The 60,948-nt window shown below is 39.7% G+C and overlaps 1 protein-coding gene across 2 annotated transcripts; it reads left to right on the top strand.

The window, feature by feature from the left end:
• Positions 1-487: 487 nt before the first annotated feature.
• On the top strand, positions 488-28,089 carry hsd17b12b (hydroxysteroid (17-beta) dehydrogenase 12b). 2 transcript variants are annotated; one of them, XM_039795130.1, is made up of 11 exons: positions 488-844; positions 12,056-12,102; positions 13,217-13,292; positions 14,400-14,507; positions 14,821-14,885; positions 15,923-15,967; positions 18,602-18,636; positions 20,961-21,042; positions 21,840-21,905; positions 23,783-23,942; positions 26,653-28,089. In XM_039795130.1, exons 1-11 carry the CDS (start codon positions 667-669, stop codon positions 26,739-26,741), a joined length of 951 nt encoding a protein of 316 aa, XP_039651064.1. In that variant the 5' UTR covers positions 488-666; the 3' UTR covers positions 26,742-28,089. The 2 variants fall into 2 exon arrangements, with proteins under 2 accessions (XP_039651064.1, XP_039651063.1); XM_039795129.1 differs by having other exon boundaries at positions 490-844; positions 23,783-23,932.
• Positions 28,090-60,948: the final 32,859 nt, after the last annotated feature.

Here is a 60,948-nt window from a genome sequence, read left to right as displayed (position 1 = left end):
TTTCAGGTATCAAGAAAACATTATTAAACATAAATAATATCCATAATCATGAACGGCTGGGATTAATATTGGATTTCTGTTGTTGCATTTTCAAACAAGTAATTTCAACCTACTATTTAAAAAAAAAAAACAGCAACTTTAAACCTCTCTGCAAAACCTTAGGCTGACTGATATTATTAAACAATCATAAATAAAACAGAGCTAGGCCAATTACATAAGAAAACACACACACATAAGAAATATTATTATTGCTAATATTATTATTATAAGGAGGTTGAAAAGTGGTAAGAAAATCATACATTTTCATAAGCTCAGGAAATGTCATATCACATACATTTTAAAATAAAACATTTTATTAATAACAAAATAAGGGCTCGATGACAGGGAGGACTGTGGTACAACACTAGGTGGTAGTAAAGCTCAGATGTCTTGCAATTGTCTCTTAAAAACAGAAGAAAGAAGAAGACGAAGGGGCCAATCACAGACAACCAAGCGCTGACGCGGAAGTGTCTAACGCGGAAGCAACAGAGACTCCCTTTTTATTGTTTGACGCATGCATTTGCACTTCGGGCACTTCTTATAACGTGAATACAGATATTAAAACTCCAGGCGTTTACATCATTATATAATAACAGACAGAGGTGTGTGTGTGCGTGGTGTACAGGTATGTGGACCGGCGGAGAAGCAGTGTTACGAGCCGTGCAGACGCCGCTGCTGTGGCTCGGTGCCCTGACCGCGGCCTGGCTGTCCGTGTGCTCCGTGTGCCGGCTGCTCTCCGGGATCAGGGTGTGGGTGCTGGGCAACGGACGGCTCGTGTCCCCCACCAAACTGGGAAAATGGGCAGGTGAGACACTATGGGGGGGGCGGTACGTTACTGTCTCAATAATGGCAAGATGGTTTGTGATATATATATATTTTTAAACCGTATAAACACCATTCGCAAACAAATAGAAGAACAAAATGATCCTTAAATTGAATTTCCAAAAGTAGTTTATTTCTTCTTCGTCATATGCTTTTTGATTAGTAGTCTAGGGTATACGTGCAGTTTAGTGTCCCAAATTATTTTCCAAAAACTGAGTGTCCCAACTGATGAGTCTTATTTGAGACAGGTTGCCCTAACCATAACAATAACAATAACCATAACCATAACAGTGTTTCCTTTAGGATTTCCCCCCCATATTTTCAGTTGTGATTGAACTGTAGTTTTTGAGTTACTATATAGGCCAACTTTGATCTTGACATATAGGCTAAGCATTCTGTAGCAAATAACAATAAACCCACTATTAATTACATTATCTTAATGCAGTGTAACTACTTCAGCATGTAAATAATGCACCTAAAACACAAACGTGAGCAAGGGTGTTGAGAAATCGCTGTTCTATCGAATCAACAGCCATGTGCAATTTAGCTAGCAGGTGAAGAACACAAACAACGAAAATCACTAGTTAACTTCATTTCAATTTGCAAGACCAGACTTAAATGACCTGACAACGTCAGTTCTACGACTTACAGTGCTCAAGGACGTACACACACAATCTCAACAGCGTCTCTTTTTCCCTTTCTCTGCCGAGTGACGCGCGTGCCCGCTCGGTGTATTCTCCGACATTCACTCTAACAATGCAGCCCTATTTCTGATACTGTGGGGGGGGCAGCAATGTTGCTGTGGGGGGGCCGCCATGATCAAATCAACATAGAGGAAACACTGCATAACCTAAACACCTGTTACACAGGTGGTTTAGCAGGTTCATAATTAAGGACATTGTATGGGGAATTTCGGACACTAAACTGCACACGTATACAAGCAGTCCATTCATAACAGATTGCATTAGTTTGTGCAGGTGTACCTAATATAGTGGCCACTGAATGCATATTACAAGCAGACACATTTTCTTTATCAAAGTCAAGTTTGCATCCTTCAACATGACATGAACAACCTTTACACTACTGGGCTGTTGCACTGCGTCACAGCTTGCATAATATATTTACCCATGACGCTTTTTTGTGAAGTCTCCAGTTGTCCGATACTGCTTTAGCACATTGGCTATTCATTACACACTATGGCTTCTTTGTCCCAGCAAGACTGCAGACTGCAGTGTCAGTCTCCGTTGTACTTTTCACAAGAAATAAAGAATGGGCAGGGGATGATCAGCCTTTTTGTCATCTGGTGTAAACTGTAGTAAATCTTGTCATGGGATTATGGCTGTAGGGAGCTTATCAATTCAGACTGAATACTGTCCATCTGTCCAGCCTGCTCACTGAATGAACCTTGAAGTTTGACCAGACTGCTGGGATTGCTATAATGTAATGTTGTAATGTTGGTGTTCAAGGTTCACATCATAATACAAAAAAACCTGTTACACCAAAGGTGGTTGGAGTTTTGTTGAATAATGATGACTACATTCATACGCTTGTTTGGAAAGAAGTAGTAATAGTGTTTTTTGTTTTTTTTTAGATACAGTTATATTACATGGCATCCTTCATGGTCAGTGGAAATGACAAGATGATGAACGCTTGTTAATAGGGTTATCTTTTAACCTGGACACTCAATATTTCATCATTTTAATCAGAGTCTAGATCCACCGCTACAAATCCGAGCAGTCTTTTTCAACGCCTGCAGTCACAGTCGCATCAGGCTGCCAGAGAAACCCAAGTGTTTTGAGGACGCGAACTGAAGTTGCCTTTGATCTTGTCGTGTGCAGCTAAAAGTGGAAACGCATCAGGCGGCCCGGGTTTTTATTTTTAGATTACACATGCAAAATGATTCAGAATATCCACTGAGGCAAAGGAGCCCGTTAGCCTCGCCGGCTGCCGCTTTCATTCAGAAACTTTGTCTCAGTGAAGTGGACTTGATTGAGAGGACGGCCTGATTATGTAACCGGACTAGCCATTCATAAATGAGACTCAGGATCCTCAGGATTCAAGTTCACTGGTGCCCACTAGGGCTGTGTATTGGCAAGAATCTGGCGATACGATGCATATCACGATTCAATATATTGCAATATACTTCGATACTGTGCTTAAGGTGATATATTGGGAGTATAATTTTAGAAAAGCTAATATTTAAAAAGAGACGTTATGTGCATAAAAGAAAGAAAGTCAAAGAAGTTAACTTTAGGTAAACAGTTCAGTACACAGAAAATCAAACTGCCAGTTTAGGATTGTGGTTCACAGGTTCTTATGGAGCAAATTTGTATATGCTAAAGTAGGCCATAATAAAAGGAAATACATAGCCCCTATTATTAGGGGTGGGATAAATAATCGATTCTTAGATGCATCGCGATTCTCTCTAGAACGATTCAATGCTCGATTCTGATAAGTTAATAATCAATTCATCCATTTTTTTGTTTTTTTAATGTGTTGATTTTTATTTAAAAGTTACTGTCTCCAGACAAGTACAAATCAGAAAACAGAGTGACTGAAAGAGGATGTGATAATGGAAAACAACTTCGACAAAAAAACACACAAAAATGGCCAAAAAGAAGAAAAAAAATTACATTTTGTGTATATATACACATGATCTAATAAGACATACATGAAATAATTAGGCAAAACACATATAGGCTGTTCATCTACTTTATCACATTACATCTGACCACCTCATGTTTCATGTCCTAAGAAGCCAATGATCCCCCTTTAAACATGACCGAGCCTCTGACATGGAAGATTACTGGGAGAGAAGGGGACTTTCACAAGCATGTTTTGGAATAACTACAAAATAAAAACCTCCAGTAGACAAAACATTTCATTAAAACTTGTGTGTGACAAATACTGTATCTGTCAAAATCTAAGCTTTGTCTAGCTGCTTTGTCTAGGAAGTGATTAGCAAACTCTTTTTTTTTTTAAATCACGCATGGAAATGTAAATAAAATCGAATCGTTGGCCTCGGAATCGAATCGTGAGGTGCCAAGAGATTCCCACCCCTACACATTATGTGCAATCCGAAAAAAAGAAAAGACGTCTGTCGATTTAAAAAAAAAAAAAAAAAAAAAAAAGAAATAAAAAATGCTTGCTCTATTATTCATACACCGGGTGCATCCAACACATAACACATTTTGTGTTGCAAAAACACAATTCCTAAAGGAAACCTTGAGGAACAAATGTAAACTGTCAGTTAAAGAAAATTCATAGTCCCTGACTGTGACATCTAGGCTATTGCATAACACATTAGGTGCAATCTGAAAAATAAAGACATCTGTCTGTCATTAAAAAAATGCTTGCACTATTATTCATACACCGGGTGCATCCAACACATAACACTTTGTGTTTCCAAAACACGATTCCTAAAGGAAACCTTGAGGAATGTAACACTTAACTAAGAAGACTCTCTCCGAAGAGACCCTTGTCCTGGGATTGCAAAGAAAGCGCTTCGCTACTTTGGATAGCTGAGGGAACTCCTGCTCATGGACCTTCCACCAACTGAGAGGATTCTCTGGAAGTGGCAAAAGGGGGGTTTTGTCCCTAAAATGTTTAACCTCGGCTGTTGCAGTGTAACGTGCAGATTTTGGCGTTGCATTGTTTTTGGTAGAGGCAAAAGTAGGTCCAGGGGACCGGGTGGATACAGGGCCGTCCTCGTAGTTTGGCTGATCAACCTCCTCTGACCGGCCAGTTTCCTCCATGGGGACTTTCTGCCTCCCTTTGCTGCTGAAAAACATCAAATCAAATTAGTATTAGCTTTACACTAAATTTAAAATGTACACCAACACTAAATCTTAACCCAAATTCATCCTATTTTTGTACATAGATTCAAGTCCAGTTAAATGGAGATTATATTACTATTTACACTTTAGGCCTAATGTGATCATGTATTTCCTTTTGTGTATGTATTTGATGTATTTATACTTACATGCTGTTGCTTGGTGAGGTCATCCACCACAGCATCAGTTCTTCTAAAGCAGTGGTTCCCAACCTTTTTTCCTTGGCGCCCCCCCCTACTTATGTCTAAGAAAAGCTGAGCCCCCCCCCCCCCCAAAAACTGACGTTGAGGTAACTCTCAAGGTAGAGCCTTACTTTCTTTTTTGATACAGAGCAGTTATCAGTACTTTGACGTTTCTCCGGCATGTTTCATTCATAAAATAGTGATGCCGTGGCGGCAGGAAAAACGAGGTTGTAGCAGCTAGCAGCTGACCTGATGACAGCAAGGGCCACAGGTTAAGAGGTCCTGGAGGTTTGGCCTACTAAGTAGCCTGCCTACAATTTTAAGCGAGAACAAAAATATATAGTTTTTATACAGACTTTTGTATATATTATATATTCTAGTGTATTATCGTAATTTGTTTAACGTGCAAATATATATATTTTTTTTACCTCAACCTTAAACCAGATAGACTTGCGCCCCCCCTGTGATCTTTGCCGCCCCCCTAAGGGGTGCCCGGACCCCAGGTTGGGAACCACTGTTCTAAAGTAGATATCATTGGCCTCTGCTTCGGAGAGAAATGGTAGATCCTTAAACCTAGGATCAAGAGCTGATGCCATTCGCAGTGTATCCTGTTCATCAGCATATCTCTCTCCCAGATCTTTTGCTATAGCAGCCTCGATACTCTTCGCGGTTTGCGTGTCATCCAGGTGTTCTTCTGTGCCCATGACAAGCTTTGCATAAAGTGGTGCAATGATTGGAAAAAGGTAGACATGCTCTCCTCTGACATCACTAAAGTAGCATCCTTCATGGGCTTGAGTGCCTTGGGCACTGCTTCAGCACATGTGATAACAGCATCAGTCAGTGTGAATACCCTTCTCACTCTTGGGGACCTCTGTTGAAAGGAGTGCTGCACAGATGGCCGGCTGCTGCTCTAAAAATCTGTCCACCACATCATACGGACTTGTTCCACCTTGTAACAACGTCTGTGATTAGTCTGTGCTTTAGTAGCTTGAGCAGGTCCTGCTTTTGTTTAAGCTGGTGGCTAGCTATGGTGCCGCGTCTGAAAAATGCGGTGACGTGTCTTGACCCTGCCGAGCAGTCGATCCACTGATGGCACTTTTCAGCGCTTTCTGTGAGGGGAGGTTAAGACTGTGTTCAGCCGCCACATGCGTATTAGCTGCATTATCTGTAACGGCCTCTTTCAGTAGGGCAGCGATGTTCTCTCCCGTGTGGCTGTCGTACATCGCTCTTGTCTGCAGTACACAGGATTCCAGCTTTCCATTCGTCAGTTATGTGATGAACCGTAATAGTCTCATATGACTTGGTCGCCCTAGACGTCAAAGCGTCGCATGTTTATCGGTATTTTTTGCCTTCCAGGCAGCGCTGCCTGGAAGGCCGTTGGGAGGCACTGGTTATGGTTAGGCTTAAGATTAAGTTTAGGAAGGAGCAGTTGGGGGCAAAAAACACCATAGAGCGCGTCTCATGTCAAGCCAACCTTCTCAGCTAAAGCTAGACATTCCAGCACGTTTGTTTTAACCTCCCTGTATAGATTGGACACAGCGATATCAGTGTGTTGCCGGGAGGGTGTATCGCAACGAGGCTCCATCGTTTGCACCATTTTACGGAAACCTTGGTTTTCAACCACACTGAGCGGGCTCATGTCTTTACAAATGTAATAAACTACCGACTGGGTTATTTTGGTTGCACGTGTTGAAGTTGGTGGTAATTTGTGCGTTTTGAATTTGAGCAAGGGTGAGTTGTGAGGGCTCAACTCGTTTAGTTTGCTGTTCGCTTAACGGAGTGTCTGAATGGTGTCTTGCTAAATGTGTCCTCAAATTCGTGGTATTACCCGAGTATTTGATTTTTGCCGGACACCGTTTACAAACTGCATGGTTCCTGTCTATGTCGGTAGTGCCCTCTTTACTCTGGAAACCAAAATTATTCCACACTTCAGCACAGAATGCAGCGGGAGCCGGTTTTATACGGGGTTCAGCCATAGCTACATTGTTAGCTTCTAGCAAAAAGTCAGGCACTGCTAGGCACTGTTAGGCGAGGACACTAGTGGTGCGTCTCAGCATAGCCATCTAGCGGTAGGGGGTTTAAACACAACATAAACGTGAACCACTGTCTTACCATGAATATTTTTGCACGTAAACTAAAGAAAAAAACGATATTGTGTTTTTTTGGAAAACTGATACAGTATTGCAAAATAAAATATCGCGATACTCAAGTGTAAAGATTTTTTTTCTTCCAGCCCTAGTGCCCAAATCTCACTGTCTTGTGTGTATGTGACAGAGTGAGAGAGAGAGAGCCTGTGGCAGGATAACAGAACCATTGTAGTGGTATCCTAATGAAATAGTGTCTTGCTATCTGAGACAGTGCTTCAATTTTTTTGTAGACAATGTAATGAAAGTTACAGCTAACTCGCAATCATGTCAGTCATGTAAAAATGGAAGCGCATCAGGCGGCCGGGTTTTTATTTTTAGATTACACATGCAAAATGATTCAGAATATCCACTGAGGCAAAGGACCCCGTTAGCCTCGCCGGCTGCCGCTTTCATTCAGAAACTTTGTCTCAGTGAAGTGGACTTGATTGAGAGGACGGCCTGATTATGTAACCGGACTAGACATTCATAAATGAGACTCAGGATCCTCAGGATTCAAGTTCACTGGTGCCCACATCTCACTGTCTTGTGTGTATGTGACAGAGTGAGAGAGACAGAGCCTGTGGCAGGATAACAGAACCATTGTTGTGGTGGCCTAATTAAATAGTGTCTTGCTATCTAAGACAGTCCTTCAATTTTTTTAAGTTCATAAGACAATGTAATGAAAGTTACAGCTAACTGTTTATTCCTCACAATCATGTCAGTGCTTGTGTAATGACATATGTCCACATGCTGTCTGATGTAAATTTACAATCCATTTTAAATCTTCTTACATTTGCATTAGAAATACAAACTGTACATACAAATGCAAAACTTGTCAGAGTTTGGTACTAGGTTCCTCCATTTAAATAGTACTGTAAACTATAAACTGGATCACTTAATGAATACAAGTCTGTTGGTGACACAAAATAGCATCCATCTATCTTATCGGGGCTTGGGCATTGTTGCTTATGCAACATATGTACACATTCCCATAGTTTAATTTGTTAGTCGTCGTCGTTGCAGATATGGTAGTACGTTATTTTTATTTTTAAGTGTTTGTTTACTGTCTGAGAAAGAACATATTAGTTTATGTTAATTTTATACAACCATAGAAATTAAATGGATACGAGCCATTACTTCATTTTCATTCATTTATGAAATAGGCCTATTGATTATAGAACGGATATGAATGTGCCCATTGAGCAGTATATCAGCATTCCCAGCTGAAAGTAAAATTCAATGAGCTGATCCATTGCGCTGGGCAGCTGGGCGGAAATAGACACACTGCTCAGAAGGAATGGAAGAAGAAAAGTCTTGGGAGGGAACGCAAAAGTGGTCCCCTGAAAAAATCTTGCCGTGACCCTTCCGGGGCTCCGTAATCTTCAAATGTCCTGTTTTGTCTAAACAACAATCCAAATGCCAAATATTTTCTGTGATATATAAAACAGAGGAGAGGTGCATCTAATTCTCACATTTTTAAAGTTGGTACTGAAGAGTCTTTGGCATTCGATTGAAACAAATAATCCATTATCAAATGATTAGTTTTTCGTCAGTCGACTAATCCATTAATTGACTAAATGTTTCGGCTCCCATTTGCTTGAGCAATCACTGTTAGAACTTTGCTTTAGATCCCTTTCTAAAAAAAAAAAAGGCGTACAGTGTGGATCTGCATTATATCCCTTGTGTTGACTTCGGGTCGAATTGACCCGTTTTCAATTTTTGTTTTATATCAGAAAATATGGGACGTAGAAATAAGCGCTGGAAATGTCTAGAAGAAAAACGTTGGAAAAAGCAAAGAAAAACTGTGAAGAAAAGGCGTCAAAAACTTTGACAAAAAAAGGTTGAGTTGGTTCAAGGTTGATGGGAAGACAACACAAGGGATATGAGGGCTTCTGAGCTTTAGCTTCTTATTTATGTCACTGTTCCAATGACGACATAGGTTTGGCTAACCCATATGGGCTAATCTTGCCAGTACAGTTTTGCTAACAGACCAGCACCTTTTTATAAATGTATGTTCTACAAATGCCCACGCATAGATTGCAGTTATTAATAGAATAAATATGAATAGAATAAACTAATTTCCTCTCCCTCTAGAACGTATTTGACTTATATTGTAGGTGCAGAAGATGTAGAAAGGTAAATTATTCCCAGTCCTTCAGGTATTTTCAACAATAAAATTATGTTGGCTATCAAACCAAAAACCCACATGGTGACACATAGTAGCCATATCACCAGAAGACCTAGCCAGTCTTACCCACATTTGCAGAAAACAGCAGTTCCTAAAATAGACCTTGTTATATTTGACTGAAGGGAACATGCACTCGCCTATAAAGGCGCTTTTTTCTGTTCCGACTGCAAAACATTCATTCTTAAAACAACTAAAAATAACCCAGCCTATGTTTTCCTCATCAATGTGCCTGCAGACTCTCCCCTCCTCTTCTCTGTGCTATTTTTAGTTGCCCCCAGGATCCCCCATGTTTGTGTTAGTCATTTTCTCTCCTCTTTTCTTCTGTTTGGCTGTGCTGCAGCCCTAGAGGACGCTTGGCATCATCTGTACTTAGGAAGATCACACAAAGGGGATATAGGTACAGCAAAGGGTAGTTAGACAGATGAGTAAGAGAAGGAATGAATAGTATTGTCAAAAGAACAAAATATTTGCCTAAAATAAACTTCTCTGCAGGAATAGTTGTAGACATTGCGGCAACAGCACAAATGTGTCATTAAGGCAGCAACATTCAGGCTGAGCTTTATCCTGACAAAATACCATATATATATATATATATATATATATATATAAGAATTAATTAGGGTAATCACTAAGCTGATATGCCAGCTCAGTGCTGATGCTGACCTTATTATGCGGATCAGGTGTTGGACATGATGAGACCAGTTCACATTAAGTTAATTCATTTAATTGGTGTGCCACAGCAATCCCTGGCCTCATCTTACCTCCCATACAAAATATCAAAATGCATGTAGTGAGGAATGCAGTTGTTAATTTCTTTTGGGGGGAGGAAAGAGAGGACAGGTTTTAGATTGGTACTCTGTATTGGACGATACTCTGAGTTATATATATTCAAATTTTGTTTATTAGGATAAACCCCTTGATGTATAATTTCGTTTTCGAGGGGGTCCCAACATGTAACACAATCATTACATAACAACAGGAGTGACATAAAATAAAAATACAATTAGCAATACGACAACGTATACAAAAAGCAAAAAAAACCTGCATACATCACTAGTTTAAGTAATGTAACAAGTGAGACTAAAAACACCAACTAATTATTGGTCTCCACTGCATTAAAAAACACACACACAACCTCATTCAGCAAGAAACTGCATTGGCCAATCAAATATATCAAAGCACACATTCATATACTTTGTAATGTAAACTGTCTTTTTGATAGAGTTTCCTATGGGGGACACATTTTTTCCCCCACAGTGCTAATGTCCGTCACAAGCTTAATCTGGCCTCCATAGATGTATTTCATATTCTTTAATTACCTGTCCCACCAATTAAAACATAATGGATGAAGCTTTAGTATACAACTAAAAACTATAAAAGTCCATATATTTTACTGAGCCTGACCACAAACAACCAAAATAATGCCAAACAACGATGGAACATTTTCTTTTCTTCCAATAGTGTCCTAATATTTAGTAGACTGTCTTAAGTTTTTTTTTTTTTGCATGTTGTATTTAAGAGCCTAAGAGTCTAAAAGCCCTGCTAGCGCTGCTCAGTTCACCCAGCCAGACTGATGTGGGTTGACCTAAACTGCCAATATTATATCTTAAGTGCACTGTACTCTCAAGTTGGTCTAAACCACGGTGCAAAAAAGGAACAAAATAACATACCTTTAAAACAGAATAATAAATAGACAATTACACCTATAAACATAAGAAAACAACGATACGTAAGTTTACACAAGGATAAAATGCTCTTTAAGCCAAGACTTACAGGTTACACAAGGACATATTGTAATGCCCTGACTCTCCATCCCACTCCCATCCACTTTTTGTTATATTTAGCCAGAGGTGTGATGAATAGTTCCTTCTGAAAGATGGGAAATGCTAAAAATAGGCTGCTGCTGCTGTTTGTGGCAGGCAGTTCCAGGGCATCCGTTCGCTCGACTGCCACTGATGACAGAGAGGGCCTATCTTCCCCTCTCCCTCTCCGTCTCTTTGTCCTCCTTATTCACCTCGGCTGCTCTCCGTGTACCTCGTCCTGCAGTACATCTTTCTACACCGACATTCAGCCCTTAACCATTTGGAAGTCAATTCATTTTCTAAAGCTTTTTGTGCTTTGCCGTCATTGGTGTTTTTGCACTGCACTTTTCAGGGATCAGTCAAACAGTCCATACCGCTGACATCTTCATCATCGGATTTCTATGGCGCTAAAGTTCCTAGGGGTGGCGCTCTATGTCTGTTACTTCTGTTTTTGCAGTGTTAAAACTGTTTAATCTCTTTTTATGAGTCCACTCTTGCTGGAAGAATCAAGGCTGTTATAGCAGCAGATCAATGGTTTGGTCCTGGAATAAGATGTCCAACAATTAAATATGGTTGTAATGTTTGGGTGTCCACATACTTTAGGCCATGCACCAGACTTTTTTCAGTGACAAACGCACAGTATTCAGCGTTTAATGACCTCTGTATATTCATCAGTATATTGTTTTGCTGTGGTCCTTTTTCATCCAATTTATATCTATATTATTTTTTCATCCTGTGGTATGGATCCATCCCGATTAGGTTAGTTGTGTTATGAGTTGTGCATAAATGTACTGTAGGAGTATAAAAAGACAAAAAAATAAATAAAAAATACAAACACAGTGTAACCTCCTTTTCTCAGTTTTAATGGATCAGCCAATCGAGCCACAGTTTTAATGTTCATGAAAATAATCCATACCTTGTTCTTGTACCGTGAATTTTCCAGTAAATTTTGAGATGTACATTCCTTGCCTTATTAAAGTTTGTGTTTTCATATTTGACTTAGAACAATATATGCTTTGTTCTGCTTATTCACTCTCGATCCGTCACCTCTTTTCCCTTTTAGTTGTGACAGGAGCCACAGATGGGATTGGGAAAGCTTATGCAGAGGAGGTAAGATTCCCCGGACTCTGGACATTTTCAGACTCTTAATGTAAGGGAGGGACTTGGTTGGAATTTCTTTTTGTCTGTGCCAAACACATACAAGTTTATTAAAAAATTCTTAAAGGTGTGCTTTAAAGAAGAGTTTTGTGCCTGTAATGTTGGTTTTGTAAACTTGAAAGTTTTTTATTGTAATTTCAGTGGGTGTTGTGTTTCTTTTAATAATAGGTCTGTAAACGTGTACACTTGATTTATTCCTGTAATTTCAGTTTTGAGCGTTTGTACATTCAGGTCCTTGCTTGCAGTTTTTTTTTTTTACTTGAGTCTGAATATTTAGGCTACTGTAAACTGCTACATAAGTTTGTGTATTCAGATCCATGCCTTCAAGATTAATTTCATTTAATATCAAAGAAGCCATTTAGAAATGTCAGGTAAGGTAAGTTAGCTGGCTAGCTACATAACCAGGATACCCTCACATAAACCCCCACCCCCTCTCTAATTGGTTACTTTCAATAAAAGTTTTACCAGGTTATGTATTTTCCTGACTTACCGGCGGTTGCCGAGGCCTGGAAGAATCCACCATGATTCAGTTTGCCTGAGTAACCTGTTGGACGCCGGGTGAGCTAGCGGGAACTGACCGGTAGGCGATCGACAGGGTTGTCTAGCTAGCCAACGGTGTTTATACTGATTCCAAAGATTGGTCAGAAGCAGAAGCTCCACCTTCAGTTCCTTGCCAGAGACCACACAGGAAACCTGTCAAAAGTGCTCGTGCAGTCCGATGCTTATGTGTGATTGTTTTTTTTGGCCTACGCTGAAAGGCATGGATCTGAATGCACAAACTTGCGAAGCACAGTTTACAGGCAGAAGCCTAAAGCTTTAGACAAAAAAAAAATAAACTTGTCTAAAACAGAAATTACAGGATCAAATGTATTACAAATTTACAGAACTTGGATTACAGAGAAAAAAAAAAAAAACTATTTTCAAGCACACCTTTATGAATGATTTAATAAACCATAAAAACCCACGTTTGTTTAATGCCACTTCCACTCTACTAAAGTAGTACAAGTACATGTGTGAAGTGCATACATCTATGTCGCCGTTGTTGACATGTGTTTTGTGTTTGCAGCTTGCCCGCAGAGGCTTTGCCATTGTGCTGATCAGCCGCTCTCAGGAGAAGCTGGATGACGTATCCAAGGCGATCGGTGAGTTCTGTGAATACTTCTTGTATTTTATTTGTTTAAACGTGCAGTGTAAATGCAGACAAAAATGTTGCCAGACATGAACTAATGAATGCAAAGTGAAGATTTTTGTCGACGAGTTGCATATACACTACCGGTCAAAAGTTTGGGGTCACTTAGAAATTTCCATTCCATTATAGACATAATACCAGCTGATCTGAGTGGGTGGCTGTTCTTTAATGCAATATCTACATTGCCCATTGCCAGCAAACATTCATCCAATGTTCCAAAGGCACATTCTGTTTACTAATCAGTTATCATTTTTAAAGGCTAACTGAGAAAACATTGGAGAACCCTTTTGCAATTACGTAAGCACATAATGTAATCTGAAAACTGCTGCCCTGGTTAAAAAAAAAACAATGCAACTGATCTCAGCTGGAATTCTGTCTATAATGGAGTGGAATGGAAATTTCAGAGTGACCCCAAACTTTTGACCTGTAGTGTAAGTCACGGTGAAATACAGTATGTAGCTCAATATGACTCTATTCAGTCCATCAGTCAAGCTAATCCCACATCTTACCGTCAAGGGAAATCAACAGTACCTGTGGTCCAAAGGCACATGGCTAATGTAGTTCATGTGTTAAGTATGACAGCTGCTAGACTGGAGCTCATTCTTAATGATCCATGCTGCTATTCAGCCTCCTTTTTTATCCTGAAGCTGAAATCTTGCATCCATATTGCACTGTGTGATCGTCCAATAGGGCTAAATGACTAAGACTAAATGATATTGCTTTGAATTGCGTGTTTTTTACAAGTGATCCTTTTATTGATTGGAGATTCAGCGGGACTCGCATGCATTTGGCTATGAGGCAGTAAAGCCTCCTGCTGGAGCTGAAAGTGAATCTGTCCAATTAAATGAAAGCTTCCTCTTAAGGGAGGGATATCCTCATTGACGAAGAAGGATTATTTCAGGGTTTAATTATTTTTTTCCTCTGGTCTTCCCTTTCCAAGTGACTATTTGTCAATATGGTCATTCATAAATGCTTCACACAAGTTTGCACAGATTTCTGGTATCTTTCATCACTTCTCATACACACACATATGCAAGATTAAAATGTTTTGTGCCCTCAGCAAGCAAATGTGGTGTGGAGACCAAAACGATTGCAGCTGACTTTAGCGCTGTAGATATCTACTCTAAGATTGAAGACGGACTTGCAGGACTGGAGATTGGAGCATTGGGTAAGACTGCAGCAGGTGCTTGTGTCACCTCACTTTTCATAAAATTGAATTAGTTGGTCATATCGGATGGAAAATTCAGTCAAGACCTACAGACATCAGTAATGCTGTAAAATGTCAAATGCAAGTCTTTCGTGTAATCATAAAGGTTAATTTATCCTGGCTCCTTCAGCCCTTTGCTGCCCTCTTAAGATTGGAAAGTAGAATAACACTCTGAAACCCACATTACAGAAATGTAATCTTCTTTTCATCCATCAGTTTAACATGATGTAGTATTTTGGATTTGACAGTGCTATTATTAATCTCTTGTTAACAGTGAACAATGTTGGAATATCCTATTCATACCCGGAATTCTTCCTCAACGTCCCCAATCTTGACACTGTAAGTTGAAGGTTTATTATCCTTCTATTTCCCGTGAGTGTATACATGATTATGTCATACAGGAATATGAAGAATAACAGGTTTGGAAAACATTTAACAAGCATGAAAGCACAATGGGTGGTGATGACGCAGTGGATATGACACATGCCTTTGCCTTGCGGGAGATCTGGGTTCAATTCCCTCTGCGATACATCAACCAATGTGTCCCTGAGGAAGACACTCAACCCAAAGTTGCTCCAGAGGCGTGCAACCTCTGACATATATAGCAGTTGTAAGTCGCTTTGGATAAAAGCAACAGCTAAATGACATGTAATGTAATATAGGTGGTAATAATTGAACATCCCATAACGTGTAGTTTTATGTCATTTAGCATTTTATACACATCTTCAATCAAGTTTGATTCATCTAGCTCCACTAGGAACTGGATCCTTTCCAGTTAGCTGTGTGGACAGTTTTCTGCCTTACATTTCATAGATAAAAGGTCCCTCATGTGCAGATAGAACTGCGCTTTAGACCAAATAAAACTGCACAAATATGGCCAGCTGACTAAGATCTTATCAAATTCAGTACTACTGTAAATAAATTTGTTATTGCTAACCTATTGTAATTCTACTATCTTGCTTACCTAAAGCGAGCCTGTGTTATTTTTGCTGAAAGGTGTCCACTGCGGCCAAAAGTGGGAATGTAAAAGGGAGTGTAATAGTAGCATAAGCAGAGGAGAGTCATACGAGTTACTCAGCAATCTCTACCCAAAATTTGCTAACATTAGCCACCATAAGCTACTGGTCATACCAGACCAAACAAGGTTGTAGCAGCAAAACTTAATTGATTAATGGTGAGTTTTATTGCTTAGGAGCAGACTTTGGCATTTCAGAAAATCATTTATACTGTTAACAAATCACAAGAAAACATCTTTAATACATGCAGTTGATAATTGAATGGACAATATTGTCTACATTTCAGAACAATGATTTGTGTAATTAATGCACAAATACGTTACCCAAGTTGTAGTAATGCTCCTGTAATGCTTGTTTCAGTTCATCGACACCATGGTCAACATTAACATAACATCAGTGTGCCAGGTGAGTGTTTTATTTTCAAACGTTGATGTAATGTATGATGTAATTGAGGCTTTTTGATTCAACTAAATAGGACCTTTTAAATGTCCAATATGTAATATATTTACTGTAATAAATCCAAAAATGACCCCAATGCGTCATCAGACGTTAAGGAGTGTGGGGGGGTTGGAAGAGAGTTATACTCAAGTAAACGTAATACAACTTTTTTTCTGCCACATGGCATCGTTTTGTCATTGATTACATGCCACTTTGCAACACAGATATACAACAGAGACCTTATTTATTGATATTGATTGATTTCAATATCGATCGATCCAACACCAAAGATTATTTTGTACTTTAAAATAATGTTTCCAAAATTGTTTCAGTGGTTCATCGACTCGTTGGAATGAGACATAAGAATAAGGTAACCGTAATGGACAATTCCGCTTCCAACCTGTAGGGGGACCGAAGAGGAAAAAGTGCTCTGGTGCCTACTGTAAAGGTGCTGGTTGACAAGTTGCTAATGCTAATGTTTGGTCTATATAATGTTAGCTAATTCTTGGCGGGTAACATAAGATTACAGCATCGTTCACCACGCTCAGTTATTTTTAGTATGATTGTTTTGACCACGGTTAACAACTCTGGGCTAACCCACAAATTCATCAGTAACGTTAACTGTATAGATAGACGACTAATCTAATGGTAATTTAGCCAGCTAGCACACCCTTGTCTGTTTGCCTCACTCTCCCAGCGCTGCAAGGCTTCAGTCGGGATGAGAGCTGACACCCATCCATCCTTCGCTTTTAGCCATCTTTACAGTTAGCTAAATTTACCCGACAAAAGGGGGATAAGGCACCAAAACGACTACTACTTATAGTAATTTAAAGATGTGGTAGCATTGGATCTGGACGGGAAGGATAACTCTGGGAGTTGGAAGGGGTGTGTGACGATTCTGCCTTTTCACTACACGACACAGGCTCGTGGACATGAGTATCGCGATTTCGGTTTCGTATCGCATATCGTTACAGCCCTACTGCTAACTGTTAACGTTACCGGAGGACCAGGCAAGCAGGCCACGGCTGTTGGCAACGTGTAGCCTGTTCAGCGGCCATAGCCGACAACGGTTATTTTAAGCCAAGAGAGGGAGGCTGTAAATCAGGAAGGGAGGACCATGAGTTTGCAGTGTGTTTAGCGATTACTGCAGTAATTCTAAGCCAATAAAGTGTGTTCAGTCGGGTGGAGAGGACGGCAAGGTAGTGTTATTTTTAGTGGTTCCTAAAGTAATTCTAAGCCTAGGAAATGTATCTGTCCATCGGGTACAGAGCTCCGCGTGAGCACGGGCTTCTATGACTGTCAATATAGCCAGCATCTAACGTTAGCTACTCCACTGTGCTGTGAATTAATGTCTGGCTATGTGAGACAAGCGTCTAGCAACATTGTTGTGGATGCTGCGGTCTCAGCCTGGCAACCAACGTGAACTTGGAGTCTGGGGAGGAGGGGGTGGGGGAGAGACACTCTCCAGTATTTTGAATTTGTACTGCAGTAACTATTTGAAACACTAGCTGTCAGTATTACATATTGCACCTTTTAGCCTTTAGTAGTTATGTCAAAGAGGAAACCAATCAAATATATAAATATATCTTATAATTGCATAAGTATTTCCCCTTCAAGTTGATATTTTCTAGAGGCACCTTTGGCAGTGATTACAGCCTTGTGTCTATGCGGCACATCAGGTTTTTACCCAGTTTTTCCTTGAAAAGGTGCTCAGATTAGTTTAAGTGAATAGTTTGGATATTTTAAGTGGGGCTGTGTGAGGTAATGATCAGTCAGTGTATACCTACAGTAGATGGTGGTCGGCACAACCCCAGTCTGGAGAAGCAGACAGCAGTCCCGACACGGAAGCAAAGCAAGTGACTGCTGTGGAAGGCAGCAAATCACATTTTAAGTGTGTGCAATTCCAAACTAACCCTTGTCGAAAGGGCTGTCTGACAGCAAGGTAAAACAGTAAAAATATTCTAAATATAGCGTATATTTAAAGCGATATTGTAATACACTGACTAGGGATAAGTACCTTATACAATCCCACTTCAAAATATCTGAACTATCCCTTTAAGGGGTGTGAAAATGTTCTCAAATACTCTTATGTAGTCAACTTAGAGATCCCTATTAAATCTGCACAACATGGACTCTTTGGATATTGAAATCCACCGTCAGGTAGTCCCACAGACCAATAAAGACGCACGCACACACGCACGCATAATGACAAAAAGTATAATAAGTCACTTCCCTCCCTCTTCTCCATGTTCGGCAATTCCCAGAGCAACAGCTAAAGTCCACCTACTCTCTTTACAGTTAATTTATGTCATTCAATATTTCTTTGAACTGCTCCCTCTGCTATCATTATCATTTCCTTTTCCTCCTTTTTGTCTTCCTTCCCTGACCACCTCTCAACACACAACACACACAAACACACACACACACACACACACACACACACACACACACACGTTTACAAATGTGGATGCACACCTCCACACACTTGTCCACAACCCACACACATAATAGACTTTATTTTGTCAGTCCAATGCTTTCACCCTGTTTCTCACACGTGTCACCTTCTCTCTCTCTCTCTTTCCCTTACCATTGTTTTTCCAGATGACGCGTCTTGTTTTACCTCGTATGGTGGAGAGGTAAGTTTGTGTGACTCAAGCAGTAAGTGATTTGTTAATACATTACTGATGTCTGTGAATCTTTAGTAACAGCCAAACACCAGCACTAATGCATTAAGCAGCACTTAGGGCTTTTAATGGAAACGGTACTGTATCATCGTGTTTTCCTTTTTATAAAGTTGTGTTTGAATCAATGAAGCTGGAGCTTAGCTTAGCAGACTGGATACGGGCAAACTGCTAGACTGGCTCTAACACCCAATCAACACGTCATATCTCGTGTCTTTCATCAGTACAAAAATTGAAGTGTAATAACAACACTTTGTGATATATATATTTTTTTTGGGGGGGGAAGATTATGTGCCAGACTACTTCTGTGCCGGGAACAATCATTTCCTGGAGTAAGCACATAAGCAGATTTCCTAAAATGATCAACTATTCCTTTAATTACGCTGAACATGGATTTTCACTTATCGTCTACTTTTACCGTAATTTGATCGACATTGATTTTGACAAAAAAAAATACATATTATGACATTGATTTTAAAACCACTTTTGTGAATAAGACAGCAAACGCTTATATGCAATCGTGGTTGCATTTCAATCACATATTGAACTAACCGATCTACACTAAAATATGTGTGCATGAAAATGTCGTGCTATATTTGACTTTTAAATTGTTTGCTTTTGCAATAGCTCTTTACAGTAGGAGAGTTTTAAAGAACAGGATTACTACTTTTGGGAAAATATAATCTCTTTCATAATACATACTATGCAATCTGTGAATTTGGTTATGCGATAGAACATATACACTCACCTAAAGGATTATTAGGAACACCATACTAATACCGCGTTTGACCCCCTGTCGACCTTCAGAACTGCCTTAATTCTTCGTGGCATTGATTCAACAAGGTGCTGGAAGCATTCTTTAGAAACGTTGGCCCATATTGATAGGATAGCATCTTGCACTTGATGGAGATTTGTGGGATGCACATTCAGGGTACGAAGCTCCCGTTCCACCACATCCCAAAGATGGGTTGAGATCTGGTGACTGTGGGGGCCATTTTAGTACAGTGATCTCATTGTCATGTTCAAGAAACCAATTTGAAATGATTCAAGCTTTGTGACATGGTGCATCATCCTGCTGGAAGTAGCCATCAGAGGATGGGTACATGGTGGTCATAAAGGGATGGACACGGTCAGAACAATGCTCAGGTAGGCTGTGGCATTTACACAATGTCCAATTGGTACTAAGGCGCCTAAAGTGTGCCAAGAAAACATCCCCCACACCATTATATGACGGATCCATGTTCTCATTCTGTTTACGCCAAATTCTGAGTCTACCATCTGAATGTCTCAACAGAAATTGAGACTCATCAGACCAGACATTTTTCCAGTCTTCAACTGTCCAATTTTGATGAGCTTGTGCAAATTGTAGCCTCATTTTCCTATTTTTAGTGGAGATGAGTGGTTCCGGGGGGGTCTTCTGCGGGTGTAGCCCATCCGCCCTCAAGGTTGTGCGGGTTGTTATTTGAGTTGTTATTTGAGTCAAAGTTGATCTTCTATCAGCTTGAATCAGTCGGCCCATTCTCCTCTGACCTCTAGCATCAACAAGGCATTTTCGCCCCCCAGGACTGCAGCATCCTGGATGTTTTTACTTTTTCAGACCATTCTTTGTAAACCCTAGAAATGGTTGTGCGTGAAAATCCCAGTAACTGAGCAGATTGGGAAATAACTTAAACCAGCCCGTCTGGCACCAACAACCATTCCACGCTCAAAGTTGCTTAGATCACCTTTCTTTCCCATTCTGACATTCAGTTTGGAGTTCAGGAGATTGTCTAGACCTGGACCACACCCCTAAATGCATTGAAGCAGCTGCCATGTGATTGGTTGATTAGATAATTGCATTAACGAGAAATCTTACAGGTGTTCCTAATAATCTTTAAGGTGAGTGTACATCGACAGTAAAAGTCTGCAGCTGAGGGAAATGAAGTCTGAAGCTGCCTACACATGATCAGAGGTAAAATAGAGAGGCAAAGTGCAGGTGTACGATATCATTGCTTCTGGCTTTGGTTGCGCCCTAAAAGGTTACTGGCAACGAGGTCAAAGTTGAAACAATTTGAATTTGAACGCAGCACTTTCGAACGTTCCCCCACGCCAACGGTAGCACTTCCTCCGAGTTGTCTTCACTGCCCAAACGAAAACCACGGCACAGCCAGTGCAGAGTGATTTTTACCACAGATCATGTCTAGGCGGCTTGATAGCATTCACTTGCTTGGCCATCATGTACACATACTTTGTTTCTTTTTAAAGTGTAAAAGAGCATTTGCTTATATTCCTGTTTCCAGGCAGAGGGGGGCCATCCTCAACATCTCATCTGCCAGTGGGATGTACCCTGTTCCCCTTCTTACTGTCTACTCTGCCTCCAAGGTAATTTGCAATACATGGTTTATGACCTTTTCTACAAGTGTTGGCTGACGTGTTATCAATAGACACATCGCAGCATCATAAACAGTTTACAGATATATATATATATATATATGTATATATATTGCATATACTGTGGCCCATGAAGAGAAATCAATGGTTGTTCTCATGTCATGACTTGTTCTGTCTAATCCACCATCATACCTTGAGGCAAAACGTATCTCCTGATGACGATCGATGTTAGTTCAGCATTTATTTGTGCACAGGGGTAAAGTGAGGCATCGTCCTTTTTTTCATATTTGCCGTTTTAATTGTTGAATATAAATAAGTCGGTGACTAGCTCAGGTCCCGAGGTAGTGTACCAATTAAAAATGTTTATAGGAGCATATGGCGTCATAATGTTTTATAACTGTCTCATGTGTGTTTGGTAGCTTAAAAACAGCCTGCTGTTCACACTTTGAGCTGATTAATTTGCCAGTGTCTAAATACTGGGTCATGTTTATCTACTAAATCCCAGTGCCTGCAATGCAGGTTGAAAAGTGCATCTAAAATCCATCCAGGGTAAACCTTTAGTTTAATGCTCAATTTAACGATCATCCCGGTTCATTACACCTACCATTAACATTGTACTGAACTCGTTGTGCACATATTTCCCCTTGGCTAGTTTTTGGACTCCCGATTTTGTCATGTTCTTATTATTTTGAGAATTGAAATCCCATGTTTGTTTTTATGTTCGGTTCCATCTTTCTTTATCTGGAATTGTAGCTGTAGCATTAATGACCTATCGTTATCTTACAAAGGCATTTGTGGACTTCTTTTCACGAGGACTGCAAGCTGAATACAAGAGCAAAGGCATCATCATCCAGGTAAATGGACCAACCTTAGTGCTTCTGCTATATATCATTAACGATAGTTAGAAATGCAATTTGAAGGAAAATCCTTAAGGCTTAAAACTTTAGTGCGTAACTGTTTTTATATTGATGTGCTGAACGTCTGTTACATTCAAGCCATTGCCAAATGAGTTGATACAAAGCTAATCAAGACTATCAGCTCCACACAACTAGGGTGACCATATTTTGATTTCCAAAAAAGAGGACAGTCGTCCCGGACTCGAGACAAATCCAGACAGGCTTCTCAGAGGTTAATGAACATGCTTTATTATGCCTCAATGGTGCAAAAATAACTTCTGTAATTACAGTACGGTACGTAGGACCTTTTTTTTTTGCTGTTCAACTGCACTAGCTGCACTAGTCTTGTTTTATGGTTGTGGGCAGGCTCCACGCAGAGCTTTCGCCGTAGCCTACGTAAGTGGCCTGATGTTTATACTTGTGCGCTGGTGTGTGCGTCGAGCCGGCGTGTGTGTGGGGAGTGGGTGATAGCGAGAAGGGAGAAGTGAGAGTGACGGCGAGCGAGTACGACTCCAGAGTCATAGTGAGAGAAACTCTCCCCTGTGTTTTCTGACCACGGTGGGAAATCTTTAGCAGGAAACGCATTTTGTGTGCAATGCTGCTCCGCTGTCTGTTCTGGTCCCTGTGTATGTGCGCGTCGCAGAGCCGCGAACAAGGCAGCCTCTCGGGAATTACGAATTACACAACAAAAGTACCGTAGTATTGTGTGCAAAGCGCCAGTCAATTTAAGTACACGCTTAATGGTCTCATGAAAAAAACATTTTCATGAATTTATAAAAACAAGCAAAAAAAACGGACGCCCCGGACAGTAGGTAAAAAAGTGGACATGTCCGGGCAAAAGAGGACGTTTGGTCACCCTACACACAACTTTTCTGTATTTCTCAGTATGGCTACGTTCAGAAGATTGTTGTCCGGTGACTTTCGTGCACAGAAACTCGAGTGAAAATAATTACTTCGTCTGAAGAGTCATCATGTTTTTAATCCGCCATGTCCTCCTTGGCTACTAGCAACTGTGTGGGGTGGGGGCGCGTGCACGATTACGAAAGGCTTGTGTCGTGTGGATGCAACAACAGTGGTGTTGTCATGACTTAAGCTGGTGACGCACTGGATGCGTTGCGCGTCAGCTGCGTGGCGTGTCCGTTTATATTTCGGCTCCCATGTTAACACGTCAGAGCTTACACACTGCCTGCGTGACACGCGCGTCTCAGGTGCGGCTCAAGCGGCGTCGAAAACGCGTGCCTGCTAGAAATGGAACCAACGCCTATTTTTCACGCGACACGCAAGCGTGTTGGAAGCGTTTCCAGGCAAAATAGAATAGGAAAAGATGTTTATATCTCGTTTAGACACGAATACATATTAATAAATGACACTTTGATGTTTGAAAGGTTCTAGGTTTTGATATAAATGCAGATATAAATGTAATTAAAAAAAAAATTATTATTCTTTCTAATATTGCACCTGTCAATACAGAACGAAATATTCTGTAGCCTATTTTGCCGTCAATACTGCAGACGTTGTCTTTGCTGTAATCAAATCCGTATATATTTATGTTTAACATGGTATTTAATTTTATCAATGGGAAACATCCATGTGTCCAGACAAGGCTAGCAGCAGCAGCACTGCGTCAGACACGTTTCTGGTGTGTAAAGACATAGAAAAATCCACGCTCACGCCACGCAGGCAGTGTGTAACCAGCCTTAGAATTCCTCATCGGGGTGACAGAAACTACGCACTATAGCTTTAAGAAAAAGCATTGTTGTCTCAACACTGTCTTGATACTTCACCAAGCTACAAAACTAGACACATTGTGTATTTATGTGTTTTCTTCCCCCCAGAGTGTTCTGCCATTTTTTGTTGCAACCAAGCTGAGTAAAATTCGGCGGGCTACGCTGGACAAGCCCAGTCCAGAGCGCTACGTTTCAGCTGAGCTCAACACCGTGGGGCTACAGACCCAGACCAATGGCTACCTGCCCCATGCCATTATGGTAAGTCTGGGTATGTAATGCTAGGAGCAAAGAACAAAGAGTCAAATGTAAATACTGTACATGTCGTGTGTTTTTCAAGTCTTCTCTTTGGGATTCATTTGACTTTTCACAAAAAGCCGCCCTGCATCTGAAATGATTGCCAAATATTTACCCCAAATTAGTTTGAAAGGAACCAAAATCTATTTTTTGTACATAAAGAGTCAAACAGTTTCTCTGTAGAACTAGGTGAAACACATTTCAGGCTGCTGAAGAGCAAGGATTTGTGTAACCATTAGCACAGTTCCTTTTGTACAATTCGAAACTGTATTGTATCTCTACCTGCTATGGCTTTTAATTCAATGCCTGGCAGGAACTAGCCATTGCCAACAATGTTTTCCCTCCGCACATTTATATAATCAGCACGAGCAATTGAAATAGACCTTGAGTATCTGACAATCTGAATGACAGTAGGAGGTAGGGGAACACTTAAGAGTGATACCATTCTAACACAACTGGTTTCTCTGTCGCAATAATAATAGAGGAATAGTCAAGTTCTGTTATGGCAACAGGATGGAAAACCTCATCAGGCTGCAATTTCACTTCAGACAAAAGAGCTTCCTACCTGCTCCCTTTCACCACATCTCCATTCACTGAATTAATCTCGTGTCAACAGTCGCTAAAGCATCTATTAGAAGGTAAACATCCTCTGAAATAATGGAGCGGGATGCTCCACTAGCTTGCAGTATTGTCTGCATCCTAACACGGTAATTACTCCGTAGAGACACGGGCATCACAAATGAGACGGAACCACAAAGTTTAGTTCCGATTTTTCCATGATCATGTTCATTGATCTACATATAAATGGCAACACCACCTGTTTACAGTACACAGGTAGTCAATAAATCACTCAGCACAAACGAGCCTTTGTTGATCCCGTGCAGTCGACAGTCATCCGTTTGCAGAGAACGTACACTCGGCACAGCTTTTTCCCGTCATCTGCCCGTACATTTCACTAAACCACAAGCTGCAGACAAGTAGCATCTGCTCTGATTATCTGATAATCCCTCTCCCCTTCAACTGCGCAGTACAGCTCTCCCCATCTCCCAGTAATAATCCACAATTCAGCAGTATGTAATTTGGACTGCTGAAAGCCTGCAGTCTGAAGCCTTCTACATGTTCACCAATAACAATAGATGTTCTGTCATCTTTGCTGTGATTCGTTTGTCTATATATTTTTGGTTGCACAATTACGATAAAAGAATAATAATAATAATAATAATAATAATAATAATAATAATAATAAAACAAATGGCTATGGAAGTGAAGAGTCGGCTTTCCAATACGAATACAAGCTCAAATTCAATCATGTGATCGTAAACATTTCCGCTGTGTTAAACATTTCAAACAAAAGTTCAAAGAAAGTCGGTTTGACATTTGATCTTGTTTTGCAGCTAGCATAAACATTATATGAGGTGATGAAGTTGAACACATTTTTTATTTTTTTAAGGGGTGGTAAGAATTTTTTTGTGTTCATAGTGTGCCCATTACAATCACCATACTCAACCGTGTCTATAATTCAAATGCGTTATCCATTATTAGATCCACCTTGGATTTAAAGTGATGGTTTGGAGTAATTTCACCCTAGGGTACTTTTCACCACGACCTCGAGCCAAACAACCCCCCCAGAGGCTTTTTTCACCTGGGTCGAACATTGGGAGATTTAGCGTTATCGGCTGAATAGCTTAGTGCAGGCGCTAATGGATCCAAGAGACATTACACATACACGTACATTACCCCACTAATAATGCCCGAAATGATACCAAACTTCTACACTAGTACAAATAGGTTATGTACTCATAAAACGATGGATTGGAAAGTTTGTAAGTACACCAGGAGTTTATCTAAAGAACACTTGCCTGTTGGCTTCTGCTCTCTGCTGCTACTGCTACTGGAAGTAAAACAAGTGCTTAGGGACATCTACAAATTACAACACCGAAAAGAGATACAACAAAAATATTTATTTATTTAATAATTAAATAAGGTAATGTCTCCAAACTTATCTCAATTATAACTTGTCTCCTGCTAGTTGTACTACAGCACTTTTAAAAAATAAGTTAAATTAATAAATATTTTTTTTGTATCTCTTTTCGGTGTTGTAATTTGTAGACATCCCTAAGCACTCGTCTTACTGCCGGTAGCAGCAGAGCGCAGAAGCCAGCAGGAAAATGTTATTTAAATAAACTCCTGGTGTACTTACAAACTTTTCAAATCCGCATTTTAAATAAGTACATAACCTATTTGTAATAGTGTAAAGTTTGGTATTCATTTTTGGGTAAAAGTAAAGATACACGCATGGTTAGTGTCTCGCCATTAGTCGCGTGCACTTAGCTCGCTGTCAGCATTAGAAGAGGAAATCTGTATTGGTAAGTAGTTAAATAAAAAATCTATGAAAGAACCATTCATGATGCTTCCTAAACGGCTACCTACTTAAAGAGAGAATTAAAGACGGTGGGGGGTTTCTTTTAGAACAAAATCAAACCGTTTCAACTGCCATTGTCTGGGCAGCTACAGCAGAGAATTGTGCCAAATTGGCTCTAAGTGCAGAGGCATTAAAACAGCACAATTGTCTGACTTTTCCTTTGCTTGCCACAGTTGTTGCTCCTGTGGGTTGGAAATGAATAATGAATGCTAATCTGTTATTTGTAAATGCCAGCAGCTGACCATGTAATTTCCCTCCATAGGGCTGGGTGACTACAGCTCTGCTCCCGGCCAAGATCCTCAACAGCCACGTGATGGCCATGGGTTTGTCCCAGCGCGCTCGTTACCTTAAGAAGCAGAAGCAGGGTTAGATGGATCTGCTGTGGCAGCAGACAGACAGAGGGGACCAGCTGTGCTAACGACGCGTCCCACTACCATCATAACGGACCTAGAAGAGAAAATGTGAATTTTGGGCAACCTCTCTCGTTTCCCTCCCAGTCATAGATGATGCGAGGCAGCATCTGGCCACATTTGACGTTAACATGTATTCTATCCAAACAGTTATGTGAAAAAAAACAAAGAAAAAACAAAGTGGTGCTCTTCATCAAGTGAACAGCTTTAATGAATACTAGTGTGGAAAACTAAAAACGATTCCCAAAACTATCCAAAACGTCTGCAAAACATGATTGAAAATGGAGCCTAGATGATGAGGGAAGGATACAGATCATTTGGATGTAGATTTGTACATGTGGGTGTATGTTTGGGCCTCCTGTGAGTATGTGGACCAGCTTTTAGCGATGTTGACTACTGTATTACAGCACTGGATATGGTTCTTACTTACTGTTAACACTAAGCAATTTTTATTAAGATTTGAAAAAAAATGTTTTTTTTGTGACATTAATAGCTTCCTTCCTCATTCTTCCTCACCTTTTCATTTAATATCCGTTTCAGAGCAATCAGAGTTTTTTGTCACTATTTCCGATGTTTATATTTTCTCAATAATGTTTGTGAAGGCGACCGCATGTTTAATTTCAAACCAAACCACATTTCATCTGTAAAAAAAAATGATGGAGGAGGCTCTGTAGATGAATAACCGGCACAGAGGGAAAAATGTTGGCAGAATATGAAAATGGGTGTTTTGTTTACAAACTTAAGTTGATTTCCAAATCCATTCTTTTCGACTGTGGTTATTGTTTGGCACGACTTTATATACTGAAATTCTTCAAATTCTCTCAGAAATACACCTGATCCTGGTATGGTTTGTTTGTTTGTGTCTGTAAGTGTGCCACATTACTAACAATATTTTCCCCTGTATTGTTGGCTTTACTAAAATATTAAACCAAACCAAAAGTTGAGACAAACCATTAACCTAGTGTAAACTGCTGCATTTCTTTGACTTTCTCTTTTGAAAACTACATGTATGTTGAGTTTGCTCATACAGTAGAGGCTAATGTTGTCGTTGGTTTGCTCAGATATCAGCTTTCACTTCCCATTTCACTCTTAATAACTCTATAGGTGCAGAAGCAGGGGACCAACTTGAGTTCTAAGTGCTTTGCTCAAGGGTAAATGCATTAGGTATTAAGCATGTTCCTAACACCTGGGATGCATTTAGTTTGGGGTGAAAGCAGAGCACACCAGAACCCCTGGAGAACTACAATGCATTTGTCCTTCCAGCCATCAATAAATATCGGTTCAAATAACTTCTGTCATCTGTTTTTATTTCAGTCATCTGTTTTTACTTACTTATGCTCGGCTTCACCTTGTCCCTTGCGTTTTGTATCACGTGGCTGTGCGATTTAGAGCATGGAGGGAACTGATTTCAGCCTATTTTACACTGAATTCATGGAAAGGCCTGATAAGAGAACAGTTCTAGTTTTATTTTCTCATTGGGCTTTAATTAGATGAAATATAAATGGGCTTAGAGTCCGGTATCTCATGTAAAAAGTGTATAATGCCCGTAAATCTCCTTACAGTAAGTGGCATCTCTGTCATTAACTTTAGAAGTCCACTAACTCTTCTCTGTAAAATGTTAGACATCAGTCACCTCATACAGTATAACTCCCTTGAGCCGCTTTACTGATCTTCCTGATTTTCACAGTGCATACAAATGTGTTGCTTTTTCACGTTCTGCCTCCTCCCTCCCAAATATGATCGTCCGGTCCCCATGCCAACAGTTTCTGGGAGATCATTCCGGTGCACTGGTATGGAAGCTGCGGAAATGTGTCGTCACAGAGTATGTAGGAGGGGAGAGGAGCTGTGTGTGTGTGGAGGGATGCCCAAAGGAAGAAGCGAGTGGGTTGCAGAGATGTATATAAACAGGAGCTCAGTGGTGCTGAGAGTCCACAGCTCGCTCAGACTCACACATACACACACACACTGATTTCACAACAAAACGAAGAGCAGATTGGAAAAAGAGCGAAACAGGATCTCTCAAATCATCTCATCGAGCAGAACCCTCGGGACTGAATATTAAACAGCTCTCACTGATTGAGTATTGTGTTGCATTTTTTTTTTTTTTTACAATTTTTTTTTTTATTTTTGCATCATCTCTACCAAAAACTTGTGGACTCAACTGATCAGATACACCAGCATTTTTAACAAAAACGCTTGAAAATCCTACATCCTACGCAGCGACTACTCTAGAGCTTTACTCCCTACAGCTCATCCTCCTCACATTTGGGCCACCATTCACCATGGCGACCAGCATGGACAGGCTCCCTGCCCATCTGCTGCCTTTGGTGATGGAGGAGTTCCCCCAGTCTCTGTCCACAGCTTGTGTCTGCAGGGCTGGACAACGTGAACCCCGCCTCCGCTGCGTACAGTGTGGCATCATCGAGGAGGAGGAGGAGGAGAAGGAGGAGGAGTGCTCCACTCTGGAGGAGGTCCAAGCCCTGCGCTCCTTCCTGCGGACCGTGGAGAGCCTGAGGAGGAGCACCAGATGAGCTCCTCCACAGAAGCACGATTGTGACATGTTTGACCTGATTTGGCTTCCATGCAACCAGTGTAGAGCCCAACAGATGTCTTCGCTATTACGAATGCTGACTTTGAATCGGTCGGCAGTGATATTTTGGTAAAACTGTCGCCATTGATGGATACCATATATGGCGATGGATGAGACTGCACCGAGTCAAATAAAAACAACCACTAAAGAACTGTGATGGAGCGCTTCTAAGAGCTGGTCGAAAGGCGCTGGCAACAAAACTGTTTTCCATATTTAATCTTTATTTTGAAAGTAAATATGCTTTGCTTTATAGTGATTTCCTGCTAAGCATTAATTTCACTTGTTTGTTTAACATGATTGCATTTCTTTTTTCCTAACGTTCATAATATTGCCTGCTGCTAAGATTTTGAATGTATTATATAAAGCTGATGTTGGAACCTTTATTTCGTGGTCTGCCTTCTCTGTTATAAAGGTAAAAGAAAGAACGAAATCAGTTTTGTTTAATTTCGACAACTCAAACACACTTTGCACATCAAATGTCCTATTAATGTTGCTTGAAATCTAGCTCTAGAAGCTGTGTTTCTGAGTGGAAATGTTGGCTCACAGAAAGCCATTAGAGTCAGGCTATTCCATGTGGTGGCACTATTGATACACGTCTTTGAGCTAAATAGCACAAACTGTAGTGCACTATACAAATATCCTTCCACTCAGTCCAGCCTAACTGCATATTGGCACCTGTAATCTGTAAATTACCCCTGCTATTTCTGATATAACTGAACCATGAATTTATTTTATCTTTCAGATAAGATTCGGATAAAATAAAAATAAAAAAAACTCCTGTTTCAGAGAAATAAATAAACAAAATTACAGTCATGTGAGGCGTGAATCTCCCAGCTATCATGCAGTCCACTTCTCGGGCCTTGCAATAAACACACAATTTCACCCTTTTAACTGTGTGGACTATTTTCTGGCTCCCTTTTTTATTTTTTACTAAATCGGTCCTCCTGTGACCAATTCATTCCCACCATTTTTTTTTTTTTTGTTGCACAGTCAAGCTCTATGTCATCTTTGCACACTAAAGAATGTGATACTTTTCAGTTGCAAAGGCACAAACAAACAATTATGAAGCAGCTATTACAAGATGAATGAACAGTTGTTTGAATCACGGATATATCGGATTGCACTCTCAATTTCTTGATGATTTTCAGAAAATAGCAAAAGAAAGTAATATTTTTTAATATGCTCTGCAGTTGTCTGCTTGTATTCAATTACAGATACTTTATGCCAACTGCAGCCTGTTTCATTTTTGGTTGTTATGGAAATATGGAGGGAGCCTTTTTTTGTTTGCGTGCAAGAAAACAACTCACTGTTTTCCTCCACTTAATTCAGTGATCACTGCACTGGTGTTGAAGTTAGAGGCTGTTTTTCTCCTGCCAAAACTTTGTGTGCTCCAAGAGACATGAATCCACTGTTTTGTTTAATCATTTAAAAAAAAAAAAAACACCTGATTGAAGTTTGAGTGACTGATGAATAAACATACTTTTTTGACATATATTTGCTCAACAAGATTGCACAGCGTTGTTTCTTAAAACTAATTAAAGAAAAGAGTTTTGGTTAATATTTACTGAGAGTCAAAGCCTGGATATTTCCACCATCATTTTTGACTCAGGCATACAATAAAGTGTAGGGCGGCCTAAAGCCTTTACATACCTTTTTAGTGCATAAAACACTAAGCTATTAAAAAAATAATTGTCGGCATGATTTTATAAGTTACACATACATGTGGCACAGTGAATACTTTTGTTTCACTGCACCGCAGTGACTCTGAGGACCCCCTGGTTGAAGATCCCTGCTCTAGGTGTTAAGTACTGATAGACAGATACAAGTCATTTGAAGCAATCTCCTAAAGGTAACCCTTAGATTTCCACTGTACATCTAAAAAAGAAAAGGAAAAAAAAGATTCAGTTTGCTCGTCATTTTTAGCCGTGGTATTTTTCATCAATTCTTAACATCCACCACTGTACTCACACATTTCTGACCAGGAGCAAGAGTTTGCAGGAGGAGTCTATCCCAGGACAGGTCACCAGGCTATTACAAGGCTAAGGGCTTGTCATGAACCTCGCCTCTTGACTCTTTTTTTACCTGAGTTTCCTGAACGCACCCTGTCTGGTTGCCTGGCGACGAAGCAAGGCGTGAGATCCCTCAACTACCCACACCTGCATCTCATCAGCTATCTGCACACCTGGTCCTGATCATCACCTCTTCACCATTTAAGCCGTGACCTGACATCCGTTCCCTGCCGGATCGTTAGCCAAAACAGTATGTTGTGCCTGCGTATCAGATGCTTAATCTTCTTGAGAGTTAGTTACCTGTTGAGTAATTTTTGCCTGTTGCTAATCTGCCTCCGTTTCCTCTGTCTACAGTCGATCTCCCGGGAAATTCACTCCACCTCTGCCTGGCCGTCTGCTTCCTCAAACAACCTCGGATCTGCTCATTCCCTCCAGCCAACTCGCTTCCACTCGCTGCCCCGTCAACTGGATTCCCCTGCTTTCGCGTTCAAACTATCAAATAAATACTCCCCTTCAATCTACTTCCCTTGTCCTCGTCTGCTCCTGTCACAGAACACTCCTGCACGCTGCCTGCGTGGCGTGAGCGTGGCACGTCAGTTGCGTGTCGGCTGCGTGGCGTTTTCTATGTCTTTGCACAGAAGAAACGTGTCTGACGCGGCGCTGCTGCTGCTGCTAGCCTTGTCTGTACACATGTATGTTAACCATTGATAAAAGTTTCTGTATGGACCGGTGCAATATTTGAAAATCGATAACTTACATTTACACTACTAGTCAAAAGTTTGGTGTCGCTTAGAAATTTCCATTCCACTCCATTATAGACAGACTACCAGCTGAGATCAGTTGCATTGTGTTTTTTTTTTTTTTTTTTTAACCAGGGCAGCAGTTTTCAGGTTACATTATGTGCTTAGATAATTGCAAAGCGGTTCTCCAATGTTTTCTCAGTTAGCCTTTTAAAACCGATTAGTAAACAGAATGTGCCTTTGGAACATTGGATGAATGGTTGCTGATAATGGGCAATGTGGATATTGCATTAAAGATCAGCCACCCACTCAGATCAGCTGGTATTCTGTCTATAATGGAGTGGAATGGAAATTTGTAAGTGACCCTAAACTTTTGACCGGTGGTGTATATCTGCATTTATGTCAAAACCTAGAGGCTTTCAAACCTCAAAATGTAATTTATTAAATGTATTTGTGTCAAAATGCCATACAAACATCTTTTTCTGTTCTATTTTGCTTGGAAACTCTTCCAACACGCTTGCGTGTCGCATGAAAAATAGGCGTCGGCCCTATATCTAGCATGCACGCGTTTTTGAGACGTGCGTGTCACGCAGGCAGCGTGCAATCTCTAACCTGTTAACGTGGGAGCCCAAATAAAAACGGACACGGCCACGCAGCTGACAGGCTCAAGCCACGCAGGCGATGTGCAGGAGCCCTTACACAGACAGACAACCACGCTTACATAGGCAATTTAGAGTTGCTGAACTATATGTATTTGGCCTGTGGGATGAAAAAACCCACGCAAATACAGGGAGGATAAGCACAATGTGCAAGAAAGCTCTGTACGAAAACTGCTAAAATCTCCTTTTTGATGAAGAATATCCCTCCTATGGTGAAGCTCTGTGGAATGATTGTGCTGTTTCAAACAGGTCATTCTGCAAACATGAAAGATGCAACAGTTATGCTACATTTTCTGAGACAGTTGATCATGTTGCATAGCAGGAAGGCATAAACAAAAGTAACATAATGTGTGACCTTTCCTTTGCCTCTGTGTTTTAGTACTGTGTAGACAAACTAGACATTTCATAGTTTAATTCACTTATGTATAGGTTATGTTGTGTGAGCTAAAATAATAAGAACATTAAATACATTTTGTTTTATATTGTCTTTTATGTCACGATCTGAGAAAAGAATAGCTGACTATTTTTAGAAAATGTGCATTTTTGGCATAATCAGATTATTTAGACAAAGCAGGGACACTGAGAAATATATTTTAATGTTTTAGCTTTTATATGGTGTTGGTCTCTATTCTGTGTCAATCATGTTTACCTATTACTGTATATCTTTTTCTTTTCTTTAGAAACCTGCATACTGTAGTATATGGCATGCAACAATGATTTCTCTTTCTTTTGATTGTAAATGTCAAATGGTCTATGTTTATACAGTATATTATATTATTACTGCGTCAATATGCGTAGCAGCCTATACAGTTATGTAGCCTAATTTCATGAAACACTAAGCATTTGACAAACTCAATCAATCAATCAATCAATCAATCAATCAATCAATCAATCAATCAATCTTAAGTCCAGGTACACCTAAGGTTCACTCAAAGTAATTGGCTTTGACCAAAAGGTTCGCTAAGATTGGCGCAATCTGCAGAAGAAGAAAGTGAGGCAGAGAAATGGGAGAAAGCTGGAGAAAAAGCTAATAATTGATAAAACATTTGTGTTAAACTACTTGTAATCATAAACTTTAAAGTTTAGTTTAATTAAGTCCAAGGTCAAGAATGAAAATGAATGCTGCACTGAACATTACTGTCTGCTTAAGGTAGGCTAACTTATCCTATAGATAAGATATAGAGGCAGCCTCACACGTGATGGCTATCCTGCTGTTCGCCATTCATCAAACGCACCCTTTTCATCATGGCGGCGTTGTCTTTTGAAACTGCGTGATGCTGTGTCCATACCTGCACCTGTGGGTGCAGCAGAGTTGATACACCGTAGCATATCTTAAACAAGCTAACCTGCCAAGTGTCCGGTAATGTGGCTTCAGGTTGGCTTTTTGGAGGAATAGTCGTGTTTGTTCTGCTGCCACAATCCAGTTACATTCCTGTGTTCGTCGTGATAGTAGCCTATCAATTAGCCTACGGCATGTTTGTGATATCAGCCGTTGATTCGCCAAACGAACTGTCGGCTTTATAATTCAACACCAAATAAAGCTTAGATCGGGCCCAAAAAAAATCAAGCCTACCTGAGCCCGTGCACGTTGTGTCCGAGCCCCGCCCGACGCATTAACTGTAATTATGAGCCCGATTTTCAATTTTTTAATACGTGGGTCGTTATAACTGACCTTCTCAACTACAATTCCTTTTACCTGTGGGTAACGGATCAAGGCAGCAACATAACCAAAGCCCTGGAACCATATAGGAGACTTTCTTGTCTCGATCACCTAATTAATACTGTCCTTCGCCACGGTCTGCATGCGGACGCGCTGGCCGACAACGCGCCGGATATAGGATCATATCTGCTGCTGAAAGACTCGTGAGATATTTGAAACAATCTGGCCTGGTTGCGCAATTATCGAAGACAGTGCTCCTGATGGGGGAAGACATGATTTAGCACAGTTTACCTCCCAGTCAAGTCAGTGCAGGACATACATATACCCAGAGCTACGGGAGAAGCTGGAGAGGCATGGCTTTCTCCCCACCCAATTATGCTAATAAAGTGATGATTAAAAAAAAACACAAATGCTTGATGAAGGGCCTGGCCCGGCCCGGCCCGGCCCGGCCCGAGGATACTGGCGAGACATATCGGCGCGGGCCAGGTCGGGCCGAGTTCAGGCTTGGGCTCGGGCAGAGAATCTAAACTCTAACACCAAGGCGAGTTTTCATGCCCTGCTGTGGAGTTTCCAACATCAGCAACTCTTCAAAAAGAGCTTGTCTTTGTTTCTGCATCACTTCATCAAGTTAAGTTTGCTTTGTACAAATGTTGAATGCCCTGCTGTTTGTGTGCTTGCTACCGCTGCGTGGCTCCCATACAGTCACCTGCTTCATCTGCTGGTTGACAGTGAATTTGGTTTATTTAGCTTCATGTCTGTATGTGCAGCATTTGCACTGGTTTTAATTGTGGAATTTTTATGTGGTTCAGCTTATTTTTGTCTTGTTTGTTGTTCGGCATGTGCATAACAATCCTCTCATATTGTAATGGAATACAAATAGGCTAATAGGGGTAAAAATGGTTTTGCGCAAAACTGGTCAAAACTGGCCTAAACTGGTTGTTGCTGTTGTTTTTGGATGGCTTGCTCGCTGCAAACTTGGGTCCTGTACAGAGATTAACATTTTACATTGGATTTTGGGGTGTAAATTTAGGATAACTGTTGTCATGGCCAAAACCCATTATCATAATTAGCCTAATATTTGCTTCATTGAAAACTTCATCCTGTTTTGTAAAGTCTATGGTTTTGTCACAAAACATAAATTCACATTCATAATTTTTCCCCATACGTCATATTCAGTATAGAATCGTTCAAACTCAGTAAAATTGGTTTATCTGGCATATTTCCGTAGGCTACTATTCTTCATATCATAATTACATCTAAACTGCTGAGCTCCTGTTCTACGTTTTATACTGCTGCTTCCTTCATTATCAACCATCATCTACTGCTTATCTGCTTAACTGTCTTCTCCAAGCCTTAGGTCTTATGATTTCAATATGTATAAATTCATAATTATCTGCTGCATAGCTGATGTGTCTAAGCCTGCTGCTGCATATCCGGTGGATTGCTGGGTTTAGATTGAGCTATCTATATTGACAATTCACTTGAAAGTATATCCCTCGCGTGGTCTCAGGTGCCCAGCATAGCAATGGCAACACAGTGTTTTATGCCATCAGCCAATTTTGGTAACTGTAATAGTACTGCAAAAACGTCGTGCTGCCACTGCTGCTCTCTTGGAGCCTTTTATAAACCCCACCAGCATCCACCTGTAGGCTCTGTTGAGTCTGAGTTCCCCCTGGGGGCAGTTTATTATCGTCACTCCCCAGTTGCTGCTGTGCTGAGGTTGGTGTTTGCTTGCGGGGAACGACGAGCACCGAGTCTGACACCACATATCAACCCTGAACATCCTTTTTATTATATACTGTAATAAATCCGTAATAAATATGGGAATTGGCTGTCTGAAAATAGATATAGATGGATAAATACACATCTTGACAAATTAATAAGGATGATCCTTTTACATTTCTTTATTAACTCTGAAGGACAATTTACTCACAAAACCCTGATTCATGCAGGCCATTTGGGTTATATCCTTACTGGTGTTGAAATGCACACAACTCCTAGTACAACCCTGACCCATATGTTATTTCCCTTGTTGAAAATCTTTCTTCTCATACTATAATATTTCTCCCATCACTTGTTTTGACACAGTCATGGGGTCAAACAGAAGTGCTGAATTGATTTTCCATTGCCACAGACACTGGGTTGTTGCTTTGTGAGGATGGATAGCCTAAAATAATGACAAACAAATAGACACTGTGGATACTTGGGTGTTATGGTCACCAATCCTCATTATCCCACCATAGTCTGCTCACCCGAGCACATGTACGTACATGATTGGACTTGCCCTTCCATTTCACTTGCCACGCTGCAAATCGTGAGCCACGTTGGCGGGTTCACTTCATTCGGGCACAGCATGCTATTAAGGGGTTATTTGTATAACTTACCACTTCTAATTCCAAGGCTCAGCCCTATTGGCAGGAACATTCAAGACTAAATTGAGTGTGAAGATTGAGAGGAATTAATGTCTGCTGGACTGTGAGCTGAATGCGTGCCTTCAGTGGGCCCTCGGCCACCACAAGGACAAGAGTCTGAGCAGGATTTGTACATTAAAGGTTGACTTAGCAAAGTCAATAATTGAGCTACTCTGTGGGACTTTGTCCGCCCCAAAGCAATCAGACATTCTTTTTTGTTGGATGAGAGGAGAGAGGCAAGTAATCTAATAGGACTTCAAGCCTTGTAAGTGGAACGAAAACAAAAACTGAAAAGGAACTCATTTTAAAGGAACAGAAGTTTTAACAATGTTTCAGACTTCTGAAAAACATTGCTACAAATAGTCCCATGTGATGTTTTTTTGTAATAATTTATTTTGTAGTGTCAGCAATGCAAAATATAGTCATGGCATCCTAACTATAAGAGCAAACATATGTGTATTTCCAGAAACACTGGAATGCACAGTTATCCATAAGGTAATGCACAGTTATCCATAACAGGACGACACTAAATACCTTTTTTATCGTTTTGCAAAATGTTCTCATTAGATGTTAAAATAAAGTCCACGGGGATGTGTTTCACTAAACAAGGTTAGTGAGTTAATTGCGATTTCAAAGGGCAATCCATTCTGGTAGCATTTGTTATGTCTGTCACTTTGTCTTGTTTTTACGGATATGCTTCCATTTAAAAAAACTAAATTTCCTGCAGTTTTGCTTTGGTGGTGCTCCACCTTTCCTGATTTAAAAAGCACTTCCACTGGGAAAAATAATTAAAATAGAAATATATTTAGCTTTGGGGAAAGCAGGCAGAGATGCTAGTTCAAACGGCCACATATTTAAGCAGTGAATGGACTATTTAGACCATCATCTAGTTACTAAATTGATCACAAGATATGTGACCCGATCTGTCTGATTCAGCTCAGTGGGTAACATTGATTGAAAAAAGAAAAAAGAAATCCTCTTAGGTTTTACTTGTGGGAAAAGAACAGACAAAAAAAGTTACTGCCTCTTCAGACTCTATGCTAAATTTAGTTTGATAAGAGAGTCTGCACTGAGTTAAAGTTAGTTAAATGTTAGATATTGCACATATGGACTTGTCTCAGAAGCTCTGTGTTGTTTGCATCAATGACTGTGATCAGAGAGTTAATGTTGTGGATTAATTTAGTGAAGGCTGCACCAATCTCTTCATACGCACCACTCTCCCGCTTTTTGTTATGATGTGAACTCATTAACTTTATCTATAATGATGGCCCGAAGTTTCAATTGGAGCTTGCCACTTTGACTGTGAGCTTACAGAGCAACAATGGTTGGCGGAAATAAAATAAATGAATCAATTAATAAAAACAATGCCTTTCTCTCCCTGCAGCCTATGTCATGCAGTGTACTTAATAACAGTTGAATTTCTGATATTAGTCAGCCTGGTGAAGACAGTATAGAGAGGAGTACTGTGATAGAAAAAAACGTAGTTTAGGCCTATGCTTTTAATATGAATGTTCTTTAATCCCCCATCCTTTGTGTGAGCTGTTGGACCCTGATTATTGTGTAACCGATAGAGTGCCAGTCTGACACTCTAGTGCGTTCCACGACTTTCCAAATGTGTCACAGCATAGAAAAGTGCAATAACAGGATGCCAGATTTCAACATAACAAAACTAAGAGGTTTTTCAGCTAAATATTTTAAATTATTTCCCAGTTTTTAACAAGAATTGTGTTGCAATAATGAGGGAGGTCCATGTCTTTGGAACATTTGGAGGGTGAGAGAGCTAAGATCTGCGGCATTTCAATGAGGTCTCTCATGCAATTGTAGGCCTTCCAGAAGCTTTGTAATCCAACTGGAACTGCAGTGTCTTTTTAGAGCATTTGTACAATCAATCCACAATGACAAAATCATACATCCTGTAACCTGAAAAGAGATATCTCTGCGTCCTGTCATCATTGCAGGACCTGGAACCATGAAAGCTTCACCATTCCAAAGAGTGCTGCCGTAAGACCGTAGGCCCTTCAGAAGCCATGTCATCCAGCCCTGAATGGCACTGTCTTTTCAGAACCTTTGTACAATAAATTGAAAATGATGAATCAAAAATGGTTAACAATTTTTTTTTTGCATGAAATCGTGTCGATTTGTTGTTCATTGCCATTTTGACTCCAAGAATGCAGTGCCGTGAGTGTGTCTACAAATCAGAGGCTGTCTTTCCGACTATAGATCTCCAAATGCGCTAGCAGTAATAGTCTATGGATGTGACCCAGCGCCATTGGTGATAGCTTCACGATATGAGGAAAATATGCAATATTCTATAATGTTGTTGAATATCACGAAAACGATATTCCTTGCGATAAATAAACGGATATTGAAGTGTACTCAGTTCTGCATTTCGGCTGCTTTCAGCATTCTGCTAAAATACAACAAATTGCTTGTTGAATTTAAAACAAATGAAAGCAAATCATTTCCAACCCTCTTTTATTGCATGCATGCGTTGCAGGCAGAGCTGCAGGTCGTTCAGGAAGAATGTGATTTGGCCTACTAATGTCTAACAGCAGACAGGAAAATGCATTGGAGAACTTGAAGATCTTTTTAGATAAAAGCGTATGGACTTTTCTAGGAAAAAATCCAAATAGTTTTTTGTTTACCATGATTGCCAAGACTTCACAAAATAAATATCTTGATATTGCAGCATCTCTGCCTCATCGTATATTCTCTCAAATCTGAAAGTCTTCAACGGTACATCACCAAGGTAACCTGTTACGCTGTTAATCTGTTTCAATTTTCAAGTTGATCTGTTTCCTGCAACATCTCAGTCTTGATACTAACAAAAGCATTTTGTTCAAATGAATCAGTGTTGAAACAAGTGTTGAATTTACAGAAAATGAGTGCAGTAGTGTTTAGAGACCAGATGAGTCACTCTGCTTTCTATAATATAGATATAGATATATTTCCAAACCTGAGAGATCTTTATTGTGTTTCCTGGCTGTTTTCCACATTTTGGACAGCAAACAGCAGGTAACTAACATTAGTTGACTATGGTTAGGCTACTACCAATAATGAATGAAAGTGACTGATGCGTGCTGAGTGTGCTGAGACTCGTTCATTGGATTCTCGAGAGAAATTGAAGCAATAGATTGCAAACGTTATCATTACCTCTGCACAGAGCTGACTTTGTACATAGAAAATCTTTACAGCTTCAATGTGCATTGTTGAGAGAGCGGACTGTTAATTTACGCATTGACACTATCTTCAGTTCACCTCTGTTTAGTGGCATAAGCAGTGTTACTTTCTGTTGTTGGTGTCCTTGGATTAATTCTATGCATGTGTTTTAATACTATGTTCGCCCTGAGAGAGCAACATAACCGTTAATGACTGTTTTCCATTTTAGTCTTCGTAACATGTTGAAATTATGGGCTGAATTTGTTTATTAACCTTGTTATAGTCTATTGTTTTACTTCCCACTAGTTGCTTCCTGGCTCTATTCCCTGATCCACACTAATTTCCGTTTGTTTTGCAACTTTAACAATCTTCATCTTTCCCCTGCAGAGATCAGTAGTTTTATCTTAAGGACATGGCAGTACAGGTTGAAAATGGAGCTTTTAAAAGCCACAAATCTCAGCTTGTGCAAAGTAACCGTTGAGTTATTGATGCTGATCAACCCTGTCATTCCCCCCAGATAAATGATGGTCATTATGTGCTGTGAGATAGTAAAAATGTAGATTATAACAATTTTGCAGTTTGAATTCAGCCTGTATTTTATCCTGTGGATCCCCTTGCATTCTGTATATATATATATATATATATATATATATATATATATTATACAAACCCCCTCTCTATGATTGTAGTGATTACGTAAAGAGAGGCTGCAGAGTAGATGCTCTCCACCTGCCAAACCGATATGAATCATACAACATGCCCAAGCCTATATGCGCTTGGCAAGAAATGGCACAACAGCTGTTTTATTTTCTTCCTCCTATTTGGTTTAAAAAACAAAGATAATCTCCATATATTGAACCTATCACTGTTGGAAAAGCAAATAAATGGTGACAGTCAGATAGGCGTTTTTTTTAGCAGTAGTGCTCACATTTAAGCAGACTCATTTTTTAAGACGAACCATCATCTTTAGATAAAGCTATCTGTAGCATTTTTTAGTTTTCATGGGATGCAAACAGTATGCACATTTTCCTTCATGTTTTTGTTCTTGTTTTCTCAAGTTTTCTTTAACACATTCCCTGTGGAGCAATTGCATATCTATTTTAATCTGAACTACATATTCTGTTGATTCCAACTACTTTGGTAACTTTGTTTGAAATATGTCTATAAAGAGTGATCCCAAACCTGAGCTGCTATTTTTATTAGCTGCATCATTATATAACTATTAAGTGTGTGTGTGTGTGTGTGTGTGTGTGTGTGTGTGCCGCTTTTTGTCTCTACATGACAGCAGTCTATTCATCAAAGATTGTGTGTGTGTTTTTTTAAAGACATTAGACTAATACCTACATTGAACACCTATTGATAGTGTGACTGTATAAATGCAGTAAACAAACTGTAATGCCATTCAAATCATTCTTTCCCTGATGACAGACAAAAGCCACTGCTTTGTTTCCCCCCCCTCTTTTGCTCTTTCTGCCTAAGGACAAATAACCCTTTCTACTTTACACAGCCAGCCATTGTGTCTTGTCACAGTGATCCCGGATGTATATTGGAAAACTTTTGCCTCTGAGCTCTCATGTGCTTCCCCTTAATTATCGAAGCGGAGGCTGAGTGAATTGAGATTTTGAAACGGACTTCCTGGGCTTTTGGCATGATTGGGTTTTTATCATGTCTGGGAATGCCTGGAAGAATAAAAAAAACAGGCACATTCATCTACATGTTAATCAAATGGCAGCATGCTCTGAAATATATAGCCTGCCAGGGAAAGGTAAATGCTCAGTAGCCTCACCCTGACTGCCGACTGAAAAGCTGTGCATTTAAAGCAGTGACCGCAAACAAAAAGAGTTCTCCTTCTTCTGACTTATCTGACTTTCTTTTGTTGCTTTAGAGACTTTATTCCATTCAGACATGACAGGAGACATGGCTTATTTAATAAAGTGGACTTTTGTATTAGATTAGATGACCAATTTGAATGATGCTGCACTGGCACAGTCATGGCTGTGTCGTTTAGCATGAATAACAATGCAGGGATGTTGACAAAAGCCTTTTTTCAAGGTCACTTGTCAAAAAGATTTAAAGCAAAACTCAAAGTGACTGACCTCCCAGAATAAGTATAGAGAAAGAAAGAGAGGCACACATTGCTCTCTGCATCTGCTGTTGAACTGTCAAAATGTGCAGAATAAGTTGATCAGTTGTTTGTCAGTTAACAGGAAATTAATCATCAGCTACGTTTGATTATCTCATTTACGTAACTTTCCAATCAAAAATGTAAAACATCACTTAGTTGTAGCCTCTCAATTGTGAGGATCTGCTGCTTTTCACAATGTAAAGTGATAATATCTGTGGGTTTTGGACTGAAACAAGCAATTTGAAGACATCACCTTGGGCAAGAAAGGTGACCTTGGAAAGTGTGACAACTATAGAGGGATCACACTACTCTCAGTACCAGGGAAGGTGCTAAATAGAATAATACTGGATAGAATGAAAGACGTAGTGGACCAACAACAGCAAGCAGGATTTAGGAAAAAACGGTCATGCGTCGACCAGATTGCCACCCTTCGCATAATCATTGAAGAATCCTTAGAGTGGAAATCTCTGTTGTATATCAACTTTGTGGACTACGAAAAAGCTATCGATAGTGTGCACAGAGAGACTGTCTGGAAAATATTGAGAAATCATGGAGTGCCCTCCAAACTTGTGAACATGATTAAAAGCAGCTACGAGGGAATGACTTGTAGAGTAATACATGAGGGACAACTCACTAACCAGTTTGTAATCAAGACGGGCTTAGACAGCGCTGCCTGTTATCCCCATTCCTGTTTCTCCTAGTCGTCGACTGAGTAATGAAAACTGCAACTGAAGGAAGGAAAAATGGAATCCATTGGACATTATGGACACAACAAGAAGACCCGAAATTCGCAGATGACTTGGCACTACTTTCACACAATCACCATCAGATACAAGAGAAGACGACTCTACTCGCAGAAACATCAGCCCAAGTGGGCCTTAACATACACAAAGGAAAGACAAAAATCATGAAGATGAACACAAATAGTGGGGAGCCAATAACACTTGAAGATACACAACTGGAAGAAGTGGACTCCTTTACCTACTTGGACAGCATTATCAACAAAGAGGAAGGGACAGATACAGACGTCAAAGCCAGAATAGGAAAGGCAAGGGCACCCTTCCTACAACTGAAGAATATATGCCGCTCAAAGGAGGTACAACAACAAACAAAAATAAGAATCTTCAACTCAAACGTAAAATCAGTCCTGTTCTATGGAGCCGAGACCTGGAGAACAACAAATTCCACAACAAGTTCAAACCTTCATAAACGGATGCATGAGAAGAATTCTGAAAATCCATTGGCCAGACAAGATCACAAATGACAACATGATCTCACAGAATTCCATGAAATGAACACGGCCCCTTAACAAAAAATCTGTGGCAGTTTCACGGAATTGCAAAAAATTCTGTGATGGGCCCATGAAAGAATTCCATGAAATGAACATGGATCGCTGAAAATTCTGTGATGGGTCCACAGAAGAATTCCGTGAAATGAACACGGCCCCTTAACTTAAGGAAAAGGTTGTGGGTGGGCTTACGTTTCTATGATGGTTGGGTTTAGGAAAACAATAACGCGACGCGGGACAGCAACGGGACGGTTGGGTTTACGAAAAGAAGAACGGGGCAGTTAAGGTTGGGTTTAGGAAACGTGACACGGAAACATGACACGCGGGACACGATCCCCGGTCTCCTGGGTGAAAGTCCTGTGTTTGGGATGCAGGACAACAACGGGAAGGTTGGGTTTAGGAAAAGAAGAACGGGACGGTTACGGTTGGGTTTAGGAAACGTGACACGGAAACGCGTGACACGGAAACGTGACACGGAAACGTGACATGTCTCCACCACCCCAACCAACCTCCCTATGCGGATTTTCGGGCTTTCATACTACTCGCTACTGTAGTCGCTCATAATGCTACGTCATCTTCTCACTGACTTTACATTGGCATTGTTTTCTGTTTTGGCCACACCGAATTTTCACACATTCTGTGCCACCACCACGTAATGCGGTGTTAACAGTTCGTGATCATTTCACGGAATTCTGTGAGACCAGGCTGCAAATGAAGACCTGTGGACGAGGACAAAGCAAACACCAGCTAGAGACGAAATTGGACAAAGAATATGGAGATGGATTGGACACACCCTTTGTAAACCAATGTCAAATACCACCAGACAGGCTCTGACGTGGAACCCCCAGGAGAAGAGAAAGAGAGGTCGGCCTAGAAACACCTGGCAGAGGGAGTTTCAGACAGACATCAACTGAAGCCACAAACTGTGACCAATATTTAGACCACGTCACGTGATGTGGTAACAAGCGAAGCACGCTGCGTCTCGCGCTCTTGCTAATGTTTGCTTATCTCTAAACTCACCGTTTGTAACCTAACTCTCTCCTAAATCTATGCAAAGTAGTAGATTTACTAACTTGCTGATCGGCTATTGAGCTGCTGTGACCATGCCCGAAAACTAAAGCGGTGCAGACCAACGCAAACACCGAGGCGGTCACCATGGCGTCCCTCACCCACCTGCTTGAGTCTCATCGAACTGCCATCTTTAAACAAACTCTCTCAGCTCTCAAGACCAAGTTGAACCGTGTCTTAACTACCGTAACAGAACACGCTGAGAAACTCGAAATACTTGAGAGTGAAGGTGACACGCGAGAGGTATGCCTGAAGGCTGCCAAGGAAGCTATCACCAAGCTCCAGACAGACCATGCTAAACTAGCAACTAAAGTTCTCAACCTTGAGTCACAGAGCCGGCGCAACATCAGGGTTATCGGTGTACCTGAATCCATGGAGGGGCCTGGTTCCGACGGCTTTCTTCGCCAGGATGCTCGAGGAGGTCTTTGGAGGGGTCCTTGATTCGCCTGTGGAGTGTGAACTCCATTTAAGCCCTGGCACGTAGAGCCCTGGCACTTAAACCTCCAACCAACCAGCGACCAAGACCGGTCATCATTCGTCTCCTCAGGTTCCAGGTAAAGGACAAGATCATCCGACATGCCCGGACCATGAGGGGTAAACTGAAATTCCGGCTGTACCCAGCCAGGCTTTACGTCAAGCTGGAGTCGGGAGGTAGGAAACACTTTCCCATGGTAGCTGAGGCTGAAGCCTTCATTGCTTCCTTGCCACCGCGGAACACCTAAGATCATAGTTTGCCCAAATCCATGCAACGAGGATGGCAGGCCAGTAGGCTTACTGTCGTTTGGAATAGAGTTTCTATTTCATTCTGTTTTCCATTGACAGCAGTGATCTGTTTGTTTCTACTTTTATTGATTACAGAAGACAGTCTCTCTATCATGACTTAATGCTCCCCTTTACAGGAGGATCGAACCTTTTGTCCTGGCGGGAGGGCGGAGAGGTGAGAGACATTCATTTTTCTTTTCATTTTCAAGAAACTACATTTTTGCGAGCTGGAGGCGATGACTGCGGTGTGGTACAAATTGCTTACACAATGGTACCAGAATACTTCTTTGTGTGTGTGTGTGATGTGTGTATGTGCGTGTGCTTGCTTGTTCCGAGTGTGCTTGCGGCTATCTCCGTCAATGTCTTTATGTAATCCCAGAAAATTCCATGATCAACCTGTACTGTTCATATTATGGGTTTTAATGATTTCAACATCGTTGGACATTCTCAACACTGTATTGATATGGGTGGCAATATTGCTTGTAATATTCTTGACCCTGATAACTTGTAAATGATATATATAATTATTCATTGTTACATCTAAACATCAGAAGCCTAAACAAACATCATTCTGATTTAACTTCCTTAGTGTCTAACTTAAGTTGTCATTTTGATGTTATTGGGTGTAGTGAAACCTGGCTTAATGATTTTTCATATGCCGATTTACTTAACTTCGATGGGTACAATCTACACATTAAGAACAGACCAAATAGAGGGGTCTACCTCTATGTTAAGAACAGTCTCCAAGTAAAAACCTGTGATGTTTATTTAGAGGATGACCACTGTGAGTCTTTATTTATTGAGATTAACAATAATGACAAAACATTTATTATTACATTTTTAAAGTCTATTAAATATTAAAGTAGGCTTTACAAATCCTACATAAAAAATCCTTTTAGCTTAAATAAAGAGAAATATATTTCTTATAGAAATAAACTAGCGCAGATCATAAGAAAGAGCAAAAGAAGTCATTACACTGAACTCTTACAAGCTTCACATGGGGACTGCAGGAGGTCATGGAATGTGTTAAATGAAGTCCTCAACAGGAGACATAAACCTACTAATCTTCCTGACTTTGGTGATGCCAAAGCTGATCTTGTACACAGTTTTAATGATCATTTTGCCTCAATAGTTGTGAATCTGGCTAAGACGATAAGTCAACCCCAGGGTGTCACCTTCAAGCATTTTCTTTCTGGTAGCTACATTCATTCATTTTTCATGATACCGACAGATAGTACTGAGCTCCTCAAGATCATTTTGGACTTGAGGAGCTCGTACACCGCTGGTGTAGATTGAATATGTAGTAAGATCGTGAAAGCCATTGCAAACGTCATTGTAGAGCCACTGGCTCACTGCATCAACCTTTCTTTACTTACTGGCACTGTACCTAAAATGACAAAAATTGCTAAGATAATTCCAATTTTTAAATTGGGCGACAGAAATGATATGAGCAATTACCGGCCCATATCAATTCTACCCACTTTCTCTAAAGTAATGGTGAAAGTAGTATACACTAGACCAGTGATTTTCAACCTCTGTTCCGCGGCACACTAGTGTGCCGTGAGAGATCGTCCTGTGTGCTGTGAGAAATTATCCGATTTTACTTAAAGATGCAGTAGGTAAGTCTTATAAAACTAACTTTCTGTCATATTTGCTGAAACTGACCCTATGTTCCAGTAGAACTACATGAATTATGTAAAAAAAAAAAAAAAAGACAGCTCCTCTGGCACCTCCTACAGCCTGTAGTGCCATTGGCAAAATTCCACCGCTCCCGGTTGATTTTCTCCAATCAGGGCCACAGGGGTGGTCTATCTGCCTGTCAATCACTGCTCAGGCACACGCATATATAGCGTTCTCCCCTCCCCCCTACCCGCGCACGAGCTGCAGAAAAGTTTTCCAAAACTCCTCAAATAATGGAGTGGCTTTTCAGAGGTGGCGTGGCTGCAGGATTTTAAAGATCTGAAGAAGGATGCAGACGTAGCCACATTTCCTCTTAACAGGTAACATAATTACCATGAATGATTTATCTTTCACTTGGTTATTAGTAGTCAAAAGTCCACAAAGCTACGTTGGTGAGGATGATATTAACGTTAGCACAGTGGTCGGTCTGATATGATGCTGAAATGGCTAACGGTAGCCTGCTAGTTAGCATCGTTTTACTGTTGGTGAGTAAAGTTAACGTTGTGTTGGTGTTTAGTTATTGAACATGTTGTCTGACATGCCGGCAGTTCTGTCAAACTCCGTTGTGTGGGAGGGGCTTAGGAGATGGTTTGGGCTGCAGCAGAAAGGGAGGAGGGACTGAGAAGTTGTCGATGTTCAAATTTTTTGGCAAAGTCCTGGCTCTTCACAATCTTACCTACTGCAGCTTTAATTGGTCCGACAAATTTTTTTATTGAGTTACTGCAAATAATTTGCCATTGTTGCGCATCTGTGCCTGCAATATGATGACTGGCAGAGAAATTAAATACTATTCTGTACCAGTAGGTGGCAGTATAGTGCAATAATGACCTTTTTGATTAAAGACAATAGAATTACTGCCACAGGGCTCCAGACTGCGACCAAATGGTCACATTTTGCGACCAAAATTTGAGAGTGTGCGACTGAAGTTTACATCCAGTCGCACGTGTGCGACCAGTAAATTTGCCCCCTTTTTTTTACACGTTAAACGTTGAAATTTCGGTACCTGAGAGCGCGTACGCGCAAGCTTATCTGTCCTCTCTGAAAATTGACAGAGAGCAGAGCTCTGACATAAACACACACACTCGCAGAGCTGCAGTCGATGCAAACTACGTCGGCTCTGCAGTTTTGTTGAAGTCACAGTGAGTCACGGAAATGCCGATAAAGTGGTTTCAAGTGTGGTTACAGTTTTTCATAACTTCACGCAGACAGCGTTTGCTGCTGTTGACGTTACACTTCCTCGGAGACGAGCAGGCACAATAGTGGTTTCTATGCCCTGGTGACTGACTGACAGGCAGAGGTTGTAAGGCAAGGCAACTTCATTTCTACAGCACCTTTCAGCAACAAGGCAATTCAAAGTGCTTTACATGAAACATCAAAGAGCAATTAAAAACAGTCATGATGAAAATAAAATAGGCTAAAAAATAATATATATATATTTTTTACTGTCATGACAGCGATGGGGCTGTCAGTTTACCTTATATGTTGCATCTTCAAAAGTGACACTGAATTTGAAACAGCACATTGTAATTTCTGCATCTATTATCAAAGTATTTATTAGTAATACAGTGGAAATTAGTAGAAATGTGAATATTTGGTTAGCATGTTGATTTACGGTGTGTGACCCTACGTTTTCTGGTTGTGCCCCTAAAATTTTCAGTTGGGGGCCACTGTGCTCCTAGTGAAGAAAGTTAGTCTGGAGCCCTGTGCCACCTTTCGCGCTCATCCCGCAGTGACAGGATGTAAACAGTAGGGCCGAGATCATCAATGTAAGCTTGCAAAAGCGATGGATACATTTTTAAAAAGGAAAAATGCAGATTCTGATATTATTAGGCTACAATGTGTCATTTTGTAACATTTTTGGTTGGTGGTGTGCCGCGGAATTTTTTTTATGCAAAAATGTTCCATGGCTCAAAAAAGGTTGAAAAACACTGCACTAGACTCAGTGGCTATCTTCATAAACTATATTCTTGTTCCCTCTCAATACAGTTTTAGAAAAAAAGAGTACAAGCTGTATGGCAATGCTCTACCTAATAGAACAAATTAATGACTGCATTGAAGAGGGAAAATGTGGTGTTGGTATTTTCTTGGACCTATCAAAAGCCTTTGATACCACTGACTTTGATATTTTATTGTAAAAATTGCATCACTATGGTATCAGAGGTCTAGCACTTAAATGGTTCAGAAGTTATTTATACAAGAGGGAACAGTATGTCCATGTCAATGATCATAACTCCATTTATCAGCCCATGATCTTCGGGGTCTCCCAGGGTTCCATTTGAGGGCCACTCTTATTCATTCTATATATAAATGATTTCATAAATTCCTCTAAAATATTTCATAAAATTATTTTTGCTGATTTGTTTACATCACACAGGAACCCACTTATTCTACAAGATATAGTAAACTCAGAGTTAACCAAAGTGGACTCCTGGTTTAAATGTAATAAACTGTCATTAAATGTCAGCAAAACAAATTAAATTTTATTCAAAAAATTTAAAAACACTGATCACTGCCTGATTAAAATGGCAGGAGATAAAGAGTGCATTCCACAAAATACCTTGGGGTCCTCATTGACTACTCACTCAACTTTAAATGTCATATCGCCTATCATGTAAACAAACTGTCCAAGTATGTTGGCTTGTTCTATAAGATCACACATTTCCTGCCTCTGTCTGCCCTTCTCACGTTGTATAAAACTCTCTTTGAACCACACCTTAACTATTGTAATGTGATATGATGTAACATTTTCAACAGCCATCTTAAAAAACTTATATCCTTGCAAAAGAAAGTCATACGGGCTCTGACCTGGTCAGAGATAAATTCCCCCACCCACCCTCTATTCCACTGCTTTGAGTTACTAAGACTGACTGAGCAAATGAATATCATAATGCCTGCCTTATGTTTCAAATTGTCAACAGGCTGAACTCTAGATTGAGTAGTCTTGTTACTTAGTCTTGTACCAGTATGTATGTACTGGTGCGGTTCTTGCGTGCATTTACTCATCATCATCTGGTTTCGGGTGATAACTGTGTATACCATCATCTGTACCACTACTTTCCCAGCTTCTTTGGGGGACCCATTCACACTACCCAATTGATCTTGTACCCCAACTGTATTATTGTAATGTTTGAAGTGGTATTGTGAATAAAATCAACTCAAACTCAAATCAAAAAGATGAGATATACCTGGTCACAGCCAGCGACCAAGTTCTCTGGAGGTCCTTTGTCGACGGCCTATACCCCCCAAGGGGTGTCAGGCATAAGTACCTTGGGCTTTAGAAAATTGTAATTGCATTCTTTCACAATTTTTGACTTTTCTTGAATTTTCAGAAAAATAAAACATTAATCGCAGCCCTATATGCGTTTACCATTGACACAAGGGTTGACTAACTGATTAGTTGATCAGCTTTACAAGTGAGGATTTGTTTCTTTGTTCACTTTATATGATTTTAGTTGAATAATTAGTCGATTGACAGAAAATTGCTCAGCAACCATTTTATTAATAATCAATTGTTAGTTATTTTCAAGCCCACAAAAGCCCAATTATTCTCTGCATGGTTCCAGCTTCTCAAATTTGATGTTTTGCTCAATTTGAATCATTGTGAACCATTGTGTGAACTGAACATCTTTGGATTCCCGACTGTTACAGTCTTAGTGTTTTTGAATTTTTGAAGATTAGGCAATTCAACAATTAACTGAGGAAATAATCAGCAGATTAATCAATACTGAAAATAATTGTTAGTTGCAGCTTTATTGCTTGGATATGCCATAAAAGCCAAAGGAGTGTAGGACTACCTAGTGTAGCAGTGTAAACTGAAAATGGGAGAGAATAAATGCTGGCAAGCTAGTTTTTGCTATGTGGTCTGACTGTGAGGTGGTAGAAGGACACCTATTAAGACTCAAGCCAGTAAGTTAAACTGATTCCACTCTTGATTCTTCCTACACTTGGCTTACACCTCTTTTTTACAAGAACAAAGTCTAGTTTGTCCCTGGTACTCGTCTCGCTCGCCTCTCATCCATTTTAGGAAGGCATTGGCGCTATTCATGAAGGGCACCGTAAGCGTTCATCAGACGACCAATTATTCCTCTATTCTCCCATTCCTGTCCTTCTCATTTGATTTCCATCAGTGAGGTCTTGTTCTCTCGCTCTCTCTGTCCCCCCTTAATTAGCCTCCAAGCAGACACAAAGAGAAAGTTGTGATAATGAAGCAAGGAGAAGAGAGATTCCAATTTGGAGTGCAGCTAACATTCATTCCTAATTCATCCTCCCAAGGCCACACTGGAAGTTTCAGTTTTTAAACCACCTCATCTTGTACAGATTTTAAAAAGTGAATCTGTAGCCATGAGAGACCATATTTATGAAGGTTATTAAATGGGGGACATAATTCTGGAAGCACTTCATATACAGTCCATTTTATCAGTATACTGTATATGCTAATGCTGAAAGAATTAGTCAACATAAATGTAATCAAAAACAGCAAAAATCCCAAATATTCATTGGATCCAGCTTCTTGTATGGGAATATTTGATGCTTTTCACTGTTTCAGTGATTAACTTTGGCAATGGCAATTTCTTTTTTATAAGCAACTTTCATTACACGTCAACAAGGAAGACATTCGTTTGACTTGGCTTATTTGTCAGTGCTCTGTGTTGACATGGTAATTATTACATGTTTACAAGGCCAAGGCAAATCAGCCACTGTGATTGAAGTAGTTTATAAATAAATAATAATGTCATTCATATAAATTCATGCATCACCTAATTTCATCGATACAATAACATACAGGCCTGGCCTACAGAACAAGAACAGTTTATGTTTCATCTATCAAATATTGTGTTGGTCATACTATACAATTAGTTATTGTTTGTCTTTGTTGAATAATACAGCAGATAAAGATCTTAAGTAAATAATCACATTTTCAATTGCAATCGCAATAAAATAAGACTACGACAACATGAATGAATATGAAAAGGTAGGCTAAGGTAACACTGTCAAGTGCTGTAGATGTAACAGTAATGTTACTGTCAGTTGGTTATCTTTCCTGTTGCTATCTGAAGGAATGAGTAAGTTCCAGGGTTAATCCATCTGTATCTTCCTCCTAAAGAAATATCACTGTAATGTTTTAGCCATTTTTTTAACATAAATCTACACAATGAACAGTATTTGAGTGAAGTGAGTGATGAAGTGATCCACCTTCTGAATGTAAGTTGCTTTGGACAAAAGCGTCAGCTAAATTAATGAGAACAGGTAGCTGCTAATGCTAATGATAGTGCTAGGTGAGCAGGAATGACGGTGTTCAATTCAAACAGCCAGAGTTTACAAAGACAGCTGGAGTTACTGGACCAGTCAGTTTGTTACTGCACAGCAGACATTGTGTGTGAACAATTATACGGTGTCTTTTCCTCTAAACTAGACTAAAATGTTTTTTTTTTGTTTTGTTGACTAAAACTAGACTAACAACAATCAAATGACAACTCACTTGAACTAAAACTCAATCCAACTCTGGTGAGAAAATGAACACTGATCTGTTGTAAATCCTTGTAAATGAAATACAAATGTGTTTTGAACTGTTGATCAGACCAAAACGAGCAGTGTGGACACTGCCTGTTGGTAATTTGATAATAAAAAGAATTGTTAGTTGAAGCTGTGCATTCAAGACTCATGCCATTCAGTTTTTTTTTTAAGTTAAGAGTTCAATGTCTGGTGATTGGAAGGTTGGACTGAACTCTACATGTATAAACACTTGAGAAAAATTTTTTTTTTCCCTATAGTTTTTTTTTGTATCCATTTTTTCTAGTTAAGCATTTCTAATACTTATAATATCAGTTGGATTAATCCTTACAAACATGCTGCATGGATCAGCCAGTGCACTTCATTCATTTAAAGTATGCAATGAATTGGTGATTGCAATCCCTGCGGGAGACACACTGATAAGAGGATTGATTGACAGATCAGGGGGTGTTGCTACGCCATAATTTATCTCCAAATGGCTGCTACAGAGTTCACATTGAGGGGAGATAATGTCATTTTGCGCCTAATAAGCTAATGGTTCCTAAATCCATTTTTTAGCGAGCATATGAACTGAACACCATTACCGTAATGGTGATGCAGAGTCTAGGGATGGAGAGAATGGCAACGAATGTTATTTGAGTTTAAATCCAGTCTTGTGGGATGGACGGATTATCATGGAGAAAGTGATGGATGCAGTATTGCCTCTACAGTTAACTCTCTGGCCCTATTCAGTTCTTCCCTCAGATGAATTACATTAGATTTGTACATTTCTGTTTACACCATCAGTTTAAGAAACCGAACCAAATCTCCAAATCTCATTCATATGTTTATTACCAAACTATATTTTAAAATAATAATATTTTTAAGACTTGGATATGTCAATATTGACAATATTGTAGGTTATGAAGACAAAACTGGACAGGACAGAAAACTGTTCTGATGTTTGTAACTGTTTTCAATGCTTGCATGCTTTTGCATTGCTGAGCGCCTCACGCTTTTTTTTTGCAGGAGCGCCGTGAACGCCTTGAGTTGAAAAAACTAAAAACTCAGAGCGAAAAAAAAAAAGCGTGAGGCGCTCAGCAATGCAAAAGCATGCGAGCATTGAAAACAATTACAATGGCAAGTGGGAATTCTGGTGCGCTGTTTAAATACAATTACCTGATTAATCGCGGAAGTAATCAGCAGATTAATAGATAGCCCCTGGCTACCTCCCACCAGGAAAATGGTTTTAGTAGAAGTCTTATTTTGGTCTGCTTTTTTGATTGAACACCCTTTGAGACAGCTGTTGCTCAAAGCCCTCCTGATGCCCACCATCATGATGTCTTTTATAAAGCCCATTCTCACTCATCTGTTGCTGTTTCCTTTACCTGTTTATGCAGTGGCACTTGTGTGAATACTAAGGACGTGTGAGTATTTCTGCAGTGACGTTTCCACTGTGAGGTATGTGAAATCCTAAAGGGATTGTTGAAACAAATGTTAAAACAAATGAAAGACTTCTTAGATAACGCACGGGAATGCAAATTAATTTGATAGAAGATTAAATTATAATAAACACCCAGCCACCCATACTCATTCCCTCAGAAAGACAATCACTATCATACTCATACACATGATTTCCTTTTCTGCATCAGGGGTTTTCAAATCTATTTAACCTCTCTAACTTTTGTTTTTCTGTTTTGTGTTGAGAGGGTGCAGTGTAGTGTTTTTTTTCTGTGCTAAAGGTTTTTCAGTGTTTCTTATCACTTCACTTGTCTAAGTAATCTGGTCAATAAAACTTGGCCAAAGTCATTTTTCCAGTGAGAGAGAGAGTGGTGGTCTCTTGCTTATTTGTCTATAAATTGCAGGAACGTCTTTCTGTCTGTGTGTGTGTGTCTCTGTGTATGTGTGTGAGTGGGTGTTATGCGCATATCTCTCGAACCGTTAGTCCGATGGATTTCAAACTTGACAGGTGTCTTGCTACGACTGCCATGAGTCCATGAGGTTAATGTTTGATTAATCCACATTTTCATTGTGATATTTTGTGATTACATTCTGAATCTGCAATGTTCTCTGTCAGGTAAATCAGTAAGTTAGTAGTAGGGTATACAGGGCAGTTGCATTTGAAGTGGTTTGGGGTTCTTCTGTAAGTCATTTTGGGGTAGGCTACAATTTGGTTTTGATGAATTCTACAAGCAGCAATACCACAGGCTGAGCAATCGGCCGTTCCAAACAGGCACATTTTGAACGGGCACTGCACTAGTGATATTAATAAACGGATGCTGCATATGTCGCAAAGTTTGTGAAGCACATGTTGTCATGTCATATTTGAAATTATTTTAGACAGGATGTTATACATTGATATTTGTGTGAGGCTAATATTTAAGACGCGCAACATGGAGTTAAAAAGTATACACAAAACATCCATAAACATTCTGATAAGCGCTACATTTATGAGTTTCTTATTAGTTATTTTATGCCTAATGAGGTAACTAAGAAACGGCCTACATTGGGAGAAAGCTAAATAATGCATTTAGTCTTTGGTGTCTCTTGCCAGCTATTAAACATGCTGTTGGATTTTAATAGTTTTTGTCATCCAGCTTGGGTCATTATTATGTAGAATAATTTCTTTCTGTATGAGTGTATAATGCCAGAAAATATGAGGGCCTTTTACAGGACCACAATAGCATACTGATAAGCACTGCAAGAGTGATATAATGAACACCCAGATGAATTCGGGCCTGCAAGGTTATTGCTAAAATGATAATTTAAGATTATTTTGATCAATACTGAGACCACGATTATTCATTAGTTTAAGTAACACAATATTTGCACTTTCACATTTAAATAAGCAAGAGTGCTGCTTTCACTCTCTTTTTGTGCTTCATCCCGGCTAATGTGTAAATCTTTTTTTTTTTTTTTAAGATTATTTTTTGGGGCATTTTTTGGCCTTTAAAAAAAAAAAAAAAAAAAAAAAAAAAAAAAAAAAAAAAAAAAAAAAAAAAAGAGAGAGAGAGAGAGAGGGGGAATGACATGCAGCAAAGGGCCGCAGGTCGGAACTGAACCCGTGGCTGCCGCGTCGAGGACCGAGACTCCGCATATGGGTGCGCGTTCTACCAGGTGATCTAGGCAGGCGCCACGTGCAGATCTTTGCATCAAAATAAGTCGGGCTGGACTATTTGGATATTTTTTTATTATGTAGGAATTTGTTATGAATTCAGACAGTCATGGCAGTAGATCATGTTCATTTAACTGTGGGAAGCCCAAATCGTGATCATGATTAATATTCGATCAGTTGTACAGGGCCTAATCGTATGGAGCAAATTGTTCGCAGTGTAGACCCTGACTGTGTAACACTAGCAGAGTGGGGGACAAAACGCACTGAAGTTCAGTAAAGAAAGTACTCAGTGGCGTAACGGGCCAACACGGGCCCCTATGCAGGATTATCAAGGCGGGCCCCCCTACTACAGCACGTAATGATGGCGCAATGTCCACGAGTAGGCTACCATGAATAGGACAGGATAGGATCATAGAGACACAGCATATAAGAGATGAGATGACTGACAAAATCAGGAGTAGCCTACGCGCACCACAACAACAACAAAAAAACACTGCAGAATGCGCACCATGCCACATGAAGAAACACACAAGGGAAGTCCTTCCAGGATTTCGCTGCCTTTTTTTTGAGATTGTTGTGGCCCAAAATGGCTGATTTCATGGGAGCTCCCATGAGCTTTCTGGGTGCTCCCCCAGAAAATTTTGAATTTGGTAGATGTGATTTCCTGTGTTCTGGTGCATTTTGGGGATGGTCAGCTGGAGAAGGGCAATACCTAAATTTGTTCAGATTCATAGCCTTTTGCTTTTTGATTTATTAAGGTAGTAACTTCACACAACTACTTGGGCTTCAGGGCCAAACAATACTGACATACTCTGTGTTAGTAGGAAGTAGGGCTGGGCGATATGGCCTCAAAAAAAAAACCTGATTTTTTCACAAAGAATCTGATTCATGATTTAAATCGATCCCCCCCCCCCCACTTAAAATTAATCTGCAGATGACAAATGACAAGATCTCACACACACACACGGGGCATGTATACCATTATGATTATTCATGCCAATTTTATGTAAATATTGGTTTGAGTGTTTTCCCTATCATTTTTGGGATTGGCGGGTAATGATGAAAGAGTCTGTGAAAGAGTGAAAAAATGATATTATGCTATATATTGAACAAATTATATAATAATGTTATATATTCAAAAACCACTAAACGGATCGTGAGATAAAGCTGTTTTCACACATACAGGTAATTCACTTCTCGTTCCTCGGTAAAAGATCAATTCATTTTAACTTTAGTCGCGCAACCTTGCCCCTATTTTCACCTGTTGCTGAGTAATGTACATTAACATGCCATGGTCTCATGAGTGTAGCATACCTGTAGCAAGCTCCTTCATTAGTAACTAGCGGTAAAACAAACGTCGAAGTTGCTCCGTGCTACAGAGTGGCGATTGCTAGTTGTTGTAAGCCGCTACAGACCTCCGTCACAGCTCGGTCGTATCAGTGGCTTTTAGCTAGTAGATGTGTTGAGCCGCATCGGAGTTCCTCAAGGGAGGCGGTAGTTCAGTAATCCAAAAATAGGTGACTTTGAGCGGGTACAGAGCACAGTGAGCTGCCGGTAATTTTTGCCGGATATTACGGTTAAGTAAGTAATGAAAAGAGTAGTTAAGAAAATAACTAATGTTAGCCGCTGTGCGCCGGTTCGGCTGCCATGTTGTTTGTGTATCACTATGGCAAACGCGGCGGGAGGGCTGGGCCCATTCGAACTACGGGGCCAGATGGGACCGTCGGTGAATGTTAAGAGGGAAAAACAACACTCAACACTTGTTTTTGCTTTGTTTTGTTGTGATATTGTAAAATGTATATACGTTTTATTATTGAAGGATTATTGATTGGCTATTGATAATTGTGGCGTTAATAAATTCAATTATACTTAATTAGCAGTTGCTTGATTTTTGTGTATTTGTTGTGATAACTGCTGGTCGAACGGGTTGCGTTTCGAAATCACCCTTCCTTTAATTCCTTTTAAAGGATTTTTACAGAAATGAGACTGTTCCACAGTTTGATTATTGGGCCCTGACAAGACGGGGTGGTGCCCCGTTTTGATTGTTTGTCGATTTGATACAGTTATTAATAACCATATTCATAACTTTATTAATATTGATAAAACATCTTTTGATAATTTGCCAATGATCAAATCTGTACCCTACGTGAATCCAACACAGCGTTCATGTGATCGTTTGGATCCTTTAAGAGGGGTCTCAAGACTTATCTGTTGATCTTACACTTAAATAATTCATTCATTCTTAGAGTTATGATTTCTATATTTATGGTATTTTTATTATTTTTTGATATTGTATTGCCATTATTGTTATTATTACTATTTTGCTTAATATTGGCGCTAGCAATTTTAAAACAGTTTACTGTTAATTTTAACTATTGTAAGATTCATATTTTGTCGCTTTGGACACAAGTGTCTGCTAAATACTATAACCATAACCTTCCCAAAAGCTACAGTAAAGCTGAGAGTAGTATATGCCCTGGAAAAGCAATACAACAGAGAAGCTAATTAAGCCATTCATAGGAACACTGATGCTTGTATCAACACTGATTTTATAGATCCCACAGACTTTTCAGCTACCCAACAGGCTAACCGCTAGCATTTTCAATGTAAGCTTAAACAGATAGGTTACCTGACAGCCACTAACTTTAATGTTACAGCCAAACTGCTTGTTATCGTTATGACGTGGGACACACACACACACACACACACACACACACAACACACACACACACACACACACACACACATACGGGTTTTTGTGTACTGAAGGGACACTGCTGCCCAAACAGGTTTTTGCTACAATTAGAGGGGCTCCCCTTTCCACTTGCTTCACAAAGATGTGGTTAATATCAAAAAATCTGTTTTAAGCATACAACACAAATTCCACTTCAAATATTGAATACACACAACACAACTGAAAATGTAACAACCTGACAACATGCCTAATTATGAGGACAGAAGTTAATTAGGTGCATAAGCCCCGCCCTGACACAAATCGAAATTATAAGGACTAACCCAATTTGTGAGGGACAGTAGCTATACAACACACAAAACTGTCACTGAAGTGCATTAAAGGGTCAATCATGATTAAATGGAACATGTCCAAACACATACACTTAAGTGAAGGCACTGTGCATTAAAAGGACACACCTAACATATGAGGACAGATTTTAACAGACAATATAACTCTCTATATAAGAGCCTCTCTCTCTTTTTATATTTATATATATATAGATAGGTCAATGTATGCACCCACTTACTTTTTGTCTGCTTTATGTCTTTTGCCCATTTGAGGGCATGAGTGATTAAACTTCAAAGTCATTGCTAATACAAATTGTATTTAATACGGTACACATGCAGCAATGACATTGCTGATACAGTAAAATGACCACTTTAAAGTGTAGTGGTCTCTTTAAATCTAATACTATTGGCGAATATGACTGGTAATCTACATCCAGTATGACCTTGTAAAAGACAAGCTTATACATAGAGACAAATTACATCAGTCAGTGAAAAAGGTGCTATTTTCATCAGAGGAAACTTGCCCCTTTTTAAGAACAACAAAGAACTACAACATAATTGCATCATAACGGCAACATAACACTTTATTGGCGGCTTTTCTTCTTCAGAGTTTTGCCCCGATTTCTTACAAAGTCTCTGATGTTTTGAAGTGACTGCCTATCAAGAGCAGGGTGTTCAGCGTTCTTGCACTGCTGGCATTCAATTCTTGTGGCCAGTTTTCCGTTGGCACTGTGCTTTTTAAAAATGTCTCATCATAGCTGCAACATCTTTTGGGGACCACTGCCTTTTCTGTTGCATTGGTTGATCCTGTCTCTCAGGGCAATTTCCAGGAGACACTACAAAGTGATAAAACATATTCGGTCAAGTCAGTGGAAATCTACATGCCTAGAGTTAACACCTATGCACAGAAATGTTGTTACCTACTAAATCGACAACTTAAAATCTGACTTTTTCTCCTCTTGATTTCCGATCTGTCGGTACTTGTACTGGAAAATACCATGTAGTGATCAAATGCTAATGCTCTCTCTTGCCATATTTAAAATGTGTAAAACTAACTGCATGGATCTCACTGGGATCATTCTTTTATGTTTAAGGTAGCATAGTGCGTTTTTATGAGTGCTTGTTTTCTGGGCTGCTCTTTATGTCAAACTTTGTGAGATATGTAAAATGTATTTCATCCTGAAAATCTATCTAAATTACTTCATAATATGCACACAAAAAAATAACGTGAAAATCTAATACTAATCCATCTCAAGGCAGAATAGGGTCCATTGCACACGGCACATTTTTCCAAGCTTGGAATTACTGAGGAAACCACATCATATTTACAGTTTTTATGACAAAAACAGTGAATTAGAGATTGCGTTATACATTTGTATCTGTCAGATATCACAGTGGCATGGTGATCCTCTGACTTGGTTGAAATCTTGTGTACAAAATTGGAAATAAAGTCATTAAATAACAAGTAAGGCACAACACAATTGTCTATTTAAGATAAAGGGCTCAAGTATACAGTATGTAAACATAAAAATGTCTTCAGCCATTCACAGAAATTAAGTCAGTGCAGCATCGTGACATCCATTATATGACAAATGACTGGACAACAAATGAGTGAAGTTACTGATCTCTTGAAAGCTAACAATACAATTACGTACTAAGGTAAATATATTGATATAAATGAGATGGTAATGTAGTGCAATGATGATAGTGAGTGTAAAAATTCATCTTTATTTATATATTTTATATATAAATATATTATATATATATATATATATATAAATATATTATATATATATATATATATATATATATAAGGACTGTGTATACAAAAACAATCCTTTGTGTGTTTGTACTGGTCAGGTGTATTCACTATAAGGACTGTGTATGGATACTGTTAAGTGTTTTATTGAACAGACAAGTTATAAATTATTTGGTTCCCTTGAAACTTGGTTTTTCACCTTTAGTATATCCTTGTAATATTAGATGCATAACAATTTCAAGTGGATCAAAGAATCTATTTATGGTAAGATTATTGAGAAATGGATTTTCAGGGATAAATGTTATACATAAACAGTCCTTTGTGTGTATGTACTGGTCAAGTGTATACACTTTAAGGAATGTGTATGGATACGGTTAAGTTTTGTATTGGTGTGTATGCAAAGATGAATTTTTATACTATCATCATAACACTACATTACTGTCTCATTTACTTATATGAACACATACAATAATGCAATAAAAAAAACTTTTTAACACAAATTGTTAATCATTTTTTTGTATTATGGCTAAAAACATAAGAAGCTATCAGTTTAGTTTATATTGCAATACCTAACTCCTTTCTCTTGTGATTACACATTATTTCATGGAATTC

This window comes from Perca fluviatilis, chromosome 3 (assembly GCF_010015445.1).
Source record: "Perca fluviatilis chromosome 3, GENO_Pfluv_1.0, whole genome shotgun sequence".
In the NCBI taxonomy this organism is placed as follows: Eukaryota; Metazoa; Chordata; class Actinopteri; order Perciformes; family Percidae; genus Perca; species Perca fluviatilis.
The sequence above is the reverse complement of the archived record's forward strand: the minus strand, read 5'-3'. Positions and strand labels throughout refer to the sequence as shown.

Excerpts from the sequence above, each read along its gene's own strand:
- hsd17b12b (XM_039795129.1), top strand. The coding sequence starts at position 667 with ATGTGGACCGGCGGAGAAGCAGTGTTACGAGCCGTGCAGACGCCGCTG. Across the intron at positions 845-12,055 it reads CAAACTGGGAAAATGGGCAG|TTGTGACAGGAGCCACAGAT; the intron begins GTGAGACACTAT and ends TTTCCCTTTTAG. Across the intron at positions 12,103-13,216 it reads GGAAAGCTTATGCAGAGGAG|CTTGCCCGCAGAGGCTTTGC; the intron begins GTAAGATTCCCC and ends TTGTGTTTGCAG.